Source organism: Salvia splendens, chromosome 1, assembly GCF_004379255.2.
Source record: "Salvia splendens isolate huo1 chromosome 1, SspV2, whole genome shotgun sequence".
Lineage (NCBI taxonomy): Eukaryota > Viridiplantae > Streptophyta > Magnoliopsida > Lamiales > Lamiaceae > Salvia > Salvia splendens.
This window is the reverse complement of record NC_056032.1, coordinates 33168182-33240270: the sequence shown is the minus strand read 5'-3', so window position 1 is coordinate 33240270 and position 72089 is coordinate 33168182. Positions and strand designations below refer to the sequence as shown.

The 72089-nt window shown below is 38.5% G+C and overlaps 4 protein-coding genes and 1 pseudogene across 4 annotated transcripts; 3 read left to right on the top strand and 2 right to left on the bottom strand.

The window, feature by feature from the left end:
- Positions 1-3004: 3004 nt before the first annotated feature.
- Positions 3005-4530, bottom strand: LOC121774985 (annotated as a pseudogene).
- Positions 4531-8316: 3786 nt separating this feature from the next.
- On the bottom strand, positions 8317-10414 carry LOC121798613 (IAA-amino acid hydrolase ILR1-like 3). Its single transcript, XM_042197693.1, has 5 exons — positions 9951-10414; positions 9559-9684; positions 9166-9480; positions 8952-9080; positions 8317-8864 (listed from the first exon to the last, which is right to left on the bottom strand). The coding sequence occupies exons 1-5, from the start codon at positions 10323-10325 to the stop codon at positions 8490-8492; spliced, it is 1320 nt and encodes a 439-aa protein (XP_042053627.1). The 5' UTR covers positions 10326-10414; the 3' UTR covers positions 8317-8489.
- Positions 10415-23786: 13372 nt separating this feature from the next.
- On the top strand, positions 23787-24916 carry LOC121798602 (secoisolariciresinol dehydrogenase-like). The gene is made up of 2 exons (XM_042197682.1): positions 23787-23900; positions 24045-24916. Exons 1-2 carry the CDS (start codon positions 23863-23865, stop codon positions 24832-24834), a joined length of 828 nt encoding a protein of 275 aa, XP_042053616.1. The 5' UTR covers positions 23787-23862; the 3' UTR covers positions 24835-24916.
- Positions 24917-43583: 18667 nt separating this feature from the next.
- Positions 43584-44737, top strand: LOC121798592 (secoisolariciresinol dehydrogenase-like). Its single transcript, XM_042197671.1, has 2 exons — positions 43584-43735; positions 43824-44737. The coding sequence occupies exons 1-2, from the start codon at positions 43680-43682 to the stop codon at positions 44635-44637; spliced, it is 870 nt and encodes a 289-aa protein (XP_042053605.1). The 5' UTR covers positions 43584-43679; the 3' UTR covers positions 44638-44737.
- A 5426-nt stretch (positions 44738-50163) lies between these two features.
- LOC121774837 lies at positions 50164-57008 on the top strand. Its single transcript, XM_042171738.1, has 2 exons — positions 50164-50632; positions 56845-57008. Exons 1-2 carry the CDS (start codon positions 50164-50166, stop codon positions 57006-57008), a joined length of 633 nt encoding a protein of 210 aa, XP_042027672.1.
- Positions 57009-72089: the final 15081 nt, after the last annotated feature.

Below are 72089 nucleotides of genomic sequence, written 5' to 3'. Positions count from 1 at the left end.
AAATCAAAGACAAAAACTCAGCGTCCACAGCAGCGAGAGATAGGGAAACCTACCCCAGAAGCGAGCAGGAAACGTGGACACGGAGAATCGCGAATGAAATCGGGAAGATGATGTGTGATTCAAGCAAAATTAAACCCGAACTAATGGAGAAAGAATTCAGCAGAATCTGCAGAAAATATTTTGAGAAACTGCACAAATCCTCCACGGCTGAAATCATGGAGCATTCCATAACTAACTCCAATTTTTAATCTCTATTATGCCCTTTACACGTTAAAAATTAAGAAAATTAAATAATTTCAGCCAAAGATTTAAACCATCAGATCACTATAAATCCACGGATGTGATTAAGAAGGAGATTGGATTAATAAGGAGAAAAGGATTTGAATACAATCCTATATATATATATATATATATATATATATATATATATATATATATATATATATATATATATATATATATATATATATATATAAGGGAGCTTAGGTTTGAAAGGGAGCAGAAAAATACGAAAGAAAAAAAATAGAATTGAAGGTCGTAGTTCAGGAGACGGAATCGGTGTTCAACTAGTTTATCTACCTATTTTGAGGTGTGTATAAATCACACTTTTAGTTTTACATGTGTGATTTGGTTGATTTTTATATGTTGAATTGGAGTGAATTATTGGATTATATATTGTGAAATTGATATGATTATGAATTATTTGATATAAATGGTGGAATATGATATGGATATGTGATTGGTGCAATGGATATGATGCTGTAAATGAATTATATGATAAAAAAATATGTAATTGATGCTTTACATATGGTATTGAAAGTACATGAATCATGTGATTAAAGAGGATCTGTGACAACCTTGTACTGGATCTGAAATTTTAGAGTGACCTACAAGTCCAATAACAGAGAGGCCTTCGGGTCAAATACAGAGGACCTATGAGTCCAATTACAGAGGGACCTTTGGTTCAAATACAAAGGGACCTATGAGTTCAATTACAGAGAGACCTTCGCGTCATAAAGGAATCTCGGGCAGATACCGGGCTTGACTGTTACAGAATAAAAAATTAATAGAGTGGCATATGCATATGAATATGAAATGGTTTGTTTTTAAATTATGTTATATATTGTTTCTGATTATATGTATTGATAAAAAAATATGCTTGATGTTTGTATCATGTGAGATTAAAGGTGGAAATTTATATATACTGAGTTGTGGCTCATATAAACCACTAAATTTTTCAGGAATAAGATAGCAGTAAAGTTTTGACTGACGTGGGTCATAGGAACTCCACGTGTTATCAGGTTCGGCCGCTGACGCATATTGGTAACCTTCTCCTCCTCATCATTTTGCATGTAGATAAATGTATAGTATATAGAGTGGTGAGAGGGTTCCACTACTTTACAGGATATTTTGAAATATATATCGGATAAGTGTTTGCTTGAACTTATATAATATGAGTGTTCTATGAATTAGACACGTGTATTGATTGCTTTTATGTTAATGGATTTATTTATTAAAAGAGTATACGTCAGAGGGGTTGAGGTGCCACATCTCTGAATCTTGATTACTGAAGCATAGAGATAGTATAAGCTTCCTCTGCTCTCAGCTGTCATAATCACATCATTCCCTTTCTAGACTTGCATCTTTCCTTCCCTGGACAAGAATGAGTAGCCCTTTTGATCCAATGATCCCAAAGATAGCAGGTTCCTTTTGACCTCTGGTATGAACCTAACATCACTGAGAATCTTGATTGACTGATCCTGCATCTTGAGTCTTATTGACCCTATGTCCTTCACACTACACACTTGATTGTTACCAAGGGTGACAGTGCCAGTTGAAATCCAGTAGGCTTTCGAACCAATCATGGTTGGGGCAGATATGGAAGCTGCAACCACTGTCCATTATCCAAGAAGCACCATCAATTGTCTCCATTACATTCAAGACCTCCACTGCATCATTTGACTCAACACAGTCAGAGGTGCTTGCACCTTGATTGCCTTGTGTAGCTTGTTTTTCTTCCAGCCAAAACAATCTTTCTTGAGGTGGCCAGGCTTATTACACCAATAACACACCCTACTCTATTTCTTATCATTCCAAGACTGCTTGGCTGGTTCAAACTTCTTCTTGAACAGTTTCTTGCCCTTTGATCCTCTGATATTTAGGTTCTCAAATGCAGAATCCACATGCTTCACTCAAGAGGATTGCAACTCTTTAGCTCTCAAAGCAGATTGAACTTCCAAGAGTATGATTGACCCCTCCCTTCCATACATGATGGCATCTCTTAGTTGATCATAGTATTTAGGGAGAGCGTTGAGTAGAAGTATTACCTTATCTTCATCGCCAATTGTTACATCGATGTTTTCAAGATCATCAATCGCTTTATTGAAGCCGTCAAGCTGCTCCATTACTGCCTTCTCTTCCAAGAACTTATAAGAATAGAGTCTCTTCTTCATATACAATCGATTGGCTAGGGACTTTGTAAGATATAAGTTCTCCAGTTTCTTGAGAATTCCGGCCGCCGTCTTCTCCTTCGCGACCTCTCTGAGCACTTTATCGCTCAAGCACAGAACCACCACGCTGTGAGCTCTGGCCAGAATATCAGCTCGCTTGATAACCGCCTTCTCATCAAGATCGGTCTCAGCTTCCTCTTTCTCTTCATCAAGCGCGGCCGATATAGCTCTTGTTGAATGAGTATCGCGCGCATCTTCATCCGCCATAGACCGAAGTCGTTTTTGCCGGTGAACTTCTCCGCTTCCAACCTCGCCGCAATCTTTACCGCGGATTCGATTCCAAAGATCAAGCCGCAATTCGATCCGATTGCTTGTGCTTCCCACAGACGACGCCAATTGTTAACTCTTTGGAATCTCAATTCTCTCTCAATATTCCAAATTTAGATTCCAAGGAGTTAACAAAATGAAATAAAATTCACATTCATATTAGACTTGTGATATCTTTTGCAGACTTATAACATAAATGTAGCAAATCATTCAACATGGAAAAGTTTTCTATTTCTAAATCACCAGTTCCCCATTCATTGATTCTCTTGATAATAGATGCACTATTCATATGTTAAGATGTTTTTACTAATTAGTAGCAGCAAAAGAAAGAATCAAACTGAATACGTAATAACTTCTGCAAGCTATATACAGCTTACTTCATCTGGCCGTAATCAGGCAGGGTTTTGGTGCATTTGAATCTCTTGGAGCAGAAGCAATCGGGCCCGATTGATAGCAGCAAAACACAAGAACAAATGCTCCTCCAGATCCACAAGCTGTTGGACAAAATTAGGGCGGTTTCTTTGGAGCTGCTTTAGTATCTCTTGAAGGCTATACTTGTCTTTTCGTCTCTCTAGCCCAAGATGAATAAGAAGTTTGTCGTTTTCAACTGCTGCACACAGACGGGGGCTACCAGGCGATCAATGGTGTCTAGATCGTTGCGAAGGACATAAGCACCCTTGGCAGCAACATCAAGCTGAGCTAGATGGATATTTTCTTTCTTAGTCATATTTGAAAGGAGAATGGCATGACATATGGGGCATGCGACAAGGGCAACGAGAGCATGAGTAGCTATAGCCACCGCTGACATAACCACACCCACAATGGCAGCTATCAAGCAAATCGCAGACCCTCTTGAGCAGCGACGTATTAGGTGAAGTCTCGATTGTGACTTTTTGAGATGATGATCGAGCTCTTCTCTGAGCTGGGTCAAGCGCTGACGCGTATTAGTGAAGCTTTGTGAGTCGGGGGGATATGAAGGGATTCTCAGCTCAGTCAAATTGGAGAAACACGTTAAATGCTAAATCACATTGGGAAGGAGAGAGCGAATAGTAGTCAGAGTGGATCTCTACTGGAAGTTCATCGAGAAGGTTATGCATAGGGGTGTAGAGGAGTCGAGTATTACGGATCCTCTGATAGAGAAGAAGGTATAGACTGGAACTGTGCTCACTATGCTCAAAGTAGGTTGCAGCAAGATGAGTAAGAGAGTTAGGCTTAATAAGTGAGAGTGCCTCCTGAAGACACTCACGGCTTGGTCGAAGAATATGTTCCAACAGCTGAGGCTCCTCAAAGACATCCACACGTCCTACACTTTGGTCGAGAGGACCACTGTAGAATTTTCTTCAGATCTCACTATAAGAACTGGTTTGAACCGCAAGGTAGTATTCTCGAGAAAGGTTAACAGTAGGAGAGAGGTGGACACTTGATGTCGGCGTATTATCTGCAGAATACACTGCATTAGTTTACATAATCCTGGGCTGAAATAACAGTTCTCGATCTTCAGAAGCTTACCTTGTGAAGCAGGGGCTGATATACATCTGTTTGTTGATAAAGGAGAGGGAGGCTTCGGATAGGATATTGATGTTTCTTCACCTGTCATGTGGGATAACCAGCAAGGACCAAAACCATATCTACATAAACACAGACGTTTCGTAGTCCACAGGGGCACATGTGACCTGCAAATTCTTGCTATGTCATAAAAACAATTGAGACGAGAGAGTAACAGAACCCGATAAAGAGCATTTTCAACCCAGAGTAGTCGAGATCACTGCTTTGAAATACCTTACATTACAGCAAGTTATCTCCAGAAAGCAATTAAAAAACCATTCTCCTCAATTTCAACAGCAAGCATTCCTTTGTTGAAGCAACAAACATAAGCATAACTAGGAAAATGCATAGCGAAACTACATCTTCATTACTAATCAATTCAAAACATAATCACAAGAAAACATAATACACTCCAATAACAAAACCTACCAATAACGAACCAAATAACAAGCATACCATGTTTATCGAAGAGGAAAGATACAGACAAGATTCTATGGCCTTTGAGGCACTAAAGAGAATGAACAATCTTGGGCAATCAAAATTACTAATATGTCATGAAAAGTGCTGCCAACTAAAGACGGAATCTTTTACCGGTGAGGAAAATATCCAAATCCAGATAATTAATTGTATCAGAACTGAAGAACAAAATAAAGTTGAACAAAAATGCAAGCAACATAACAATTCTAGTAAGTAATAGTAACACATTACAGAGCCGTACACGGACACTCTTTGTTAAAATTGCAAAATGTTATCAAGACCCAAATCCTGATCCTTTTCAGGATTATAACAAATTTCTACACACATAACTATAAATTTCAAGAAAAATTAAATCTTTAGAACTACCCTAAAGTGTGATTACATAAAGGAAAAGCCATCAAATGGAACAATCAGCTAAATTGCTGCTAAAACCACAATATATAACAATCTCATTACCAAGCAAAAAACGCTAATACCAAAAAAAAAGTTCATGCAAAACCCAAATATACAAGAAAAAATCGGACTTCACCGTTTACAATCATATGAAAAAAAAAACTAAATTACGCACCTTTGGGCAAAATTGAAGCATTCAAGGTTGTGCGGTGACTGAACATTAAGGAAATTGAATTCCTAAGAGCATCCACAATGGGGGCGAGCGGACCGGCAAGCCGATCCCCGGCGCTAGCCGGTCCGCTCGCCGAACTATTGTAACCGGCTAGCCGAATTTCGGCGAAAAAATCAGCGAGCGCTGGCCGATGCGCTCGCCGATGCGCTGGCCGCCATTGCAGGCTTCGGATCGGCGATCGATCGGCGAGCGGATTTTTTTTATTTAATTTTCGAAACACTATATATACGCGATTTGCGCGTCATTTTCATTTGCACCGCTTGTTAAAACGAGTATTCTCTCTATCTTAATTTTTGTACAAGAGCAACAACGCGAAATGATCCTCAAGGCCATAACTGATTATCGGCTGTGGATTTGGCATGCATATTTTGGTGTAGCCGGGTCGAACTACGACCTCAACGTCCTCAACTCGTCGCCCCTTTTCAACGAGCAATGCCAGGGCGTCGGTCCGGCCATCAGTTTTGTCGCCAACGGCAAACGGCATGATATGGGCTACTACTTGGCGGATGGATATACCTTAGGTGGCTCGTCTTTGTCAAGACGATCAGATGCGCATCCGATAAGAGGAAGGCCTACTTTGCGGAACGGCAGGAGTCGGCGCGTAAGGACGTGGAGCGCGCATTTGGTGTGCTCCAGTCTCGATGGGCGGCAATTAGGGGTCCAACGCGTTTGTGGCATGTCGACTGCATTGCCGATATAATGTACACATGTATTATCATGCACAACATGATTGTCGAAGATGAAGGTGTACAACTGACTAGTTGGGCGAACGACGATAATGAAGCAGGTCCAAGCCACGGCGTGGCCGCCCCCAATGTACGAAGCGGGGTACCTCACGATGAAGCCGGCCGCCTCCAAGCACATGCCGACATGTGCCAAGTGAATGCTCATATTCGACTACAAAAGGATTTAATTGAAGAGTTGTGGGCGCGGAGGACTGCACGGCGTTAGTTTTTTTTAATTATGTAATTTTTTTTAATGTACCTTCTTTATTTTGTAATTTTTTTAATGTACCTTTTTTTTAAAATTAATGTAATTTTTTTTAATTAATGTACTTTTTTAATTTTAATAATATAATTGAATTTTCTCGTATCTGTGTCGTAAATTTAATTCCGTATTTTGTGTGATTGTTAATTATTTGTTTTATATAATTTTGAGTGATGTGGCTAGGCTATTGCTGGGCTATTGCTGGGCTATTTGCTTGTTTTGATGATGTGGCAGGAGGATTTTTAGTGCTGATGATGTGGCAGGAGAAGTTTGTGGCTAGGCTATGGCTGGGCTATGCTAAGCTATTCTTATTGTGGATGCTCTAAACTCCTGAAGCTTGGAGTGACGAGTTGTGTATACGTGTAAAATTAGTCTTGGCTTTTAGAGCATCTCCAATAGAAATAGTTCAGGCATAGCCCAGCAATAGCCTAGCGACAAACTCCTCCTGTCACATCAGCAGGACTAAAAACTCCTTCTGCCACATCATCAGGACAAGCAACTGGACAAGCAACTGGACAAGCAATAGCCTAGCCATAGCCTAGCCGATCGCTCGCCGATCGGGAGCCTGCAATGGTGGCCAGCCGATCGGCGAGCGCATCGGCCAGCGCCCGAAAATCAGCTTGCACTCACCGATTTGCCGCTCGCCGCCTGCAATGGTTCGGCCAGCGGACCGGTCAGCGCCGGGAATCGGCTAGCCGGTCTGCTAGCCGCCATTGTGGATGCTCTTAGGGAGAGATTTGGAAGATGGGCTTCGCCTAATTTTTTTTCATTGGCCACCAATCGGGCTCTCAGAGGCCCTATTAAGGATACATGAGCTCAATAACTAATTTCCATATATGTCCATCAGTCCATGTATAGACAGACCAGATTCATGCATAAATCACATGATGGGGTATATGTATCAAACTATCAATAATCAAACTATTTACCTTGTGTAGGTCAAGCTGCCAGAAAATTAGCCAGGATGGATTATGAAGATTAACGAATCCATTCATTATTGAATGTTAGCAGATTCTAAATTCGAATGATCAAGGCAACTATTTTGTGTGTGTGTGTTTTTTAGTTAAATTTAGGGCAAATGTATTCAGATTATACTAGGGATGTATTCAAGAAATAACTAGGTCCCAAATAATAACTAAAAATAATTTTTAAGATTCGGAAATCTAGTGTTAAAATAATAACAAGTGTATTAAGAGTATATTTTAAATTTTAAAATTCTTAAATCAATTAAAAAGGGTAACAATGTTATTATTATAGTATAGTAGATGGTAGTTTAAAATTAACTAAAACTCCACCTAACATTAAATTCAGATAACATTCTCGATTTAAATTATTTTTCCACTAAACTATATCTAATTAAAAATAATTTATATGAATTTAAATAAAATTCTAATTGCATCTATTCGGATGATGATCGGAGAATGAAATTGGATAACTTTTATCTGAGTTTTAGTAGTATATTTTAATAAGGACTTTAATATCAATATATCAACTATAATATGACAATGTTGATTTTTTAATATATTATGTTGACATCACGACATCTACAAAAATTTCTATATTTAAATAGATTGATGATTCTACTTCTATCCCTTTGTTGATATTTTGTGTGCTATATACATTAATATCCAATAGCTTAAATCTTGTCCATTTATTTTAAAATCTAATGGTAACTAATTAGGTGCTATTTACACTTTAACACTACCCAAGACCTGAATGTAATATTCTCATATTCTACTTTTTGTTTTAATCAACCCCTACCTATATAAAGGTGAAAAAATTCATTTATAAAGGTGAGGTTACTGTAAAAACTCATTTTTCAGTTACCTATTTTCCACCTTCTGTTGGCACATTTCATCAAATTTCATTTCAATAGTCTATTCACATTACACAGAACAGGAACTGTTTATAAGTAACACGTAACTACATATGTTTGAATCATATATGTTAAAACGCAAATCCAACGTCCTTAAATTGCAAAAACGTATAAATCACACACTTGAACATTTACCCCAAACACTTAAACAACTAGTGTTATTCAGTCCTGACTATTCCTTCAGCTGAAAACGACTGCACACCTAACGAGTCCGAGCATGGTCATCCAAGTATGCCATAGCAACTGCAGCATGAAGAGACGCACCCAGAGAGAGAGCACCCTCGTCTAATATGAAGTGGGGCGAGTGCAAGCCTTTGATTGACTGCATGCTTTCGTTTCTCACTCCAATCATGAAGAATGCTGCAGGTATCTTCTCTGCGTAGAAGCTGAAGTCCTCGGCTCCCATTATCATCGGTTTGAGCTGCACACCGTGCTCCCCGAGCAAGCTCTCTCCCACCCTTTTAGCATGCTCGTACATAACAGGATCATTGATGGTTGCAGGGTACGGTATCAGCTTCTCCTCCATGAAATCAACCACAGCACTACATTGATGGACTGCTGCTTGAGCTTCTATCACCTGTTAGTCACAAGAACCGGGTACACCATTATAAGCCCGAATCTACCAAAATCTCTCTTGCTCACTTTATATCTCAAGAGAAAATACCTCTTTAATCCTTTGCTTAAGGTACGAATGGCTTTTAGGATCTAAGAACCGGAAAGTTCCACCAAACTCAATGGTCTCGGGTATAACATTAATTGCTGAGCCGCCTCGTACATATCCAATCGAGACTACCTAAATCACAGTTACAGCACTGCATTACAGATTTCACACAGCAAGTATGCTTCAAAATGCTTAGCAAAGGCCAAAGAGGCATTACTCTTGGCTCAAGAGGATCAGTCTCCCGCGAAACAATATGTTGGAGTGCAAGAACCACCATAGAAAGAGCAAGAATCGGATCTCTAGCGTTATGGGGACTTGCTGCATGCCCACCTTTCCCACGAATGACAACAGAAAACCGGCCTGAGCCAGCAAGCATCGGACCAGGTTTGGAGCTGACAGCACCAGTTGGCAAACTAGGATCAACGTGTAAGCCAAAAATGGCTTCGACTCCGTCTAAAGCTCCTTGCTCTATCATATGGTAGGCACCAGCATGACCTTCTTCCCCAGGTTGAAAAACAAGTTTAATGGTGCCCTTTCCCACATACAAATTTTCCCAAATTAAAACCAACCTGAAACAAAAAACACAACAATGCCAATAACATTAATTTACCTTCAATTTACGGTGGTTTATCTGCAACAATTTAGCTGCTCCGAGCAACATTGTGACATGAGCATCGTGACCACAGGCGTGCATTTTGCCATCAATTTTGCTCTTGTGCTCCCATTCCACTAATTCCTATTCGTAGAGATTGTGAATCAATATCATACGCCTAAATTTGCAAGGGTTGCACATTTCACAGCTATTGGAAGCATGAAACCAATTTATTTCCGATTAGGTTTCCAATTCAACAAGTTAACGGAGTTTCCAACACTCTGCTCACTGCTTAGTTTAAATTTTGATGTTGAGAACGAGCAATGACCAAATGATCAAAAACAAATCAATCAACGAATTCTTTGAATTTATCAATACAAGTTTCGCCAAATGTCTAATTAGAAAGAGACCTGAATAGGAAGGGCGTCCATGTCAGCTCTAAGAGCGAAGCAGGGGCTAGCACCGGAGCCAATAGTGGCGACGACGCCGGTTTCAGCGAAAGGCCACTCATAGCGAATACCTAGCGAGTCGAGCTCAGTTCGAATGAGTTGACTCGTTCGGTTCTCTTGAAATGCGAGTTCCGGATACTCGTGGAGTCTCCGCCTAACCGATTTCAACCACGCGAAGAACTCCGCATCCCTCGCCGATTCCAATAGCTCCCGAGTGAGCGACTCAGTTCCCACAGCCCAAACTCCATCACAGCAGATCGAGACAAGGCCTAAGAGAGCGAAGGAAATCAACCACCTCATTTCCGAATAAAACAGCTTATATCTCAAAATCCCCATGCTTTGTGGGAGTATTGTTTTAGTTTGAGTGAACTTTAGGTCCCTAAATTAGAATTTAATTGGATAATGATAAGATGATTATTTTGTCTATTAAACTATAAAAGTGTATGAGCATATTTTATTTTTTGTTACTAATTGGTTGGTTTGTTCGCTTTGAATATTGTTGTTTTTTGGATATTAATTGTTGGTTTGTATTTTTTTGTGTTTAGGTACTGAATTGTTGATTTTTTTAGGTTTTGAATTTCTTTAGATATTGAATTTTTTAAATTGTAAGGTATTGGAGTATTCAACTTTTAGGTTTTGAATAATGAATAAAGTAAATATTGTTGTGTCTTAATTTCAATTTTTAGGTATTAAATTGTAATAATTTTACGTGTTGAATTATTAATTTTTTCAAGTATTGAACTGTTTAAATTTTTATTTGAATCAATATGAATTAATTTTGGATTTGGAATTTCAATGAATTCATTTAATATCATCTTAAATATTAAAAGAGAAATCACATTTTTAAGTTAAAGCATAATTAAATTTAAGAGTGAACTAGGGGTGGCACGGTACGGTATTCGCACCAAGAATGTCATACCTATACCTTACCGAATTTTTCGCTATACCGCATTGCGGTACACCAAAAATTCGGTATGATTATTTCCGATACCGTTATCATACTGTCTATGATGTATATGTTATACCGAAATAAGGTATGGCATAGCGAGTACGGTATACCAAAATAAGGTATGACATACCATAATACTTGTGTTTCATACCAAAAAAATTCTATTATAGCCAAATATTTAAAATAAAATTTCACCTATTTAAATAATGTCCAAAAGATTAAAACTACACCACAATCAAATCTATACAGTGGACTTGATTTTCATCTCTGAGTGTGTGTGTTTGGGGTTGCAGCGGTTGAACTAAAATATGAAAGTAGGGTTAGGGATTTTAACATATCAACTATTTTTTATATAAATTTTAAATACGACATATATATCGAATTTTTAGCAAATATCGTAAATGCGGTATATTGCGGTATACCGCGGTATAGGAAAATCTATACCTTTACCGTACCGAAATCTATCGGTACAGTATCATACCGTACCGCAACTTACGGTCTACCGCAAATTCGGTATTTTTTAGTACAATAAGTGCGGTATTTCGGTATATTTAGTTAGCCCTAGAGTGAACTACGAAAATGATCTCTAAACTTTGTTGTTTGCACATTTGATGTCCTTAGACATTTAAATATCTTCGTGGATCCCTGGACTTTAATGTAATTACATTTTTGTTATTGTTCAATTTTTAAAAATATTTTTTGACCTAAATGCCCTCTAATCCATGAAGGACATTTGTATTCTTTTTTAAGGGCATTCGTAATAGCGCCGAAATAGTTGCCCTAAGCGATCGGCGGGTTTATCAGCGCTATTGCCGAGAGTTGGATGATAAAACCACTGAGGTGCCCGCCCTTGGGATAGGGCGTGACGATCGGCTAGGACGTGCCGATTGGCACTTCATTGCATGACATTCTGCCAACGGAATCCGTCCTTGAATATTTTTTAAAAAATTTATTCCTATTTTTTGCACTATAAATACCCCACTTCTCGTCTCATTTCATTCACCCATTCACTCCAACCACATATCTCTTCCTGGTTTATTTCTCGTTGTACTTTTTTTGGCATTTAAATATCACTAAGATTTTAATATTGTGTTCTTAAATCCATGTTATTTTGCTATTTTACTTTATTTGATAACAAAAAAAAAAGTAAAAATGGTGATGAAATAAGTTAGGGCTGATATTTGTAGCGCTATTTCAGGTAGATTTTGAAGATAAAAATGTTGACTTGACAAGTAAAAATGGTGATGAGCAAAATTATAGGGGGTTTTTATGCCACTAGTGTTAAGACCATCCACTACGCGTCCCGCGCCGGGCTCGCATTTCGTCCCGGAGGGACTGGTCCTCCGCGGGACCCGTTGCAACGATCATCCCGTCCCGAGCCCGCGCCCGTCTCATCCCGTAGCCCGTAGACGCGAGACACGGGACGCGCCGTCCCGCCACGCGCCCGGGAGACGTGTCGCGCGCCCGATGCTCTCGTGACGCCCACTCGCTGGCCCTCGAGTGGGCGTCGTCACGGATGACGCAATCATTCGTTTTTTTTTTTAAAAAAAATTGAATTTTAATAAAAAAGATTTAATTTTCAAACGGTATACTCATTTCAAACACAAACACACATCTATTCCTCTCAAATCCTCTCTATCACTCCAATTTCCATCTTAAATCAACTCAAACAAATGGATCCTTTTGAGAAAATGCGTCAATTAATGGAACAATCACTTGAAGAAGATCGACGACGAGAGGCGGAGGAATCCGCGCCACCCCCACGACGCTCCCGGAAGGACATCAATCGGAACCGGGAGGAAGCCGCCGCACGGTTAGTACGCGACTACTTCTGCGATAACCCGATTTGGGGAGATACCTACTTCCGTCGCCGTTTCCGCATGAGTAAACTGCTATTTCTCCACATAGCGAATACTTTGGCAGCCCGGGAAGAGTTCTTCCGAGAAGGGTTCGACGCAGTCGGCCGTCCCAGCCACACGACGCTGCAGAAATGTACTGCAGCCATCCGTCAGCTTGCGACTGGACAAACGGCCGACATATTCGACGAATACCTCCACATCGGAGACACCACTAGGCGCATGTGCTTGCTCAACTTCTGTAGAGGCGTCCGGGCAGCCTTCAGTGACGAATTTCTCTGGAGGCCAAGCACGGACGATTGTCAGTTCCTCCTCAACCTGCACGAACAAGTGCACGGATTCCCCGAGATGCTTGGCAGTGTCGATTGCATGCACTGGCAATGGAAGAATCGCCCGGTGGCTTGGAGGGGGTCCTACACGAGCGGCCACAAAGGCACCCACCCAACCGTTGTACTCGAGGCCGTTGCCGACTACCGGCTTTGGATCTGGCAAGCGTACTTCGGGGTCCCTGGCTCGAACAACGACGTAAACGTGCTCCACCGGTCCGACCTCTTTACCGAAGTTTTGGATGGTAAAGCGCCGGCCATCAACTTCGTCGCCAACAACCGGCTGTATAAAATGGGGTACTATCTCACCGACGGCATCTACCCGAAGTGGCCGACCTTCGTGAAGACGTGCAGCAGGCGTGCGAACCCAAAGCAGGCTCTTTTTGCGCAGAAGCAGGAAGTTGCGCGCAAGGATGTGGAGAGGGCGTTCGGGGTTCTCCAAGCGCGCTTCAACATCATCAAAGCCCCGGCTCGTTCCTGGTTCATGGAGAGCATGGTCGACATCATGTATACGTGCATAATCTTGCACAACATGATTGTCCGAGACGAAGGACCCGATGCGGGATATTGGTTCGACCCTGAATCCCCCGGAAGCTCAACCGCAAGTAGTCCGCCGCAAAGTGGAGCGCATCCGTCTATACAAGAACGGTTGGCTATTCGGGCAAGGACACGCGACTCTGGCGCCCACACCCAACTCCAAGATGATCTAATTGAGCACATTTGGGAAAACTTTGTCGGAGAAGATTAAATTATGTCATTTTATTTTTTTAGAATTTTAATTATGTCTTTTTTTCTTTTTTTTTTAAGTTTAAGTTGTAATGTTGTTTTAATTTTAATGAATTGTGTTTGTTTAAATTAAATTGGGTTGGAAAAAAAAATAAAAAATGAAATTGAATGAATAGTAATTAAGGGACGGAATAAGGGATGGTTAAGGGACGGAGCGTTGCAGGTTCCGTCCCTTAGTTAAGGGATGGAGGAAAAAATGACAGTTGAGCTCTCAAATAGTGGTCAAATAGTAGTTAAGGGACGGTATAGAGACAGCGTAGTGGATGGCCTAATGGCCTAAACCCCATAAATTTGTCTCTCCCACTTTACTATTATCTTTCCAAAATGAGTCCAGAAAATGAAACAACTTAACTATCACGGAATGAGAGTATTTACTAACCAATTTTGTTACTATTAAAAATAATAAAATATAGAAAAATCGATGTGAATGTTTTTATTTAAATTCATTAAATAATAAAGTAGCCGGTTAAAAAAAAGTTATATATATTTTAATAAACATCTTAAGACTAACTAATGACAAATATGATGTCATGAGACAAATAAATATATTAATATGCATAATATATTTCGAAGAATAAGTTTAGAATTAATTCAAGATTTATACTTATCAACCAATTTACTATTTAAAATAATTAAGCCAAATTATATTTTCCTGGCCCTAAAGCTAATTTATGATAAATTCAAATTTGAGATTTTTTACTTCAGATATTACTGTCATTAGGATAACTACACACCTTGGAAGCACTCGTAAATTGACCTGAAATCACTTAAAAACTGTGACAGCTTTTTTATTTATCTTGAGACCGACGCCCACCCATAATAATTGGGCTTCATATTTTGATATGTTAACTGACGAAATAGTAGTGTAATACTTTATGAATTGCGAGACCGGTAGGTTGGGGTAATAAAACAAAACTGAGTGGTAGGTTAAAAAGTCCCAATCTTATAGTAGTACACTACTCCCTCCGTCCCAAGGAAGATGACTCTTTCCTTGGGCGGCACGAGAATTTATACAACTTTATTTTATGTGTAGAGTGGAGAGAATAAAATAAGAGAGAGAATAAAATAGAGAAAGAAGTGCTTCCATTTTTAGTAATAAGTCATCTTGGTTGGGACAAATCAAAAAGGAAAGTGAATCATCTTCAATGGGACAGAGATAGTATATTATTATAAACGTTGTACTGATCATTCATGTATTACGTACTGTTGGAATCGTGCTTGGTCAAACGACTTTGACTAATAATAAATGTTACAAGACATTTAATTTTGTGAAATTAAATGCAATTGCTTCGATCTACGTTCCGAGTAGATGACCGTATCATATTCATTTTCTCAAATCCGATTCCCGGTGAGTGAGAAATAATATATTAAAGTTAGTCACAATAAAGCTAGAAATGGCCTATGAGAAAAACTAAGGGATTAATTAACTAAGTGTTAATTATCCCACATCGGGGATGATAAACTTCTTTGATGAAGTATTTAATAAGATGAATTATTATCTGTGATAATTATCGTGGAATAAGATGGGCGAAAGAGCCCACACGCGCGCGCCGCCGCCCGGACGCTGGCGCCTTGTGCCTTGTGCCTTGGCAATTGGGTGGTCTTTGGACTGTTCTTTGGAGCTGGTCGTTGAGCGTGGTTCAAGCCCCGCTTGTTCTTTTTAGACAAAAGGTCCCCGTTGAACCCCGACGCATAACGGGAGACAAAAGGTCCCCGATGGACCCCGACGGTCCATGGCGTATCCCGTCGTGTAGTGTGTCCAGATGCATTGTGTCTCTTCAACTCCCGACGACTAGTGCACCAGTCAGTAACCCCCGGCGGTTACGGTCAATAGCCTTGATGACGGACATTACGTCTGTTGACTCCAGCAACCCCTGCGGGTGGACTTGGCCTATAAATAGGCATGCATCCATTGCATTCTATATATAACAAACTCAAGCATTCTTGCATACACGCTCTCTCTCTCTACATAATCTTCCCGTCGAAGCTCTGCCCCCGCCTTACTCCCGTTCGCCGGAGCTCTGCTGCTAGCGGTGCTGCTACTTTAGACGAAGCCGTTTTATCTTTGGGGACGACACGCCAAACCGAGAGCACTACCGGGGCGTATCTCGTCTTGCGGAAAGAGGACTCCTCGACTCGCCTACCTCTTTCCACAAGTTTTTCCGTGTAATTTCTTTTCAGTTGTTTCCTTGTAATTCTCTTTGTTTTTACTATGTAATTTTTGCCCGACAAGTTTGTATCTCAAAATATTTTCAACATTCGCAAGACGAGATATTCTTGCTACTAAAGGAGTTTACACACACCAACTGAACCTAATCAACACATTTGCTTGGAGATGTCGACTGGCCCGCCAACAGCCGCTGCCACCGTTCCATCCACTGTGTCCCCCGTTGCACCCGTCAGATGATTTCGACTCCTGGATTTTCAACTTCTTCCTCAGAAACCCCTTGGGTGTTTGACAACCCCTTTGGGACGGTTTCCGGATTCACCTCGAGTGGATCGGTCGGTTCCACTTTCAGTGGTTCCATTGGATCATTCATTGGGTCGAGTGTTAGATCCTTCGGGGTCAACATGAGTGCTAGCTCCTCCGGGGGCAACACGGGTGCTGGATCCTTCGGGGTCGGCACGGGTATTGGATCCTTCAGGGTCGGCACGGGTGCTGGATCCTTCGGGGTCGGCACGGGTACTGGATCCATCGGGGTCGGCACGAATGCAGGGGCCTCCATGCTCCACGCAACTATGGGGGATACTGTGCCCCAACCAATTGTTACCTCCTACGGGGGCAACGGACTTGGTCCTTTTCATGGGACAAACTCGGCACCAATGACACCAAGGATGATGCCACCCGCCGAGAAGCCATCGAAGTTCACGGAACGGATTTCAAGAGATAGGTACAGAAAATGTTGTTCTACCTAACAACGTTGGGCGTCGTGAACTTCCTCAAGGAGAACGAGCCAACCTCGCCAAGTGAGGACGAGGCACGTGTTGAGATGTACGTCGAGTATGATGCTTGGCGCAAAGGAGACTATCTTTGTAAAAACTTTATTTTAAGTGCATTAGATGATAGTCTCTACAACGTGTATTGTACTATTCCCACATCAAAACAAGTGTGGGAAATGCTAGATAAGAATTATCGTAGTGATGATGTGGGCACTAAGAAATTTGTAATAGCCAAGTACTTGGACTACAAAATGGTCGATTCCCGACCAATCATGGACCAAGTACAAAAGTTCCAGCTGATCATCCACGACCTCGCCGCCGAGGGAATGGCCCTGCTTGAAGCTTTCACGGCGGGCACGGTCATTGAAAAACTTCCGCCCGGCTGGAAGGACTTCAAGAGCTACCTTAAGCACAAGCGAAAGGAGATGAATCTTGAAGACTTGATCGTGAAACTGCGCATCGAGTCATACGTGCGCAAATGTGATGATTTGGCTAAGGGCCATGGCCCACCTGTTGCAAAGGCCAATCTATTGGAGCGGGGCGGTCCTTCCAGCAAACGCTCCCGTCCAACTGCAAAGGACAAGGGCAAGAGGAAGCAGCCTGCGAGGAAGGTTGAAGGTAACTGCTACAACTGTGGCAAACCTGGCCACTTTTCCAAAGACTGCCGCAAGCTGAAGAAGAAGCCGGCTGCCCACGTTGTTGAAAAAGAGTTCAAGGACTAGGATGAAAGTGACCTTGTTGCTGTGGTCACGGAAGAAGTCAACCTTGTTGATAACAAATGTGGCTGGTATATCGACACTGAGCTACTGCTCACGTCTGTGCCGATAAGTGCAAGTTCGCCTCCTACACCGCTGTTAAATGGAGAAAAATCAATATGGGGAATCAAGCCTCGTCTCAAGTCCTCGGCATTGGGGACGTGATTCTCATCATGACGTCCGGCGTCACCATCACTTTGAAGGATGTGTTGTACGTCCCGGACATCCACAAGAACCTAGTGTCGGGATCAATACTAGTGAATAAGAGGTTTAAACTTGTATTCGAATCGGATATGTTTTCTTTGTACAAGTTTGGAAAGTCACTCGGAAAAGGTTTTGTAACCAACGGACTTTTCAAGCTTAGTGTAGCTACACGCCATGTCCCTAAGCCATTGGCTAATAATAAGAATGCATCTACTTCTTCTTACTTGACTGAGTGTTCTAACTTGTGACACAATAGATTGGGACATGTAAATCCAAATGCCATTAAAAGATTAGCAAGTTTAAATTTACTAAAGGCAAATGAAGTAAAAACTCAAAACAAATGTGAAACTTGTCTTGAGGCAAAAATGACTAAGTTGCCGTTTCATTCGGTTGAACGGAACACAAAACCCCTTGAATTAATTCACGCGAACGTATGTGACTTAAAATTGGTGCAAACGAGAGGTGGTAAAAAATACTTTATCACATTCATAGATGATTGCACAAGATATTGTTATGTCTATCTTTTAAGAAGTAAAGACGAAGAAATAGAAGTGTTCAAAAATTATAAGAACGAAGTCGAGAATCAACTTGGATGTAAAATCAAAATGATTCGAAGTGATAGAGGAGGTGACTACATAGCCCCGTTTGAGGACTTATGCAACGTAAGTGGTATAATTCATCAAACGACTGCTCCATACTCACCACAATCTAATGGTGTTGCAGAACGCAAGAATCGAACTCTCAAAGAGATTATGAATGCGTTACTGATTAGTTCGGGGATGCCCCAGATCATGTGGGGGGAAGCTGTTTTGACAGCCAACTACATCCTAAACAAAATCTCACGCAAAGGTAAGGACGTTACTCCTTATGAGTTGTGGAAGGGAAAGAAGTCATCCTACAAATACCTCAAAGTGTGGGGGTGTGATGGTTCCTCCGCCCAAAGAAGTTACAATCGGTCTTAAAACAGTTGACTGCATCTTTATTGAGTATGCACTTAATAGTAGTGCATATCAATTTGTTGTCCACAAGTCTGAAATACTGACTGTGACCGTGGTAACAACAATCGAGTCAAGAAATGTTGTATTTCTTGAAAATATATTTCCTCGCAAAGACAAGGAATATATTGCACCCAATTCTGAGACGAGAATTGAGGATGAAAACACTAGTTCTAAATCAGTGGATGAAGAGCCTGAATCACGCAAGCGAACAAGGCCTGATCCAAACGATGTGGTACTAAGACGTGGTAGCAAGGTCAGAACACCAAAGACATTTGGTCCTGACTATATTGCATTTATGTTGGATGAAGAACCAACATCGATAAAAGTAGCCTTTGCTGGCCCAGACGTGTTGCATTGGAGAGAAGATGTTCAAAGCGAAATTGATTCAATTTTGCTAAACCACACTTGGATGTTGGTTGATCTACCTGAAGGGGATAAATCTTTCGGATGCAAATGGGTCCTTAAAAGAAAGTTTAAGGCCGATGGAACAGTCGACAAGTATACAGCTCGACTGGTAGTCAAAGGCTTTAAACAAAAGGAAGGGTACGATTTTTTCGATACCTACTCACTTGTAACGAGGATTATATCAATTCGAGTGCTTCTCGCGATTGCTGCTGTACACAATCTTGAGATTCATCAAATGGATGTTAAGACTGAGTTTCTAAATGGTGACCTTGAAGATGAAATCTATATAAAACAACCTGAAGGTTTTGTAGTACCTGGACAAGAAAAAAAGGTACGCAAACTGGTTAAATCCCTCTATGGATTGAAACAAGCGCCTTTGCAGTGGCACTTGAAATTTGATAACGTGATGTTATCAAATGGATTTAAAATCAACGAATGTGACAAATGTGTCTACATTAAGAACACTGATAATGGATACGTTATAGTGTGTCTCTATGTTGATGATATGTTAATCATGGGTAGTAACACCCAAGTGATTAACGACACGAAAGCCATATTAAAGAGAAACTTCGACATGAAGGATATGGGTCTAGCTGATGTAATTCTTGGAATGAAAATTCTAAGAACATCCGAAGGAATCACCTTAACACAATCTCATTATGTTGAGAAAGTATTAAAGAAGTTCAACGCCTATGATGGCATCTCGGCTAAAACACCTATAGAGCTCAATGTTCACTTGAGCAAGAACAGGGGTGAGCCCGTTGCACAAGAAGATTATGCACGGTTCATTGGATGCATTATGTATCTTACTAATTGCACTCGACCTGATATTGCTTGCGCCGTGAACAAGTTGAGCCTCCAAGCAAAGAGCATTGGAAAGCTCTTGTAAGAGTTTTGAGGTATCTCAAGTATACTCAAAATCATGGGCTACACTTTTCGAGATACCCCCGGTACTTGAAGGGTACTGCGATGCAAACTGGATATCCGATAACAAAGACTCACTTTCGAACAGTGGATATGTCTTTACCATTGGGGGTGGTGCTGTCTCATGGAAATCCATGAAACAGACATGTATAGCCCGATCCACCATGGAATCAGAATTCATAGCTTTAGATAAAGCTGCAGAAAAAGCCGAATGACTTAAAAACTTCCTTGAAGATATTCCAAGTTGATCAAAGCCCGTGCCTATAGTGTTAATTCACTGTGATAGCCAAGCCGCTATTGGGAGGGCAAACAGTGGCTTGTACAATGGTAAGTCTCGACACATTCGTCGACGACATAATACCGTGAAACATTTGATCACAACAGGGGTGATTACAATTGACTACGTGAAATCATTGGATAATCTAGCGGATCCGCTAACCAAAAGGTTAAATCGTGATCAAATGAATAAATTGCTAGAGGGAATGGGTTTGAAATCCACAAACTAAAGAATTGTCATAGTGGTAACCCAACCATGATGACTGGAGATCCCAAGAACTTGGTTCAATGGAAAAACTAAGCTGTGAGAATTTGTGTAAACACTCATCTACATCTATTCCCTAGAGAATAATAGAGTGTTGAAAAAAACTTGCCTAGTGCTGAGGTTAAGTCTATGAATTTTAATGATCCATAAAGGATCTCGTTGAGATGAACTTCTCAAGGAGACCGAGTATGGCAAGATACTTAACGAGAAATCACCTATATGAGTGTGAAGTGGGTCCGCTTCAAACAATACACTTATGAATCCAAAGTGGTGTCCAAGGCCTGAAATGGACACAAAACGTGAGAACGGATGAGGTTGAGGTGTTTAAGTGTTAACATCATTGTCTCGGTGCACGCCGTTGAGGAATAGTTCAAAGCATCGTGCTACTAGCCCGCCTATGTATCCGATGGTGTTGACTATTGATGGTTCAAAACCAAAACCTACCTATCCTTATTCTTACATACCTCTTAAGGGTTGAGCTTGTGTCTGCATACATATGCATTTGGCAATTTCCACTCATGTAGGGGATTATTGGAATCGTGCTTGGTCAAACGACTTTGACTAATAATAAATATTACAAGACATTTAATTTTGTGAAATTAAATGCAATAGCGTCGATCTACGTTCCGAGTAGACGACCGTAGCATATTCATTTTCTCAAATCCGATTCTCGGCGAGTGAGAAATAATATATTAAAGTTAGTCACATTAAAGCTAGAAATGAGCTATGAGAAAAACTAAGGGATTAATTAACTAAGTGTTAATTATCCCACATCGGGGATGATAAACTTCTTTGATGAAGTATTTAATAAGATGAATTATTATGTGTAATAATTATCGTGGAATAAGATGGGCGACAGAGCCCACAAGCGCGCGCCGCCGCCTGCCCGCGCACCGTGACCCGTGCACCGGGCACCGAGTGCCTTGTGCCTTGGATCTTGGCAATTGGTCTTTGGAGCTGGTCGTTGAGCGTGGTTCAAGTCCCGCTTGTTCTTTTTAGATCACCTCCAACTCCAAGCTACCCCCACTGGACCCCGACACATAACGGGAGACAAAAGGTCCCCGTTGAACCCCGACGCATAACGGGAGACAAAAGGTCCCCGATGGACCCCGACGGTCCATGGCGTATCCCGTCGTGTAGTGTGTCCAGATGCATCGTGTCTCTTCAGCTCCCGACGGCTAGTGCACCAGTAGTAACCCCCGGCGGTTACGGTCAATGGCCTTGATGACTGACATTATGTCTGTTGACTCCAGCAACCCATGTGGGTGGACTTGGTCTATAAATAGGCATGCGTCCATTGCATTCTATACATAACAAACTGAAGCATTCTTGCATACACGCTCTCTCCCTCCCTGCATAATCTTCCCGTCGAAGCTCTGCCCCCGCCTTACTCCCGTTCGCCGGAGCTCTGCTGCTAGCGGTGCTGCTACTTCAGAGACGAAGCCGTTTTATCTTTAGGGACGACACGCCAAACCGAGAGCACTACCGGGCGTATCTCGTCTTGCGGAAAGAGGACTCCTCGACTCGGCTACCGCTTTCCACAAGTTTTTCTGTGTAATTTCTTTTCAGTTGTTTCCGTGTAATTCTCTTTGTTTTTACTGTGTAATTTTCGCCCGGCAAGTTTGTATCTCAAAATATTTTCAACACGCACCAATTTCAAAATATATAGGAGTACATCTTATCACTATATATATAGTACTCCTTATTAAGTTAATCACAGTGGAAGAACTAGTTCTGTTTAGGATTAATACTTAATTATATGCTATTTACTATATTCATTAAGAGTTAAATATTGGCCGGCCTGCATCCATATAATATAAGTTAATTTCAGAGTAAAACGGGAAAGTCTGATTGTGAATTAAGTAGTTGTACGTACTCACTCTCTCTCTCAGTATAAGTGGCACTATTTCTTTTTTTTTCGCACGTATTTTATGAAAATAATAATAAATATTAAAAATGGAGTTTCATAATAAATATTAAAAATAGTGTGAAAGTAAAGTAATAGAGATAATAATATAGAAAATTCTCACTTTTAGTTTAAGTTCGCTTAACTTTTAATATTTATTATTATTTTCACAAAATATATGTAAAAAAAGAAATACTATGTCACTTAGGCTAGGACGGAGGGAGTAGTATTTGTTTTATTTTGTACAATACATCTATAATACTACCTCGCTCCTAAAAAATAGAAATAATTTTCATTTTGGGCTGTCCTTTAAAAATAAAAATTTTAAAAGTTTTTATTTAGGACGTGGACCTTACAATTTATTACACTACTGTTTTTTCTTTCTCCTTCTTATTTTATTTATTTATTTATTTTTATCTCTATTCTCTCTTATTTTATTAATTATATATTAAAAAATGTGATATTATAAAAAAATTATTTTCCAAAGAGGGAGGTAGTATGATTTTATAGTAACTTAGATTAAATGATACTAATAAACAAACACCCATTTCCATTCATATAAAATAAGAGAAATATTGTCCTTTATACTTTTCAGTACAACTAATTTCAAATTTTCAACACTACTATCTTTTGTATCATTATAATATTGAAAATGACGGCATCGTGCTCTACAACATAAGCTAAATGGATTGATAAACATCAACTAGCTAGGTCAACATGATATATTCGCCGTTTATAATAAATGAATAGCTAATGACGGATAGAATTGCTAATTACTATGTCACAAAATTAAACTGAGCCTAAATGTATATTGTATGTAAGCCTAGTTTTTGGTGGCTCCGCCACTGTCACCGACTGATTTTCTTCATAGCTTCATACTCCAATATATTATACGCTCGATGGTAAACAAATATGGCGTTTTTTATAATATGGATTAGTATAGTGCTCTATAAATGAAACTAGGAATAAACTTACTTCCCTCCATCCACAAAATAATGTTCACGTTTGTCAGTTTGTTTCGTTCATAAAATAATGTCCACATTTATTTTTTTCTTTTTGGTAAATGGACTTCACTTCTCATAACTGTTTACACTCACATTCTATTAAAAAAACCAATATATAAAGTGAAATACACATTCCATTGACTTTTTCAATCCACTTTCCTTCCGCACCGAGTCAAAAAAGACTTTAAATCGTGGACGGAGGGAATATTAAATTGATAGAAACAGCCTTTAAAAAGTTTCAAATTTCTCAAAGCACAGCACAGCACAGCACTCAGCATCATGGCAAGCTTCTCAACTATCTCTGCTCTCACTAGGAGGTAAATTTCCTTCTCATCCTTAGATTCCTTAATTAGCTCAATGTTTGATCCTCTCTATTTATAGAAAGATCTATGTTTGTGTGACAAAGATATACTTACTCCATTTATTCATTTCTCCAACCACTAACTTAAATTGAACTAAAGGCTAGAAGGAAAAGTAGCTCTGGTGACCGGAGGATCCACCGGAATCGGAGAATGCACGGCGAAATTCTTCTCCAACCACGGCGCCAAAGTGGCAATCGCGGACGTCCAAGACGAATTAGGCCAATCCGCCGTCAAACAAATCGGCGCCTCAAACTCAACCTACATCCACTGCGACGTAACCAACGAGGACCACATCCGTAACGCCGTTGACCAGACGGTCAAAGCCTACGGCAAGCTCGACATCATGGTGAACAACGCGGGCGTCGCGGACCCCCCGAAGGCGCGGATCGCGGACAACGAGAAGGCGGACTTCGAGCGCGTGCTGGCCGTGAACGTGACGGGCGTCTTCCTAGGCACGAAGCACGCCGCGAGAGTGATGATCCCCGCCCGCAGCGGCGCCATCATCTCGATGGCGAGCCTGTCGTCGGGGATCGGGGGCGCCGCAACGCACGCCTACACGGCGTCGAAGCATGCGGTGCTGGGGCTGACTAGGAATGCGGCGGTGGAGTTGGGGCAGTTTGGTATAAGGGTGAATTGCTTGTCGCCGTATGCGCTTGCGACGGATTTGTCGAGGAAGTATTTGGCGCTTGATGATGAGGCGCTTGAGGAAGCAATGCGTGCTATGGCCAATCTCAAATGTGCGACTCTTAAAGCGCCAGATGTTGCGAATGCGGCTGTTTTTCTTGCTAGTGATGAGGCTAAATATGTGAGCGGCCAAAATTTGTTCATAGATGGGGGATTTGGTATTGTTAATTCTGCTATGCGAATTTTCGAATATCCCCAATCTTAATTCTTTCTTCAACTTTTTGTAACTTTTACTTTTTTTCTTCATTAAACACTTGATTTCTTATTGCATCGATTTTTATGTTTAAGATGGTGCCTATATGCAGGGGCGGACGCAGAAAAAATTGACTGTAAGGACTGGACTTCACTATATATTTTTTCACGGTCAAACATAATATATATATATATATATATATAATTATACAATATAAAAACCGTAAAAACTATAAAATGCATATATATTTAATACGAAGTAGTCCAAAATATATCTAATAAAAATAACATGTCATAGTTGCGGTTTTACGTCTAAAGCGATGGCAACTGAATTCTACGCGTTCTCATCGATTGAAAACGTTGCAAGATTTTTTCATTATCAATCGTTGAAAACATGTCCTTCTCAATGTACACAATTAAACTATCATTCATCCACTCATCTCCCATCTGATTTCGCAAGTCGGTCTTGATAGTCTTCATTGCAGAAAATGCTCTCTCAACAGAAGCAGTAGCAACAGGTAAAACCAATGCCAACTCCATAATCCGATAAACCAACGGAAAAACCAATGCCAACTCCATAATCCGACAATCACAAATATTAGCTTGCAATTAACCATTGTTATAACTTTTTAGCTTGCAACTATTCTATCAAAATTTTACAAAAACAAGAAATAGAATATAATATTAACAACTTTAATAAACTCCTTACCTCTTTGTGAAGAATTTGAATATTAATTTCTCTAAAGTTTCAAAGACTCAAACTCCACTTTTATAAAATGATGTTGTTTCTGTTTCGGCGCCCTCTGTAAACTTCAAAATGAAACCCTCTGTTTCTCCTTTTTAATTTTTAAAATCTAAAAAACGTGTGGGATGTGGGCCAACTAAAATGTAATCTCCTTTACTAAAATTTAATACAAAAACGTGTTCAACTTTTAAAAGCAACCACACTTTTACAATACACTCTTTTTTACAAGTTACGAGCCTGTCAAACATTTAAAGTGGGGTCCATGTGATTATTGCTTTTATATTAATTTATATATGAAAATAGTCTTCTTCTTCCTTACTTCTCCAACACCATTGTTACGTTTCTTCTCTAGATTTTAACTTTTCCTTTCTTTAATTTTCAGCCCCGTACAGTTATGCATCCAAAATAATTTGTTCTTCGGTAGCATTATTTTGATAAGGGCTTAACATAATTTTTTAAAATTTTAAAAATTTTGAAAGTAGAAAATAAAAAAAAAATTGGGTAAGGGCTTCAGCCCTACCCTCTTTGTATGTGTGTCCGCCCCTGCCTATATGTAGCCTGACAATTGACATATGAGGCACAAACACTTCATAAGAAATTAGTGAATTTCATATTAATATAGTTACTCTATAAGAAAGCGCATAAATATAATTACGGACGCATGCAGCAAAGTCAATTCTACCGTAAAATAAAAATGATACTATATTTTTATGATATATATTCAAAATAACAATATGAAACTTTTAATTGTGGATAGAGGACTACTACGTTTATAAAATTGTATGAATTTTTCTAGCTTCCAAATTGACGTTATCAAGAACATACACTTAGATTTATTTGCCATTACTTAGTGAAAATCAAATTTCATAAATATAAATAATTAATACTAGTACATACGAAATATCAATGATTCTAATTAAGAAACAAATACAAAAATAACACTGCTACTACAGTTTAGTAAAGGTTCAAGTGTCATATAATATTTTAAAAGTTCATTTTGGTACGACATAAAATAAGATGCAATATAGATCAACGCAATTAAGTATCTTGATTAATAGAATCTCCAATCATTTACACAAAACTCACTTATTTATGATAAAAGAAGAAGTTATGGAAAAAATGAGATAAGATGTAATATGGATTAATAAGAGAAATATGATGAGAAAATTACTCCACTGGGCATAAGCTAAAATGTAATATGGCTTTATCAAATATTAACAAGTATTAATATCAAATATGTTTACCCATTATAATTTGAACCAAAGACCATTGTTTATTAAGTACTAGCAACTTTACAACTATGACTACCACGTGATACACTACATGATATTTGTATGTCGTGTAGTTGCTTACATCTCTCAGGCACAAGTGTGAGGCCTTAGGAGATAGGCTTCTGGCAGCCAATGGGTTAAGACCTCCCCCTTAACGTGCTACTGCGTACTCTGATTGAACCCCCTCACATGATGTCGGACCGGAATGTGGGGGCCGCCAAGGCGACGGAATCGCTTTTTTTGCTGCAATGATATTTGTCGCTTTTAGGATTAATATTGAAGTAGTTTATATTTAAACATTAGCCGGCCTGCATTAAAAATTATTTTCGAGCGTGAATGGGCGAGTTTGTTTTTTCCCTCGAAACATCTCGATTCTATTAATTGGAATTCTTATATAGGTATCTTGTCACATTATATCGAGATGACGATAATAGTAAAAAAATTCGATATATTACTAAATCTTCAATATGTGCCGGTATCCAATAATTGATACGAATGCACCATGATGACTAAACAATTAGCCGACTGCTAGGTACTAACATTTCGGGGCTGGTAAACGTGGCTGACTCCCATTGGTTGATCATCTTAATTTTCTCACCATCCATCTTGGGAATTTCCCTTCTCATCCTTTAATCTTTTATTTAGCTCAATGGATAATTAATGCTCTATTTTAGAAAGATATAAGCATGCTTTATTTACATATTCAATTTGAATTTGATCGTCTAGCTAAGTCATTTATTTCTTGCGTATTTTAACGTATAAAACAGTGTATAAATATCCACAAACAAGTGATAACTCACAATCAAATAATAAAACAAATATACATATACCGTTGCATATAGTTTTATACATAGTATTATTAATTATGGAGTATATAATAAAAGCGTCACAACTCACAATCAACTAGCTTTGTAAGTCTAATTAAATAATATTGGGTCTTAAGTCGTATTGTTGCTAATAAATGGCTAATATAATGTAGTCGGGGAGTACTATTTTAGTATAGTTATGAAATGCGACAGCTGTCATCGTCTGAACGGTTAATAATATCGCATTTAGTTTGGGCTCTGACCCATGTCACCCATCCAAATATAAAGTGCAAGTATTTCTATAATTAATTGTAAAAGATTATCAAATTATATTCATTTTGTAATTTCATTTTAACTTCTGGATTTTCAAACTAAATATCAATTCTTTTTATTATTTTTTTAATAGAGGTTTTCTCATTTATTTTTCGATAGTTAGAAAATGATATGATATAGATGTCAACATGGATATGAAACTGGATTTTAACCACGGTTTCGGTGTGCATAATCACATATGTATAAAAAATTAAAGGGATTAGATCATTAGTTGTAAACTTTTACAAGTAAAATCAATATAAATTCATGAGTTATTTTACAATCTTCACAAACGTGAAGATATTTGAAAGTTTGTGGGAAAAAATAGTGCATGAGGTTGATGCAATGGGACCAAACGCATGAAGCCACAACCGGCATTAATGATTCTGATAGAGAATTAGAAAAGGTATATATGAAAATAATCAATAAAATAAAATTAAATGGCAGGTGCAATGGAATTAATTGTTTGCAAATAGATGAAATGGAAATAATTAACCTTATCTAGGATTCCAGATTAGCTTTGTGGTCTTCTTATCAGATATTGATTTGATGGCAGAGGCGAATTGAAATCGACCCAAATTGCACATGGGCTACTTACTATACATTCTGGAATTTTATCATTAATTTGACCCACATTTTGGTAGTTGGAACAGTCTGATTAATGGCTTTTTCATTATTTTTCAATTACATTTTCTTCAACTTAAGCCTAAATTGCTAATTTTGGGTATGATCTGCCTAATTAAGATCACATTGGTGTAACTTTCAACTCTATTGATGTGTGATAATGCGCCATTATTATTATTATTATTATTATCTACAATTATGTTGCGTTGCGGCCAATTTTTTCTTATTTTAAAAGGGTAAATTTTGCCATAATTATAAAGTAACGTTTTTTTTAATTTAAAATTGAAATTAAAAGAATGTCTTAAAAGAATGTTTTATTACTTTATTGTAACACTTTTTAGAATTTTACTGAATTGACATGTCGTAATTTAGATTTTACTGAAGCTTTTTTTTATCCCAAACACACATGATTAGGAAACTTACGATCAACAAAGCCTTCAAGCAGTTTCATATAAATTGGTTTATCCAAATCACCATACAAGAAAGAAGTTTTGACATCCATTTGTTTCAATTCCCAATTAAAATGAGCACACAATGTAAGCATTAATCTCACAGTAGTAAATTTAACAACGTGAGCAAATATTTCAGTGTAATCTACCCCTCTTGTTGAGTAAAACCCTTGGTCACTAATCTGGCCTTGTATCTCAGACCCTCCACCTCAAATTTTAGCTTATAAAGTCATCTGCAATCTACCACGGAAGCACCAAGAGGCAGGGGTACAAGTATCCAAGTAAGATTGATTTTTAGTGAATTCATTTCCTCCAACATGGCTTTATGCCATTCATTCCTGAACTTATATTTAGTGGCCTGCTTATAAGATTGAGGTTCATTCACATCAGATTCATGCACATTAAAAGCCAAATTGATCAATGCAACCAACCCTACATAGCCATCATATCTAGCAGGTTTTTGAATATTCTTCCTTCTAGTCCTATCTCTAGATAACACATAATCATTCAAGTTGGGAGCATCAATAGCATTTTGAACCCCCGAGGGACTATTTAACACATTCTGGGGAGGCAAGGGAGCATTCACTCTAACAGGACTAGCATGCATTTCATCAGCATTATCCACATTGTCAGGCAAGGGCACATTAATAACAACATTATCTTGCAGATTTCCCTCGTTAGGTGTTTCACTAGGTGCATAGATTGGTGTAGAGTTCCAAAATGGTTGCTCCATCTCACTTGGAACATCTTGTGGATGCTTCACATCAGTGGGCTTGTCTGTGGGCTCCACCTCAGTGAGAGGGTCATTGTCCACACTCTGTGGAGCAAGGTTTTCAGTCAATTTCAAGCAGGGGAACTAAGTTTCATTAAACACAACATCCCTGCTAATGATGACTCTAAACCCAGGCTCATCTTTCAGCCATACTCTATACCGTTTCACACCTTCAGGATAACCCAAAAACACACCTTTTCTAGATCTAGGTTCAAGTTTGTCAGTTTTAGTGTGCACAAAAGCAGAACAACCAAACACCCTCAGATGAGAAAGGTTAAGGGATTTTCCAGTAAACACATACTCAAGACACTATCCTAACAAATGCACAGAAGGAGATCTATTCACAAGATAAGTAGCAGTCGTCAAAGCTTCACCCCAAAACTTTTTGGACAAACCAGATTTAGCTAACATGCATCTCACTTTATATCAAGTAAAGCCCTATTCATTCTTTCAGCAACCCCATTTTGTTGTGGGGTATAAGGCACAGTTTTATGACTCTTAATACCAAAACCAACACATATACCATCCATTTGTTTATTACAAAACTTCAAACCATTATCAGTTCTAATAGCCTTGATCCTTTTCCTAGACTGAGTTTCAATAAAGTTTTTCCAAGTAACAAGGTTTCCAAAAACATCATACTTATGTTTCATAAGAAAACACAAGACTTTCCTTGAAAAATCATCAATTATAGACAGGAAATACACAGACCTAGAGTGGGAAGACATAGAGGCAGGGCCCCACACATCCATATGCAAGTATTCCAAAATATTTCTACTAATATTTGCAGGCACTTGAGTAGGAAAGATAACCCTATGTTGTTTACCTAGCACACATGTGTCACAGAAAGACAAATCACCATGAACATCAGATTCAGACAAGATAGCATGCCTTTTCAGAATATTCAGCCCCTTTTCACTCATGTGACCTAGTCTATTATGCCATAACATCAATTTATCAGATTTCACAACATTGGCAAATGCCTTTTCGCAAGTAAGAGTGATAAGGCTAATTTCATGCATAGGTCTAGGGGATAAATTCATGAAATTACGGGGTCTAACACACGTCTTAAGCCAGGTGTGTAGAAGAATTTTGCCAGGTCCAGGAAAGAGAGATGACAATCACATGGTCCGAGGAAACTGGCGAAAAAGTTAGCATTGTGGAGGAAATTGCAAGACGGAGGAAATCTCGGAGCTGAAGGGTAGAATGGAGATTTCTACGAAGGCTTCTAGAAGATTATGTTCGCGCCTATATAAGGAAGCATGCATTCTAGAGGGACCTTCTCGGTGGAGGCCTCGTTACGGATTGTAGCTAGGAGCTCACTTTTCTCTTACACACTTGGGTTCTTTTTGGGAAATTCGGGGGTTCACGTCTGGGTTCACTTCCTGTTTACAGTAGTTTCATTTGGGTGTAACACCGTCCTGTCGAGGACGAAGAAACAATTTCCAATTTATTTCTCGTTATTTTGTGGATTTCACCGAGCTTCGTTGTTCGAAGCTCGGCACTATGTTTACCCTTTATTCTGTGGGTTTATGCAAGTTATTTTCCATAATGTTGATGGTGTTTGTTTCTGCTTGAGTTACTGTGTTTTTTCTGGAGTTCGTGCTAGTACTTGTTTTGGATGCTTTTCGCATTTGCTCACTGAATCTGTGTAGAATTGTTTGAATTGGTTGTTGATCGGAGTAGATCTTTAGAATCAGAAGTTATGGGGATGATTCTGGTTGTTGTAGGACTCGGATCGCTTGGATCCGGAGTGGATGAAGCATCCGACGAGAGATCTGAACAGAGTTGGTTTAATTTGATGCCTAGCCTTCGTGTTTTTATTTCGCTCCGTCTAGTTTATGTAGATCCTTGTTATTTCCGGTTTGTTGCAAGTTTCTGACGACCAAACTTTTATACTCTGTTCGAATCAGGGTATGTGCTCTGTTTCCTTCATCTTCGTGTCTGATTCAGCTAGAGAAATGTATGTCGTTGTTAGTTAAATTCCCAGTTCGTTATTTGCAGCTTTTCTGCCGTACCTGCTATTTTTGGAATGATGGTCCCCACTATTATTCATTTTCTGTCTAGCTAAGTTAGGTAGTCGTTGTCGTTTACACGGTCTAGGAAGTGAATTTAATATCTAGCAGTCATGAGGACGTTTAATCTCAGCATGTTTACAGTATTCTAGGTCTAGTGTTACATTTTTTGCCTAGGTCTAGTTGTAGTTATACCTCAACCCAGTTTGCGTGGCAGCAGCCGCCTTTTGTCAAGAGTCTCTAAATACTTTCTTACGTGTCCGTCTTCGTGGGATCGACCCTTGCTTCTCTATACTAATCCATAGTATTCGGGTTGAGGGATCTTTGAAGGGGAGTTTTGTGTGTACAATGACAGAGTATTCCGTGTTTCATTGAGTTCCTAGACCAAGTGATCTAGTGGGTTCATAGGACTTGGTATCGCATTTTCACACACATCAACCTCTCTCCCTACAAAGAGGCACAGTAGTACAGACATACAACCCACATTTTCTTTTGGCCTTGAACAAACACATGGAACCTTTACAGATGTTCATGCACCTCCTTCCCCCCATTTTCCACCCATGCCAGAGTTTTCTAAAGCAGTGCATGACATCAAATTATAGCATAATTCTGGAACATATCTCACATCCTTCAAATTCAACACATAGTCATTCTCAAATTTCAAACAAACTGTGTCAATACCAAGAATTTCACACTTCTTGTCATCAGCCATTGACGCATAAGTATTGGTTACATGCTTTATCTCAGTGAACACTTCCTTGAAGGGACTAACATGATATGTACAGCCGGAATCACACAACCAATCATTTGATGTAAAAGGACACATAGGGGAAGCATTTATGTACACTATATCATGCAGCATAAACACAGATTCATTTTCAGCATCAAACTTTGCAATATTAGCAACATTTTCAATCTAAGGGTTTCCATTGTTATTAGGAGGCTTATTCTTTTTAGGCTTATTGCAATCTCTTTTAAAATGCTCAGCTTCTCCACAATTATAGCATTTCTTAACAAATCTGGGGTCTTTACTACTGGACCTAGATTTGAATTTCTTCTTGGAATTAAACCCACCATTTGATTCATTCACCCCTCTCGATTTAGATCTTCCTCTAACATTTAAAGCCCTATTTAAAGTATTTTTTTCAGAGGCTCTTTCCCTCAATTCCATTTCTTTAGATTTTAGGGAACTAATAATCAAATCCAGAGGAGCAGTGTCTCTACCATATTTAATAGCAACTTTCCTATCACTAGAGGTCCCCAAACCGAACCGAACCGGACGAACCGGACCGGAACCGGAGCCATCGGCGACGGTTCGAACCGTGACCGGAACCGCAGGTTCCACTGGGCCGGTTCAGGTTTCGATTTTGAAAGTACCGTAACCGGCGGTTCCGAACCGCCGGTTTCGCCGGAACCGCTGGTTCGGCGGTTCCCGACAAGTTTTCAGGCCAACTCCTAACCTTTTCAGAAGCCACTGCCGCGGACTCCGGTTTTTGTCAGAAACCGTTGACGAAACCGGCGGTTCCACCGGATTTTCAAATTTTCGAAATTTGAATTTTTTTTAAAATTTAATCACAATTTTCCCCTATAAATACCCCCTCCTCTTCATTTCTACTCACCCCATTCTTGTGTTAATAAGAATTTCTCTTCTCAATCTCAATTTCTCTATTCTCCATCCTCATTCTCTCAAGTTGTTTACGTTATTTGCGCTCATAATTTACTCACGTTGCTCACGTTATCATCTTCACACAATCACACTACTCTGTATTCTCCACTTTCAATTTCCATAAATATCATGTCTTCATCTCGTCGTGGTGGTGATCGGGGCAAGGGAATTGCCCAAGATCAAAGTGATACTCGTCGTCGACGTGCCCCTACTAGAGCACAAGTTGCGGAAGAGGTGGGAAGACGAGCCACTCTTCGAGCTCAAGTAAGTTCTAATATGTTTTAGTTTTTTGTTAATTCATTTTTATTAAATTCATAATTTCATTTTTCAACATCTATGTGTCTATGTGTTTTATTTTTGTGTTAGTATTTTTACTTAGTTGTATAATTTTCGTAGGAGGAAGAAGATCGAAATGCGGCCTTGTTACTTGTCCTCGCCGACGACAACCAACAAGGGGGCATTCACATTCGGCTATGTGAATCTATCGTCGGACGAAGGCGATGATGGATCGCATCAATTCCCCCCATCTAGCACCGGCCAAGTTGGCGAAAATGATGAGGAGGAGGCCGATGCTCCTCCTACCGCAGGACGACAAAAGAAGAAGATGCCTCCCAAGTTGAAATCCGATATTTTCACCAAACATTACAAGAAGGTCCCGGTGGTAATTTCAAATCCTAATGATCTGACCACTACCGTGGAGACAAGTGAGTTCAAAGCATACTGCAACTATTGCGATAAAGTCTATCCATTTGGAACCGTTGGGGGATATGGTACTCTCCATCGCCATTTGAAGACAAAACACCTCGTGGAATATGGGCATACTAAGTTCCAAAGCCAAATAAACTTCCCCGCCGGCTCATCGTCTCAAACAGGTACGCCTCTATTTAAATATGATCCCAAAAATATTACCGATGCTATGGTAAGATGGGCGGCAATGAAACATTTGCCGTTTAATTTTTTTAATGACAAAAAATATGAAGTTACTATGCAAACCGCTTTTAATGTTGCTACAAAAAGAATTCCACCCTCTACTGCTCAAAGATCTAACAACCGTCAGTTTTTTGACAAAAAAAAAGAAGTTGGAAAATTTCTATCCAACTTGGGGCACAAAGTTAATATTTGCTCCGATGTTGGACGGATTCTTTCCAACGAAATTCTTACATGGGAATTTCATGTCATTTTATAGACAATAGTTGGTCTTTAAGTAAACGTTTAATTAGTTTTAGACAATTTCCTTCCCCACACACCGCACAAGCAATTGCATCTTTAATTATTCAAGTTTTGAATGATTATGAGTTATGCAACAAGATATTTTCAGTTGGTTTTGATAACGCAACCGCTAACACCGCAAGTATATCCGATTTAATTGCGGCTTGCTCCCCGGTGGTAAGTGGTAAGTATTTTCACCAACGATGTATTTGTCATATTTTAAACGTATGTGTACAAGATACTTTGTCTTTATGGCAAAGACATATTCAACCTATTACTACAGCTGTATCCTTGATCCACTGGAAGCCTCAAATTGGCAAGGAGTGGAAGTAGTATTGCTACTCGAAGAAAATAAGGTACACAACTTTTACTTTAGACGTGTCTACTAGATGGAACTCTACATATGATATGTTGCATTCTACATTAGATCATATAGAATATTTGGTTGATTTTTATAGAACTTTCCATGTTGATGATTTATATCTAACCTCTTCTTGTTGGGATCAAAGCATGAGCTTATTTAAACTATTCAAAGGTTTTCGAAATGCCACAGTTGAGTTATCGGGTGTGTATTATTGCACATCCGTTCGTGTTTTAGAACATTGCATGTACATATCACTTGGTTTTAAAACTGCAATGAAAAATTCCACAAACAATCTTGAGTTAATGTGCGTTTTATATTACATGGTTGAAAAATGGCTCAAGTATTTCAATGAAATCCCAACGGTTTTTTTGCTTGCCAAAGTTTTGGATCCAAAGTGGAAACTAGTTGGTACTTTAAAAATTTTAGAATTTTATTACAACAATTTGGCTTCTATTGATCTTGAACCACTCCGAGCTTTGCAAAATGACGAGGACGATGACAACTACATAAACCTAGCCCAAACATTCTAAATAAACCTCCCCCACCTCCCAACCCTCCAAAGAAGTTTTGAGTTCGACTTGGGGCTCTCTTTCACGATTACGAAGCCAAGTACAACAGTACCCACCAAGTGAGACCTAGACCCCCCGTCAAACACATAACTTTGGCTTCTTCCAAGTTGATAACCCCGACGCCCAATCCCAATTGGCGGACCTATATGGCTTCAGCAGCGGAGGAAGGACGGAAAATTCGGCAAGTGAGTTAGATTTATATTTTGACTCACACTTTTCATTCAATGAGGAAGAAGGAGGTCCCGTTTCTTAACAAATCGATGTCCTAGATTGGTGGGGATCGCACGAGAAAGATTTTCCCATCCTTGGATCAATGGCCAAGGAGATCTTTTCGGTTCCGGCTTCCACTGTCGCCGTCGAGTCCGCCTTTAGTGTTGGAGGCAACGTCTTGGATGACAGAAGAAGTAGACTCACCGGGTAAAACATGGAAGCCACCATGTTACTTGATGATTGGTGCTCCGCCGAAATTAGAGACCAAGAACCGGATTGGGACAATCAAGTAGTACAACCCGACCAAGACTACTTCCCCGACGAAGAAGAGTAGGCGCCAATTCCTCCGATCAAGCCAAATAGGTAAGCAAGGTAAGAGAAATACGTGGACTTTGATTCCAAAATGCAATTGAGCATTGATGATACGTAGTCATCTCAACTTAAATTTTAAATTTAAGTTGAGCTCAAGTCCTTTTCCTTTATTTCTTTTTTCTCCCCTTTGTTTTGAATATGTAATTTGTAAATTGTAATCAAGACTTTAAGTCTTTTGTAATTTATAAATTTTAAGTTGTAATCTGTAAATTTTAAGTTGTAATTTGTAATTTTAAAGTTGTAATTTGCAATTTTAAAGTTGTAATTTGTAATTTTGAAGTTGTAATTTGTATCAATAAAATTGCATTTGTACATCGCTTTATTCTAATTTTATTTATGCAAATATATTTACATTTTTTACTTGAATTACAAATTTACAATGTAAAAAAAATTAAAATGAACCGCCGAACCGGCCCGGAACCGGATATGCACCTGCGGTTCACGGTTCAGGAACCGGAACCGCCGAACCTTGGCTGGGCCAGTTCAGGTTCAAGCCTTTCTTAAACCGGAACCGGCGGTTCCGAACCGTGAACCGCCGGTTCCCGAACCGTGGTGACGTCTACATATTACTATAAGAATCAGGTATGACATTCATCAAAGCAATACTTGTATATTCATCAATAGTTTTATCACCTAATCTCTCTATATCTTGAACAAGCTTTTGAAATCTATCCACATTGTCATCAATATCTTTTGACAAATTAAGCTTAAATTTGAAAAGTTTTTCAAGCAGATACATCCTTGAAGACATAGAAGTTTCAGTATACAAGGTATCAAGGTGTTTCCACATTTCAGAAGCAGATTCAATGTGATTAACCTTCCTAATCATAAAGTCAGACAAATTGAGAATAATAGTAGCTTTAGCCAACTCATTCATTTCATCCAGTTTATTTTGTGGAGTATCATCAGGCACAGAACCATCAACAGATTTGAAAACCTTTTATTGAATAAGAACACATTTCAGTTTCTGTTTCCAAATCACAAAATCATTTTTGCCATTAAAAGGAACCAGGCTAACAAGTTGGGCCATTTTTTTTAAAAAAATTCAAAAAACACAAAGAACAAGGGAAAAAACACACAATCTTGCAATCAGCCAACACAGAAACAAGCCCACACAGACAGCAAACAGGTTTTTCACAGATTTCACCCAAAAAAACACACAAAACACACAGGTTAGACCTCAAATCCCTGACTGTCACGAGCAACATTGGCTAAGGCTATCCCAGTTCGCAATCACTCACTTCTGGAGGGCGCAGGGGGTCACTTATGCAGTATAAGATGCTTGGTGGTCAGGTGAAAGGAGATAAGAGATCAGAGAGCACAAAGAAACCACGGAAGCAAGCAAGCAAATCTGTAATTCAAGTAAAAAATGTAAATATACTTGCATAAATAAAATTAGATTAATGCGATGTACAAATGCAATTTTATTGATACAAATTTCAACTATATTACAAATTACAACTTTAAAATTACAAATTACAACTTAAAATTTACAAATTACAACTTAAAAATTATAAATTACAAAAGACTTAAAGTCTTGATTACAATTTACAAATTGCATATTCGAAACAAATGGGAGAAAAAAGATATAAAGGAAAAAGACTTGAGCTCAACTTAAATTTAAAATTTAAGTTGAGATGCCTACGTATCCTCAATGCTCAATTGCATTTTGGAATCAAAGTCCACGTAATTCTCTTACCTTGCTTACCTATTTGGCTTGATCGGAGGAATTGGCCTACTCTTCGTCGGGGAAGTAGTCTTGGTCGAGTTGTACTACTTGATTGTCCCAATCCGGTTCTTGGTCTCTAATTTCAGCTGAGCACCAATCATCAAGAAACATGGTGGCTTCCATGTTTTGCTCGATGAATCTACTTCTTCTGCCGTCCAACACGTTGCCTCCAACACTAAAGGCGGACTCGACGGCGACAGTGGAAGCTGGAACCGAAAAGATCTCCTTGGCCATTGATGCAAGGATGGAAAAATCTTTCTCGTGTGATCCCCACCAATCTAGGACGTCGATTTATTGGAGAACGAGACCTCATTCTTGATCATTGAAAGAAAAGTGTGAGTCAAAATATAAATCTAGCTCACTTGCCGAATTTGTCGTCCTTCCTCCGCTGCTGTAGCCGTATAGGTCCGCCAATTGGGATTGGGCGTCGGGGTCATCAACTTGGAAGAAGCCAAAGTTATGTGTTTGACCGGGGGGGTGGTCTAGGTCTCACTTGGTGGGTATTGTTGTACTTGGCTTCGTAATCGTGAAAGAGAGCCCGTAAGTCGAACTCAAAACTTCTTTGCAGGGTTGAGAGGTGGGGGAGGTTTATTTGGAATGTTTGGGCTAGGTTTATGTTGTTGTCGTCGTCCTCGTCATTCGATTGCAAAGCTCAGAGTGGTTCAAGATCAATAGAAGCTAAATTGTTGTAATAAAATTCTAAATTTTTTAAAGTGCCAACTAGTCTCCATTTTGGATCCAAAACTTTTGCAAACAAAAAAACCGCTGGGATCTCATTGAAATACTTAATCCATTTTTCAATCATATAATATAAAACACACATTAATTCTGGATTATTTACAGAATTTTTCATTGCAGTTTTAAAACCAAGTGATATATACATGCAATGTTCTAAAACACGAACGGATGTGCAATAATACACACCCGATAACTCAACGGTGACATTTCTAAAACCTTTGAATAATTTAAATAAACTAATGCTTTGATCCCAACAAGAAGAGATTAGATATAAATCATCCACATGGAAAGTTCTATAAAAATCAACCAAATATTCTATATGATCTAATGTAGAATGCAACATATCATATGTAGAGTTCCATCTAGTAGACACATCTAAATTAAAAGTTGTGTACCTTATTTTCTTCGAATGGCAATACTTCTTCCACGCCTTGCCAATATGAGGCTTCCAGTGGATCAAGGATACAGCTGTTGTAATAGGTTGAATATGTCTTTGCCATAAAGACAAAGCATCTTGTACACATAAATTTAAAATATGACATATACATCTTTGGTGAAAATACTTACCACTTATCACCGGGGAGGAAACCGCAATTAATTCGGGTATAGTTGCAGTGTTAGCGGTTGCGTTATCAAAACCAACCGAAAATATTTTGTTGCATAAATCATAATCATTCAAAACTTGAATAATTAAAGATGCAATTGCTTGTGCGGTGTGTGGTGAAGGAAATTGTCTAAAACCAATTAAACGTTTATTTAAAGTCTAACTATTATCTATAAAATGACATAAAATTCCCATGTAGGAATTTCTATGGTAAGAATCCGTCCACGCATCAGAGCAAATATTAACTTTGTGTCCCAAGGTAGATAAAAATTTTCCTACTTCTCTTTTTTTATCAAAAAACTGCCGGTTGTTAGATCTTTGAGCAGTTGAGGGGGGAATTCTTTTTGTAGCAACATGGTTTGCATGGTAACTTCATATTTTTTATCATTAAAAAAATTAAACGGCAAATGCTTCATTGCCGCTCATCTTACCATAGCATCGGTAACATTTTTTGGATCATATTTAAATAGAGGCATACCTGTTAGAGACGATGAGCCGACAGGGAAGTTTATTTGGCTTTGGGACTTAGTATGCCCATATTCCACGGGATGTTTTACCTTCAAATGGCGATGGAGAGTACCATATCCCCCACCGGTTCCAAATGGATAGACTTTCTCGCAATAGTTGCAATATGCTTTGAACTCATTTGTCTCTATGGTAGTGGTCGGATCATTAGGATTTGAAATTACCACCGGGACCTTCTTGTAATGTTTGGTGAAAATATCGGATTTCAACTTTGGAGGCATCTTCTTCTTTTGTCGTCCTGAAGGAGGAGGAGCATCGGCCTCCTCATCATTTTCGCCAACTTGGCCGGCGCTAGAAGGGGGGAATTGATGCGATCCATCATCGCCTTCGTCCGATGATAGATTCACATCGTATTCGAAATGCGAAGCCGAATGTGAATGCCCCCCTTCTTGGTCGGCGAGGGCAAGTAACAAGGTTGCATTTCGATCTTCTTCCTCCTACGAAAATTATACAATTAAGTAAAAATACTAACAAAAATAAAACACATAGACACATAGATGTTAAAAAATGAAATTATGAATTTAATAAAATAAATACTTATGCTCGAAGAGCGGCTCGCCTTCCCACCTCCTCCGTAAATCGTGCTCTAGTAGGGGGCACGTCGACGACGAGTATCACTTTGATCTTAGGCAATCTCTTGCCCCGATCACCACCACGACGAGATGAAGACATGATATTTATGGAAACTGAAAGTGGAGAATAGAGAGTAGTGTGATTGTGTGAATATGATAACGTAAACAACGTGAATGAATTATGAGCGCAAATAACGTAAATAACTTGAGCAATTAGAGAGAATGAGGATAGAGAATAGAGAAATTGAGATTGAGAAGAGAAAGACTTGTTAACACAAGAATGGGGTGAGTACAAATGAAGAGGAAGGGGGTATTTATAGGGGAAAAATGTGATTAAATTAAATAAAAAAATTCAAAAATTCAAGTTTTCGAAAAACCGACGGAACCGGTGGTTTTTTGGACGGAACCGCCGGTTTCGTCAACGGTTTCTGACGAAAACCGGCGGTTCCGCTGACGGTTTTTGAAAAGCCTAGTGTGTAGGTCGGAAATAGGCCTGAAAAGCAGCGGAACCACCGAACCGGCGGTTCCGACGAAACCGGCGGTTCAAAACCGCCGATTACGGTTTGCGCACAATTGGAACCTGAACCGGCCCGGGGGAACCAGCAGTTCCGGGCACGGTTCGAACCGTCGCCGACGGTTCCGGTGTTCCGGTTCGGAACCGCCGGTGACGGTTCCGGGCCGGTTCGGTTCGGGGACGTCTAATAATAGAAAGTGAGTTGAAAAAGTTAGTGAAATGTGGATCATACATTTATATATAGTATATTAATTTTATAATAAAATGTGAGTGAAAATAAGTTAATTGAATATGGGGTCCACTACAAAAAATATTAAAAAATGAAATGTAACAAATTTTATGAGACGAATGCAAATAGAAAAATATAACAAACTTTCTTGGACGGAGTGATTAGTTCTCCCTCCGTGTGGGTGAGTCGTTTTTCCATATTGGTACGTTCCGCGATAGTTGAGTCATTTCCAAATAAGGGAAGAATTAGCTAATTTAATGGTGATTTACCCAAATTAATTAACATCCCTTATTACACTTAATTAAGCTGATTAAACAATTAATTAAAAAAAGACCCCAAACCTAATTTTACTCACTTCATTTACCGCATCCCCTTTCTCTCTCTAACTAATTTTGCTCTACCTTCTCTCTATCTTTTGTTCTCCGCCCAAATCCTAACCCGCCGCCTCTACCTGAATCACACAAATCGCCGTCTATTTTCTGTATGGCCGACGAAGGTGGATGGATTACTCCCCGTAGCCCCTTCTCAGGCGCTTAATCGCACCCGCCTATCGCCGATGAACTGTGTGTGCTGTTGACCCACCTCCACCACGATGATGTCCCGGAGCGGAGGGTCCGGCGGCGTTGCGCGGAAGGAGGAAAATTAAAAATCCCCAATTTTTCATTTTTTCTGTAAATTGATTTTATTTGGTTTTTCAAATTAAATCCCCTATTTTCTATTTTATGTAAATTTGATTTTATTTAGTTTTTTTCTGCATTAATCTGAATAAATAAAGTAAAAATTGAACTTGAATAATTTTTATGTTAATTTCATTTACTTTGTTTTTTTTTCTGCATTATTCAGTTTAAATAGAGTAATAATTGAACTTGAATCATTTTTATGTGAATTTTATTTCACTTCCTCTTTTTCTGCATTATTTAGATTAAATAGAGTAAAAATTCAACATTAATAATTTTCACGTGAATTTAATTCAATTTGGTTTTTTTGTGCATTATTCAAATTAAATAGAATAAAAATCAAACTTGAAAAATAAAATAAACATGACATTTAGATTAAATGATCGGTGATATTATTAAGTTACTGTAATCAAATAAAAGAAATTGAAAAACACAAACCTCCCATCACTATATCTACTTTATTATCAAATTCACTTAATACACTAAACATCATTTTCTTACTCTTCGTCTCTAAAAGAAACGTCTTCACTGCCGCGGAATGGAGAGAGTATATTTTTTCTCTAAATTTCTAGATCTGCGGGTGCATATGATGGTGATAATGAAGTAAGTCATCTCATAACAACGATTGCGAGTTGACCTTGAGTTTGTATCAGTAATTCTAATTTATTATTATTACTATATATACCAATGTTTTAAAAACCGGACTGGACCGGCCGGTTTGACCGGTCGGACCGCGAACAGGTAGGTAGTCCGGTCCGGTTCACCCCTTTAAACCACCACTGCATTGAACCACTGTGAACCAGTGGAACCAGCCGGTCGAACTGGTTGGACCGTGAACCGAAAACCGGTTTTCTATTTTTTTTTTTTCAAAATTTTTAAAATTTGTTATTGGTAGAGGTTGAACTCATGACCTATCTTCTAGTTAAGAAGACCTCTACCACTCCACCACATGAGCTCATTGAACAATTTGAACATTAAATAATTTTATACATTAACTATTAATTTTATCTAAAAAAACTAATAATTCATTTTAATTTTATTATTCTTTAATATAATTGTTAATTATAATATATATAATTATCATCCTTTATATTTTAATAATGCTCTACTTACCACCTATATTATTATTAGTACCATATAAGATTCATTATTTACTATAAATAAATTTTTTATATTACATACTTAATTTATATACCCTAGCTATTGACATTAATGAATAATCTTATCTAAACTAATTAATAAGTATTTAATTCATATTTAATTATATATTATTTTAAGAAATAATTTTTCTTAAATTAATATAAACATTATCTATTTTAATACATGAAATATTAAATTTTTTATCTAGACTAACTAATATTAAATATATATTTCTGAATATATTTACTAAATTTTAATATTATTTATATTTATACATCACTAATTATCTATAAGGTTTAATGTTTTGTGATATATTATTAATTGTAAATCATTTACTAAATTTAATATATTTTTATATATATTTGCAACAGTAAAACGGTTAGACCGGTGGTTCGACCGGTTGGACCGGTTGAACCGTGAACCAGTAACGTCGCCGGTTCGCTTGCCGGTCCGATTTTTAAAACATTGATATATACTATGAAGAACTCAACGGTATCTATAATTTGAGAGAGAATTTATATAATCAATTTTAAATTGAAGAAATAACAATAATAAATCCATGACATCTAACTCATGAGTTGTGGAGTAATAAATTGTAGGGCCCCATAATTATGAATCAGTTTCATTCTATTCTATAAATTCTCTTGCACTACTTGGGAAAATTATACTCAACCATTCTCAGTTCATCAACTCCCACAAAACTACCCCTCCAAAAAAAGAGACAAAATATATTTAAATAAAACAATATGCCCATCCCAATGAAAATGAAGGTTGAATCCAGTGGATTCCACACTTACAAAAGGTATGATTAAGGTTTCATAGTATTATTTTAAATTATATCATATGTTTCAAATAATAAACCACACGTGCTCCAAAATACACTCCCACAGGCTAGAAGGCAAAGTCGCCATAATCACAGGCGGCGCGAGCGGCTTCGGCGAGACAACCGCGGCGCTCTTCGCCCGCCACGGAGCGAAGGTGGTGATCGCGGACGTGCAGGACGACCGCGGCCACGCCCTCTGCGGCCGCATCGGGCTCCCCGAGAAAGTCACGTACGTGCACTGCGACGTGACTCGTGACGACGATGTCCGCAGCGCTGTGGACCTGGCCGTGTCCAAGTACGGCGGCCTCGACATAATGTTCAACAACGCCGGCATCCCGGGAAATCTCGACTTCGCCATCGCGGACGCCGACGGCGACAACTTCAAGCGCGTGTTCGACGTGAACGTCTACGGCGCGTTCCTGGGCGCGAAGCACGCGGCGCGGGCGATGATCCCGGCGCGGCGGGGCGGCGTGATCCTGTTCACAGCGAGCGTGGCGTCGGTGGTGGCGGGGGAGTCGCCGCACTCGTACGCGGCGTCGAAGCACGCGGTGGTGGGGCTGATGAAGAACCTGTGCGTGGAGCTGGGGAAGCACGGGATACGCGTGAACGCGATATCGCCGTGCGCGGTCGCCACGCCGCTGCTGACGGGGACGATGGGGGTGGGGAAGGAGGTGGTGGAGGATATCATTTGCGCGTCGGCGAATCTGAAGGGGGTGGTCCCCACGGCGGATGACGTGGCGGAGGCGGCCTTGTATTTGGGAAGCGATGAGTCTAAATTTGTGAGCGGACTCAATTTGGTGGTGGATGGTGGTTATAGCACCACCAACCAGAGTTATACTAGGGTTATTAACACTGTCTTTTCTCCTAAGTCTGTTCCCTAATAAACCCTTTTTATTTTCCATATTTACATATGTGTGTATTGTATGTTCATTTCTCAGAGAATTCCAGAGCTAAAATAATCGGTTTGGTTGTACGTCTATATATCTGATTTTGTTCTTCAACTGGTTATGGAAATAATTAATGGTTTTTTGTTGAGCAATTCCAGTTTATGGAAGTCTTGACATTTATTACTACCTTTCACCCTTTTTGGAGCACATTGCTGATGAGGGGGAGGGGACTGGGTCAACATGGGGACGGGTGTAGTGAGAATAATATTTCTATTTTTAGAAATGTGTTATTTATAGTTGGACATTCACTTAGTATGAGACGGAGAGAGTACCTAAAATTATTAGTTTTAGGAGAGGGTTGATTCAGGAATTTTAATCAAGTAGTGTTATTTTTATTGCAGTATTCTATTAAATCATATTGGTATTTTAATCTATGTTATTTCTAAATTGAAAACGAAAAGAAATAAATATGAAAAATGGTGAAATAAATTGTGATTGAGAATAGAGCTGCCGTATTGCAGGTGTTCTGGTTGAAATTAAAAATATTGGATATGTGACCGAGGAAAAATTGGATGTGGGGCCTATGGCTGAAAATAGGCTCCTAAATTTTGATATCCTTAGGGCATTCGCAGCGATGCGGATGTCCCGTCGGATATCCCCACGAACTTCCCAAAAACATCTTCTGCCACGTCATAAGAACTTCCCATTGCACTGCCACGTCATAAGGACATCCCACTGCACAGTGGCGGACATCCCCAAGGACATCCCGACGGACTTCCCCAATAATAAAAATTCACAAATTCACCAAATTAAATAATTTAAGGAATTAAAATTTCGACACAAATACGGAGAAATTGCCACCACTTTATTTAAAAAAAACATACATAGTACAAAAAAAACATACATAATTATTTAAAAAAATTACATAGTTAAAAAAAACCGTCGTCTCACTCCTCGGATTCCCCGCCGCCAGTACCCTCGTCGTCCCCTCCGGTAGTCCCCTCGTCGCCACTCTCCGCCATGTCTCCCAACCCCAAATCGCGCCGCATACTGTTGATGGTATCCTTCAGCGACGACCTGTAATGGCGATAGGTCGATGTCCGCCATTCAACCATTGCACGTAACAGGGTTTCATGTTGCGCGACGCGGGCAAGTGAGGGGATCTCGGGATCGTTTTGGGTAGGAGCTGCCGATTGGGCCTCGGCGGACCCGCTGGCGCTTCCATTCGCCATCTGCGCCGCGGACTTTTACCCCACCGGGAGACGACGGCAGGCCGACGATGAAGGTGTCGGGAACTCTGCCTCGGCGGGGGGGAGTTTATGGGAACCAACACTGCTACTGTACTCCCCGGAGGCGCTGATCTTCGTCCGCTTCGGTCATCCAGATTCAACACCCGCAGTAAACTTGGCTGAAGTCTGCACCACAAGATAAACGTCCCAATATTTGAATTCCCCGAAGCCCGCCTCAGTGTCTTTCAACTGATGGTGAGACAGAAGCTTCACATCCTCGGCAGACATGCCGTTGGTTGCCGAGTGGAGGTTGTTTGTGTAAATGCCGGCGAATCGGCTGAGCTGCCTCTTCAGCCGCTCCCACTGTTTCCGGCATTGCTCTCCGTTGTGAGGCTTTCCCCTGGCAGTTTGAATTGGAGGTAGCTTTGGCTAATGTGCCACCACATCCTGTCGATATTCTGGTTAGCCCCGATATATGGATCCTCCACTATACTGATCCACGCCTTCGCAAGCGCGATGCACTCCTCTGTGCTCCAGACGGTCCTCTTTTTCCCGCTGGATCCCTCCCCCCTCAGCGGCCCCCGCCTCACCATCGTACCCCGCCGCAGGCGAGGTAGTGCCCCGTCCCATGCCCCTCCCTCTCCCTGTCCTCCCCCTCCTCTCTGTCGCCGTTGGTGCGTCTGTGGGAGAATCCCGGATCGGAGATAGCCCCAACTCCTCCATCGAGAATGTCTCGATGACAGTGAACTAAGTCTCGAGAGGAGTACTCAGGGGGTTGTCCATCAACAATAAATCCATATAGGGGCGATAGACATTGTCCACCGGTGATTGGGGGACCCCCTGCATACTCCCCCCGCAGCGACAGACGAGCCCTGCATCATCCCCGGCATCTTCATCCCGGGCATCTGGGGCGGCATCATCCCCGGCATTCCGTGCATCATCCCCTGCATTGGGGTCATTCCGGCACTCACCCCGGGCATTTGGGGCATCATCCCATACGAAGGTGGGTAAATGTTGTAGTACCCCGGCATCATCCCCGCCGTCATTTGGGGTTGGGGCATCATCCCCGCCATTCCGGACATCATGGCGGACATTGGGGTACTTCTGCCAACGGGAAAGATCGGTCCCTGTGACTCGCTCATGGCGGGAGAATCTCTATCGTGGTGCTCCATTTATCTTCAAAAGAAAAGTATTTAGAGAGAGAGATACTCGTTAATACAAGTGGGGCGAATGAAATGAAATTCAACGAGCCGTATTTATAGAATTTTCAAAAAAATAAAAATAAAATAATCGTGACGTCCGCGCGGACGTCCGTGGGGTCAACGCAATGGCGGACGTCCCGGAAATGCCGCGGAACTGCGGTGTCCACAGCGGACGTCGGTATCTGCGTCACCTTTGCACAATGGCGGACGTCCCGCGCGGACGTTCGGCACGCCAGTCGGACGTCCGCTGGGACGGGCGCCATTGCAGATGCTCTTAGCATTGTGGACGTTGTGACTTGGTACAGAGAAAAAAAATTTGACTTGAAAGAGTGAATTGATAACTTGAAGAATGAGAGCATCCATTATGAATGTTTTTATGGACAACGTTTTAATGGACAAATCAAAAAATTAAAAAAAATCAATATGACAAAATTGAACATTTTATCAAATGTACCATAACATATACAGAGGTACAAAAGATATAAACGTCGACGACCAAAACACTGGTGTAATCCCAAACTGTAACTCTTTAATTACATCACATCGATTTTGATAGCATGTCACGAAAAATATCTTAAATGACAAAAGTAGATGCGCGAGATTGCTCACTAGCTAGAGTGTATGCACGTACACACAACATATATATCAGTGGAGTATTATTTTGGTAACACGTTCCTTTCTTATTAAATCTCTTGACGAGTAACCACATATGTGCCTCCCATCCCAAGCACTAATTTGGAAAAAATAAAATTTCCCCCATTAATTTTCATTCTGAATTTATCTAGCATTGTGATACGGGACCTCCATCGGCAAGGCTTAAAGAGCGAGAGTTGCTGCAAGACGACGAGCTCGATGCCGACACCAGAGCGCCAGCGACAGAGCTGCGCGCAGAGCCGGCTCGGCGCGACGAGAGTCAAGGCGGCCGGCACGATACGGAGATTTTGTCCCATGTTAAGTAGGAGTTATTATTTATTTAGAGTCATTTATTTATGGTAATTTACTTAGGAATTATTAGTTTTATTAGTTTATTCGTTGAGCGCTCGTTAAGTTCATTTTCGGGTTTTCTTTGTTAATTCTTTCCCGGATCGAAGTCGAATCAACACTAGGGTCCTTAGTTATAAATAGGGGTGTATTTTATCTTCACATTCAAGAAATAAAATAATTTCTCTCACTCATCTTCTTTTTCCAAACGTGCGCAACGCACAAACCCTAGAATTCGACGCCGGATTGATCGACAGGCAAAGCTCCTGCGACGTTCGACGTGAACTTCTACCGTTAAGGAACTTCGTCCTTAACACGTGGTGCTTTCATTCTTGTGAAGTTGTCTAAGTGCACATTCGCGTGCTCTAAAGTGGAATACATGGGCCACCTAATCTCGGATGGCCACCTAAAGGCAGATCCGGCTAAGATTGAAGCAATGGTGGTGTGGCCGGTTTCAACGACGGTGAAGCAGCTGCGTGGCTTTCTGGGTCTTACAGGGTACTACCATCGATTTATCGAGCACTACGCATCTATCGCCGGGCCATTGACGCAGTTATTATAGAAGGACTGTTTTGTGTGGTCTACAGCGGTGGAAGATAGCTTCTTGGCCTTAAAGCAGGCGATGTCGTCTGCCCCAGTCCTTCGCCTCCCGAATTTTGAGTGCACTTTTTATGTGGAGACAGACACGCAGATTTCGGAATCAGGGCAGTTTTGCTCCAAGACGGACACCCGTTGGCGTTCTTTAGTAAAAAGTTGGGGCCAAAACGAAAGGTCGCGTCAACGTACCATAAAGAGTTGTATGCCATTGTCGAGGCAGTCCAGAAATGGCGACAGTATTTACTAGGCAGGGAGTTCGTCATTCGCAGTGACCAGAAGAGCCTTAAGGAGCTGTTGCAGCAGATAATTCAAACTCCAGATCACCAATTTTATGCTCGTAAACTCATGGGTTACAAATTTCGAATTGAGTACAAGACCGGCGCTTCCAACAAGGTGGCGGATGCATTGTCGAGGTGCCAGCCGAGGAGTCCGCTTCCAGGACAGACAGCGGATCGGCGGCGGCGGCGGCGGCAGACGACCCAGCCGAACCGTCGATCCCGGCGGAGGAGGTAGGGCAGGCGTTGATGGCAGCCGCGCACCCAATTCCGGATGTTTGGGAGATTTTACGGCAGGAGGTGCAATCAACCCCCGATTTGATTGAATTACAGGCTGCCCTGCAGCACAGGAAGGCGGACTTGGCGGTGTCCTTAGTGGACGGGTTGCTATACTTTAACCGTCAGATTTATGTGAGCCGGGATTCCGAGGCTAAATCGGCGCTACTGCACGAGCATCATTCGTCGCCTTCAGCAGGTCACCCGGGGGTGGATAGAACGTTTAGGAGGCTGGCGGCCTCTTTTTATTGGAAAGGCATGCGTAAGGATGTTAGGAAATTTGTAGACTCCTGCTTTGAGTGCCAGACAACCAAGTATTCCACTCAGAAACCAGCGGACCTGTTACAGCCACTTCCTATTCCTTCGTGGGTATGGGAGGATGTATCAATGGACTTCATCACGGGTCGTCCACCGTCTCGGGGTTTCACAGGCGTCATGGTCGTGGTGGATCGGCTATCAAAGTATGCACACTTCGCCTTGTTGCTAATTCTCTACAACGCTTTGAAGATTGCGAACTTGTTCATTGAGACGGTGGTCAAACACTATGGATTTCCATAGACGTTGGTGTCGGACAGGTATCCGGTTTTCTTGAATGATACTTGGGAGGAGATGCTTCGTCTAAGCTGGACTAAACTCCATTTTTCAACAGCTTATCATCCTCAAACGGACGAACAAGCGGAGGTCAGGAATCGGGGCCTGGAGCAGTACCTACGGGCCTTAACTGCAGATAGGCCGACTAAATGGTCGAATTTTTTGCCTTGGGCGAAGCTAGCCTTAAACTGTTTTCATCATGAGGGATTAGGGACTTCGCCATTCGAGGCTTTGTACGGAAGGGAGCCCCCGCCCTTGATCGCGGCACCCCCTTCGACATCGACACCGCCAGATGTGGCTTTTTTGATACGTCAGCGAGGGGAAACGATTGTGTTGCTTCGCTAGAACTTGGAGAAAGTGCAACAGCGAATGCGAAAGTCGGCAAATAGACATCGTCGTGACGTGGAATTCAGTGTGGGTGATAAGGTGTTACTCAAACTTCAGCAATACAGACAACATTTGGTGGCGAAGCCTCTGTTTTCAAAATTATCGCGCTGCTTCTATGGCCCTTTCGAGGTGTTGGAAAGGATTGGTCAGGTTGCATATCGCTTACAGTTGCCAGAAGGAAGTCATGTCCATAATGTGTACCATGTAGGCCTATTGAAACCATTCGTGGAGAACGATACTTGGGTTAGGACGGAAGTCCCAGCACTGTTCGCGCGGGGGAAGCCGGTGGCGCGACCAGTCGAGGTTTTAGATCGGCGAACTGTTTGGCGAAAAGGAGCAGCTATAGAGGAAGTGCAGCTGAGTTGGTTGGACAATTCAGGGGAGAATCCGACGTGGGAACCGTTGGATGCAGTGCAAAAGAAATTTCCTGCTCTCCTTGAGGACAAGGAGTGTTCTAAGGGGGGGGAGTTGATACGGGACCTCCGTCGGCAAGGCTTAAAGAGCGAGAGTTGCTGCAAGACGACGAGCTCGACGCCGACACCAGGGCGCCGGCGACAGAGTAGCGCGCAGAGCCGGCTCGGTGCGACAGGTCGACGCGAAGAGAGTCAAGGCGGCCGGCACGATACGGAGATTTTGTCCCACGTTAAGTAGGAGTTATTATTTATTTAGAGTCATTTATTTATGGTAATTTACTTAGGAATTCTTTAGTTTTATTAGTTTATTCGTTGAGCGCTCGTTAAGTTCATTTTCGGGTTTTCTTTGTTGATTCTTTCCCGGATCGAAGTCGAATCAACCCTAGGGTCCTTAGTTATAAATAGAGGTGTATTTTATCTTCACATTCAAGAAATAAAATACTTTCTCTCACTCATCTTCTCTTTCCAAACGTGCGCAATGCACAAACCCTATAATTCGACGCCGGATTGATCGACGGGCAAAGCTCCCGCGACGTTCGATGCGAACTTCGACTGTTAAGGAACGTCGTCCTTAACACATTGTTTGTCCCAAAAGTATTTTTTTTCGCAAATAGAATACGAGGAGATGAAATTGAATGTGACGTAGAGATCTAAACGTAATACTATTGTATTTAAGGTAGGGAGGTTTATTGAATATCTAGATATTACACATATACTCCTACTTCCCTAAAAACAATAAAACTTAAATATATACCTTCAGAAAATAAATGTAATCCTTTGTTCATTATCTCAACATTAAATATGAATATGTGTACGACTCAAAACTTAAAAGACATTACTACGCTAGTCCACACACTCACACAGTCACACTATAATATTCAATTATAATTTCTATATGATTCATCTAGAATGTACTTGGACAGAGAATACAAATACAACCATAAATGATGCAGCTAACGTTTAAATTGAGTGAGACAACAACAGCTCGAAAATGGAGTGATATGGATTATTCATTTATTTCTTATTTGATTGAAGAAAAATTATTCTAAGCTTCCAACACCAAATATATCAACCTCAAACAACATATAAATCATCAAAAGCCCTGAATATTGAAACCTTAACACAAAGTATCGATGTCAAAAGTAATGAGACGTTGAAGTGTGATTGTTATCCAATCAACATAATAACAATACGACACAATGAAGTTACGTTTCCATGTTAAATAGAGTACTAATGCAAACTCTCACTTACTTCTCACGGCTAAAATATTATAGTACTCCTTCCGTTCAGTCGCAATTGATCAACTACTTTTTCGACATAAAATTTAAGAAAATGATATTTATTGAATTAAGTGAAGAGATTAGTATGATAAATAAAGAAAAATAAATTAAGATAAATGTATAGTAAGTGTCATTTTTATGTTAAAAAATCAATTATTCGAGTTGAGACAACTAAAATAAAAATATTGATTACTGCTAGAGTAGTATACACTAGGATTAACTAGTAGTAAAACAAGAACGGTAATATTTAATTAATTAAAAACTGATAAAAAAAAGGATATACGAGAGGTTGACAAAAATTTTAATACATTTTTATGATAAGGTGATATATACAATTATTTATCCATTAATATTTCCGTCCTTGAGATGAGGGCCCTATATAAATAAATGATAGCATGTTATACGAAACGCGGAATATGACTGGCTGACATTGGGCATTTATTATTCCACGTCAATTAAATACGGAGAGTAGCCAATCACATATTTTGGTCGCCATCTAAATCATTGTAAAAATGTAATGCTGTACACCCTCCCACCCTCCCTTCCTTATTAATTGAGAGATTTCTTTTCGTCACGAGCTTTAAGAATAGTGTATTAATAGAGAGAATACAGTAAGATAGATGAAGATAAAATAAAATAAAATAAAATAAAAGGAAAAATTACTTTTTGTCCTAAATAGAATTGGCTCACTTAATTTAGAACTTTCTAAAATAAAAAAAAATGACTATTAACGTCAAACGGAGGGAGTATTTCCTTTCAGCTAGCTTTATAGTAACAAGTTTGAAGTGTCATTTATAATTTATCTATTTGAGTCGGTGATTATCAATTGGTCTGATAAAATAGTCCATCCATACTTGCCATAAAATCACCAAATAGATTAATACAGTACTTGATAAATCACCAAATAGATTAATACAGTACTTGATAAAACAAAATTATGGAACAATTATAACGCACTAGAATGCTCAGTATGAGTTCGTTGTTCATTAATGATTGGTTGTCTTTGGAAACTAGCATTTTTGGTGTTAGATTACCGATAATGGTTGAGTGGTAATGTTTTTTGGGTTATTTTACTGTATCAGAGTCTCTTTTTTTTTGGCAAAAAAAATAACGCATCTCCTATATATTTCGTATTTTATTCATTCTCCATCTCTTAATTTCTTTGGTTGATTCAACTTTATAGATAATCTATACTCAATATGATATGAGTCTTCTATGAATAATAATAATTGTGAAATATAACTAGAATTTAGAAAGGAAATGAGAGAGAGCTATGTCAAAAATGAGGATGAAAAGTCCTCAAATTTTGAATAAAAGACTAACTTTTTATCACCAAAAATCACCTTCTTTTACAGGGAAAAATGAGCATTTTCAAATATGATTTTCAATTACCACAAAATTAATGTCAATTTATGTCAAAAGAAGTTCAAATTAATGGTTATGATGGTGGTAATTTGTAACGCCTAAACCGCCATGTTCGTGCCAACATTTTTTCGAGCATTATTTTCTTCTCTCTTTTGTATTATATTTTCACGAGACATTTTTCTCATAAAATATTTTTCTCTCTTTCCATTTAGCTATACAATAATTGGGTTAGGTTAGGAATGAATGAGGGCTTATCTGACGAGCTAAATACTGATTAAATAGAAGCTCAGTTTTTAATTTTAGCACATTCAAAGTTAATGTTAATCTGTTAACTCAATGCCAAATTATAAATGATGAAATGATCCAGACTATTTCTTTTGTTTTTAAGATATTCAATATTCATTAATTAATAAAACCTGCGGTGGATTCTGGAGATGAGAATGGTAGAGATTTTGCTTTAATTTTGTGAACTGTGTTGAGAGGATTTTATATTTTGAGATAAATTAGAAGATATCTAAAGTCTGAATGATCTAATTTCGAGAATGGGCCTTGAAATATTGATATTGGGTCGTTAGCTCGTTTTTATTTTGTTTTCTAGTAGTAATATTTTAAAGTGGCCCTTCTTTACGTAGATTGCAGTATTTGATTCAATTTGCATCAGCTCTACTAGGGAAAGCTAAATATATCTTCTATGAAATAATCTGCTTTATTTGGAATTGAATTAATTCTCCAATTTCTACACCATAAGAAAGTCACACGAACTCTTTTTATTGAAATGAAATGGAGAATTATATCCGATCCGCCGGTGATGATGGCTACCTTGCCTTCAAGCCTGCAAAAGTTTGCATCATATATATATATATACTACTATACTATATTTTCAACCTTTTTGCCATTGATGCAGCACGAGAAAAAGCTGCCTGAATTTGTGGTAGAAATCGATGGTTGGATAAAATGTTCAAATAGGCAGACAACAAGATCTTATCTCGTGTGCATATATAATATGAGATCCCTTCAGTTGTCATGTAGAAGTAGAACAATGTGCGATACATGACATGGGTCAGTTATTCAATAATAATTTCTCACTCATTATTTCAAAATATGCCTTTTGTCTGATACTTATATTGGAGTACATTATTTTCTGTACACTTTTCGTGTGGCCAACTTCTTTGGCTTTATATCTTCTTGAGTAATCTTAAATACTTTATGAATGTCTTTATTGCAAAAGCTTTTATTTGATTTCTTTGCTTATAAATTAGTGTGAAGTTCAGAGTAGAAGAACACACCATAATTCATAGTATTCAGAATAGCATTTTAAAAGTATTGCATCACTCAATTCTCATAACTCCCCTAGTAGATTTGAGGTGCTTCTACACACTAGAAGGAAGTCGTATTTAATATGGGGACAATACGTCCATTTGTGAGCACTAGCTGGGACGGAATTTATCTTGCGCAAATAAGGTTTTTCTCGATTCGACTTTTTGTTAGTTTGTTTTATTATTTTTCATTATGATTTTCATTTCGCTTAATGTTATTATTTTCCCTTTGATAGTTAGTTTTATTATTTCCGTTATGATTTTCATTTCACTTATTGTTGTTATTTTCCCTTTGATTGTAATAGTTGGAGAATTTTATCTAATTATTTCTCAACATTTTCTACACTAATTAGTTGATTCGACACCGTAGGTCTGAAAATTTAAAAATATGCCTCTTGTCTGCATACTTATTTTTAATAGCGGCTATTATAATGTAACCTTATTATATTACTATTTCTATCCCACGAGAGTATACACTTTTGGTTGAGTACGAATTTTAATTCATAATAGATAAACACTTATTGTTGTTATTTTCTATTTGATTGTAATAGTTGGAGAATTTTATCTAATTATTTCTCAACATTTTCTACACCTAATTAGTTGATTCGACACCGTAGGTCTGAAAAATTAAAAATATGCCTCTTGTCTGCATACTTATTTTTAATAGCGGCTATTATAATGTAACCTTATTATATTACTCTTTCTATCCCACGAGAATATACACTTTTGGTTGAGTACGAATTTTAATTCATAATAGGTAAACAATTATTGTTGTTATTTTCTCTTTGATTGTAATAGTTGGAGAATTTTATCTAATTATTTCTCAACATTTTCTACACCTAATTAGTTGATTCGACACCGTAGGTCTGAAAAATTAAAAATATGCCTCTTGTCTGCATACTTATTTTTAATAGCGGCTATTATAATATAACCTTATTATATTACTCTTTCTATCCCCCGAGAGTATACACTTTTGGTTGAATACGAATTTTAATTCATAATATACAAAGTAAGATAAAGATAGAAAAAAAATTAAATAAAATATTGTTAGTGAAGAATGAGTCTCACCTTATTAGAAATAAAAAGGTCTAAAAGTAGAAAGTGCACTCCTATAGAATTAACTATAAAGGAAAGAGTGTATACTCGTGTGTGACGGAAGGAACAATAGTTAATGCCGTCCTTTTCAAACAGAAATAAATGATTCCCTATATAAATAAATACCTTAATTGTTTATTTTTAAAAATGAAAACTAAATGACATTTTCTAAGATGTTAGGAAGGTTTTAGTTACAATAGAAAATTGCGGACGTCCCTATTTAAAGTGTCTAATAGGACATTTTATTATTAGCGATTGAGGAAGGGAAGAACACCAGTACAGGTAAGAGTAGGAGGATTGCGTTACAGCTAAACGAGGATAAAAGTAGGTTTTAATCAAATTCTTCACAATTAAATCAAAGAACAATGACAGTCTTGTACAGGCAACTGTTGGCATTATTGGCTGATCAAGGCATAAGCTACGGTAGAGCTGCAAGATCAAGGAGTAAGTAGAAGGCTTGATCAAGGAGAAAGGAAAGTAACCGTTATGGCAGTTATCAATTACGAGCTGATTCAACAGCAACTAGCCGTTTGATGTTAGTTCATAGCGGTTGTAACTGATCAAGAAGTAAAGCTCTTGTTCACTTGCTTAGTTTCTTGATGTGTATAAATAGTTTAGATAATTCGTTGTAGAGTGTGTGATTTTGTAGTTGCTTCTTGAGTTCAGTAAAAGATTCTCACACAATTCTCTCAAACCCTCTTCCATCTTCTTCCCTCAAAGATATCTCGTTCTTGTTCGATCATTTCAATTGTTTTTCAACAATTGGCGCCGTCTGTGGGAAGTTGAAATGATCGATCAAATGGTGCTGCAATAGCGGCTAGGCTAGAAGTTGAGAAGTTTTCTGGCAAGAATGATTACGGTTTATGGAAAATGAAGATGAAGGCGGTTCTGGTGCAGCAGGGTCTGGCCGCGGTCCTTGCACCGGCTGACTCTGATGAGAAGGGCAAGGCTCCTGCACCAGATGAGAAGACTCGAGCGAAGATGGAGGAGATGTAGCTATAGGCCCATAGCGCAGTGATATTATGCTTTGGAGATAAGGTTTTGCGCGAGGTTCAGGGAGAGACAACTGCATCTGGAATTCTGAAAAGACTGGACAATGTTTACATGGCTAAGTCACTAGCCAATCGCCTTTACATGAAGAGAAGGTTGTACTCATACAACTTCTCTGAAGATAAATCCATCATGGACTTGAAGATTTCTGCAAGTCAGTGGACGATCTTGAGGCTGGGGATGACAAGATCAGTGATGAGGATAAGGCTATCCTAGTGCTCAATGTCCTTCCTAATTCATATGACCAGCTGAGAGATGCAATTCTCTATGGGAGGGATAAAGCCATTACCTACAATGAAGTTCACTAGGCTCTTATGGCAAAGGAATTGCAGAAAGAAAATCATAAGGGCAATGACCACCAGCCAGAATCTCTCAACATCAAGAAGTGGAGCAAGAAAAAGTTCAAGAAAAAGGTTGATGAATTCAAGCCTGAAGTCTCTGGAGTGAAGGAGACTAGATCTTGCCATTGGTGCAAGAAACCAGGGCACTTGAAGAAGGATTGCTTTGGGTGGAAAAAGAAGCTAGCCTCTGAAAACAAGTCCCATTCAAACATGATCAGCAGTGATGGAGAAGAAGCTGCAGAGGTGATGAATGTAATGGATAAAATTGAGAAGGGGTCTTGGATTATGGACTCCCGATGCTCTTTTCATATATGCCTGCATCATGACTGGTTTCATGATCTTGTGCAATGTCATGGATCAGTTTTGCTTGGCAACAACAACTCCTGTAACATCAAAGGAATAGGCAGCATCAAACTGAGGCTGGCTGATGGAGCAACCAAGATTCTTTCTGAGGTGAGATATATACCAGAAGTAAAGAGAAATATTATATCCCTTGGCACTCTTGAAATAAATGGTTACTCCTTTATCTCTGAGAATTGATTAATGAAGATCTGTAAAGGACAGGATGTCAAGATGGTGGCTCAGAGAGGTGGAAGCTTGTATTACTTGCAGGCTACTGCAATTATTGGTGAAGCTAATGTCTCCACAAGATCTGATGTAAGGCAGTGGCATCTCAGGCTGGCACATCCAGCTGAAGGCACTCTGAAAGCCTTGATCCAGAAGAAGCTGATTGAAGTTGTTGATGTGGAAAAGATGAGCAGATGTGAAGATTGCTTGCTTGGAAAGGCAAAGAAACAATCATTTCCAGCAGGTATTCACACTTCAACTTCACCTCTAGACTACATTCATTCAGACCTATGGGGGCCATCTCAAGTCAGGAGCCTAGGTGGAGGAAAATACTATATGACTATAATAGATGATTTCTCAAGAAAAGTCTGGGTTTATATCTTGAAGGAGAAGTCTGAGGCTTTTCTGAGTTTCAAGAATTGATGTAATGAGATGGAGAATGAGAAGGGCAGGCCACCAAAGATACTAAGAACAGACAATGGCCTTGAATACCTATCTAATGAGTTTGATGATTTCTGCTAAAGCAAGGGTATAAAGAGGCACAGAACTGTTCCAGCAAACCCCCAACATAATGGAGTTGCAGAGAGAATGAACCGTACTTTGTTGGAGAGGGTGAGGTGTCTTTTATCATCTTCTGGTGCAGGGAAGGAATTCTGGGTAGAGGCAATAAGTACAGCAGCTTACTGCTTGAATAAGTGTCCTTCTTCAGCCATAAAGGGCTCAATACCGGATGAGAAGTGGTATGGCTCAACACCAGACTATTCAAAGCTCAAACCATTTGGTTGCAAGGCATTTGCCCACCTGAGACAAGGAAAATTACAAGCTAGAGCATTACAGTGTGTCATGTTTGAATATCAAAAGGGTGTAAAAGGTTACAGGTTATGGTGCATTGAACCTGGCAATAAAAAGGTGATAATTAGCGAGATGTTGTTTTTCTTGAAGACAACATGCCCTTTCTGACAGGCAAGGGTGATAACAGAAGTGTTGATGATAATGCTTCTCTGACAAATGATGAACCAAGCTCTTCATCTGGGAGGGTCAGTATTGAAGCAGACGAAGCAGGTGGAGCACAAGAAGGCCAGGAATCTAAGAAAAAGGATTTGATGGAACAGCAAGATAGCCCACAGCAACATCTGATAGCCAGAAATAGACCTAGAAGAGTCAATGTGGGGCCACCAGCAAGGTTTGATGATTATGAAATGCTCTATTATGCATTACACATTACTGAGCATATGGAGTCTTCTGAGCCTGCTACATACACTGAAGCTGTGAATGGTCCAGAAAGGAATCAGTGGATTCAAGCAATGAGAGAGGAGATTCAATCTCTCATAAGCAACAAGACATGGATCTTAGTTGAGAAGGCAGAATTCAGAAAGATCATTGGATGCAAATGGGTATTCAAGAAGAAAATAGAATCTGCAGATGCACAAAGGATAAGGTTTAAAGCAAGGCTAGTTGCAAAAGGCTTCAACCAGGAGGAAGGGATAGACTTCAATGAAGTATACTCCCCTGTTGTGAAGCATAATTCCATCCGAATCTTGTTAGTAGTGGCAGTTAAGAAAGGTTGGGAACTAGAGCAACTTGATGTCAAGACAACCTTTTTTAATGGAGATCTTGAGGAAACTACATATATGGCTCAACCACAAGGTTTTGAAGTTCCTGGTTCAGAAAATAAAGTGTGTATGCTCAAGAAAAGCATTTATGGTCTGAAACAGTCCAGCAGACAGTGGTATCTGAAGTTTGGAGAAAGTTTGGCAAATTTGGGCTTCACAAGATCACTTTATGATAGTTGTGTGTTTGTTAAGAAACAGAAGAACAAACCTATCTATCTCATGTTATATGTTGATGATATGCTCATCTCAGGACCTGACATGGAAGAGATAAGGAAGGTGAAACAGCAGCTCAAATCAGATTTTGAGATTAAGGATCTTGGAAGTGCAAGCAGGATTCTTGGTATGGATATAGTGAGAGATAGGAAAAAGAAGAAGCCGTGTCTATTCCAGTCTGATTACATCCATAAAACTCTAAAGAAGTTCAGGGTTGAGAATATGAGAAGCACATCAACACCCATGGCTATGCACTTCAAACTGTCAAAGAATCAGAGTGCTAATACAGATGAAGAGAATAGAGAGATGGAGTTGGTGCCTTACTCCAACGTTGTGGGCAGCTTGATGCACTTGATGATATGTACAAGGCCTGATATAGCTCATGCTATAAGCACAACAAGTCGATATATGGCTGATTTTGGCAGACAACATTGGAGTGCACTTAAATGGACACTCAGATATCTCATAGGGGCAGATAAGCTAGGCATATTGTTCACTGATGTAGGTGGAGCTGAGGAGGAGCCTCTAGTAGGCTATTGTGACTCAGATTATGCTGCTAGCATTGACACAAGAAGGACGCAAACTGGTTATATTTTCACCTTGTTTGGATCAACTATATGTTGGAAATCAAGCTGCAAAATATAATTTGACCTTCAATATTATCATTTAATTTTGTGACATGCAAGAAAAGATCTCTATTTAATTTTTTATTATTAAAGAAAGTTTTTTATTCAATTTTTAAAAAAAATTAATATAAAAAATTGAAGAAGCAATTTTACTTGCATGTCACAAAATTAAGTGATAATATTTAAGGTCAAATTATATTTAGAAAATTTGTCAAAAATATATTGTAAAGATATTTATATAAAAATATGAATATATGATAAATTTATTAAAAATATATACACTTTAAGGTATTGAGGGTATTTTCATCCAAAAAAACTTGGAAATAGTAAAAAGTACCTCAAATTATACTAACTCAAAGTTCACGGACCTAAAATGATATTTTCAAAGTTCACGGACCTACAATGATACTTTAGCAGAGTTCGTGGACCAAAAATGATGTTCCCTCTAAGCAGAATGACCAAAAACAATAAATGATTACAATCAATTATACTACATAACAATAGATATATAAGCAGAATGACCAAAAATGAGCCTAAGAGAAATCGAACCCAGGTCTAACGCTATATGAAAGGTGAACATATTACCACTAGGCTACCCTCAATTTTGGGGGTTCAATGTAGCCCTTTGTACTTTAACTGGATCCGCCACTGCCACTACATCCCTAACAATTGGAGTCGCATCTCTTTATTCGGTCTCTTAAGGTAGAGTTAGGCATGCAGAAATAACTGTCTTATTTTATGTAATTTTTATTTTATAGGATTTTGATTATGTCACTTTTAATTTTTAATTATGTACCATTTTTTAATTTTAAAATCTTTAGTTATGTAATTTTTTGTATTTTTAGTTATATATTTTAAATGAAATTTTCTCTAAACAATTGCTCTTTAAAATTTAATTAAAATAGCGTGATTAATGAATAGTTAAGGGTGGAGACTATGGATGGTGAGTGTTAAGTATTTCTTAAATAAGAGATAAGGTATAAACTAATAAATAGTGTGAGACACTGAATGATGTAGAAAATGAATGAATTTAAGACATGGGATGTAGATGACCTAGCTAATACTATCTCCAACCATGAAAAACATCTCTTTTAAAGGGAAACTAATAATTTGATATTAATTATCCCATATTAACAAACTTGCTTCAGAAGTGAAGCAAAGAATGAATTGGGGTATGCCTAAACATCCCGTTCATACCGGGTGTTTTTTATTTTTATTTTTCAAAAAAAAAACTAATCAGAATTTAGAACACACAAATCAGATGAATATGTTATCTAAGTATAGAGACACAATTTAGGATGCAAAAGATCGAGACACAATTACTTATGTTGGAAAATTTTAAAAAATAACAACAATTTAGGATGCAAAAGAAAGTATTCCTAAATTAAAGACATTAACTTAATCTTTTACTTTTTTAGGACGCTTCCATTTGCATCTTTTAATTTTAGTAGAGACACCAACAATAAGGACATTTTTTGAAGCATTAGTAGTATATATTTAGAAATACAAATTAGTGTCTATTTAATGAGTTTTTTTTGTTGTAGTGATACCTAGGGATGTCAATCGGGCCAACCCTATTCGGGTTGCGGGCTAATCGGATTGTGATTTTTCCGGGTTATGAAAGTTCAACCCTAACCCTAAAAGCTCGGGTTTCGGGCTAGCCCATCGGGTTAATCGGGTTGCTACCGATAAAATTAACATGCGATCAATCCAATAAATAATGGTGAAAATTAGTTATATTTATAAAATGTAAAATATTTAATTATGATAAATTTGAGATATATGCTTAAACTCAAACATAAATATGATCAAATACTAATATTTGAGATTTATGCAAAATAAAACATAAACTTCAAGAAATTTTAAAGTATGTTTAGAAATTTAAATATATTTTTTAGTGAATTTGAAGTTTCTAATTCATTTATCTATTATTATATTAATAAAAATTTAATATATAATTTATATATTTAATATATAAAATGGAAGGTTATTTTTTCTGTAATCTATATTATAAAATAATCAATGAAGTGTCGAATTAGAGTCAAACAAATAGAATAATAGAAATTTTATCGGGTTTTCGGGTCTGGCCCTAACGGGTTGCGGGTTAATCAGGTGCGGGCTAACCGGGCTGTAATTTTATCGGGCTGAAAATTTTCAGCCCTAACCCTATAAATTTGGTAGGATATTCGGGTCAGTCCACGGATTGCGGGTTAAATTGATATCCCTATTGATACCTACTCTAATATTTTGTGTATGGTCGTCAAATCTTGGTTGGTAACTTTTATAGCTTGCGTGATCTTAAGTTTATTGATAGTTGAAATATCGTAATCTAATATTCCTTTTTTAAAATTTACGAAACTGGCAAGAATTTAATCTTATGTTGTGTCATATTGTGTTTACATTTGAAATTGGGCCTTCTTTAGGGCTGATGAAGTCCAGCAAAAGCATCCGTTACGAGAATTCATTTACTTATATATATTTGGGCCGTGGTGAAGTGTGTTATTTTTCAGATACGGTTTTCTTTAAAATTTAATAATGTAGATCGAAAACCGTTAAAAGGATAGTTGACATAAAATATTATACACCAATAAATTACTTTTCTGCACTTGCTACGTACACATGGCTCGAGAGAAATTATTTCCATTAGATTTTCTAGTCACAGAATTGAGCCTTATCTGGAAAGTCAAAAGATTTATCTATCATATCATGTATCACAAAGATTTAATAAAATGTTATAGGAGTAATGTACAAGATTTAATAAATTTTATAGAAGTAATGTGGTGGCCGTGGCCGGTGGGGAATGAATTTTACCTTAGAGATTATATTCGTAATTATTAAAAAATATATTGTAAATGAAGAATGAATTTCACCCCATACCTGGTATGTAAATAGAAGTGAATATTTTATTTATTGACTAGAATAACGAAGAATGTCTATTTTATATGAGCGGATATAGTAATTTTTTATACTTGGGTTGTGTAGGATTTAGGCTTTCACTGTTTCTAATAAATTTACTAACAAAACAATTATGTCTACTTTAGCCAACGCATAAATGTTTAGAAATGTCAGCTACTAGGGATACTCAGTGGCGGGCGGACGGACGCAAAAATAATTTTTGGAGGGGTTTCAGTAAAAATTTTCATAGTTAATAAAATAGAGTAGTGATAAAATGCAAATTCATATACTGTACAAACTCCAAACATTTCAACACAATGTCAACACAGTGTAAAATTTCAAGATTTTGATGTCAACACAATATCAACACAATGTTAACACAGTGTCAACTGTTGACACTATGTTGATATTTTCTGTTGCTGTTATATTCTACTATGTTGATATCTTTTAACGGTCCAAACTATAGTTTGGAGTTTGTACAATATTTAGAGTTTGCATTTGATTACATTCCTAATAAAATATGTATATATCGTAAAAAAGCACAATAATGTTAACTTTTACAGTGTAAGCTTATTTTCTATCAAATATTAAAAAACATAATACTCCTACAGGAGAAATTTTCTACCGTTCAATAGATCATACTCCCTCCATCGCACAAGAATATGCACTCTTTCCTTTTTAGTCCGTCCCTTAAGAATATGCACTTTCTAATTTTGGTAATTATTTTCTCTTTAATGAGGTGTGACTCATTCTCCACTAACAATATTACTTTAATTACGTTTTCTCTCTACCTCTCTATTACTTTACCAATTTTATATTAAAACTTTTTTAGTTTTTGGACACGTTAATCTGCCAGTTGATTATATTCAATTATGGTAACTTGATTTATTCCATTTTATTTCTCATTTTCCCACAACCACAACTGTTAAATCATTAAAAAAGTGAAAAAAAAATTGAAGAATCTCGAAGATGTGTTGAACCACAATGCAAATTCTTGAATGTGTTGGTACATGAATGAGCACTATTGTTTACTGTTTTTCGTTGTATAATTATATTAGTACCTTTTTTTCTTTTCACCACAATTCTTGTACAATATTTCTGCTCATGCTTTCAATACAATTCCAAAATTGTGCTCAAAATGAGTTAATGACCAATAAATTCAATAAAGAAAACTGAGAAGGATACAGACAGTCCTATCAATTATGGTGGTCTGCATAATGCTCCCAAACCATCTTGGAAAATTAATTTTAGTTTTGAAAATCGTACAAGTCCTAAAATGCTACGAGTAATATTAATATATATGCCTCTTTAATTTTATGCATTTTTTAAATTAGAACAGAAAGCAGACTATCCTTTTTTTCTCAAATGCATGGTAAACTGAGAAATTCAACCTATGCATACGAAGAAGGAAAAGCTGTTGACATCCCTTGCTAATTAATTAACTAGCTAAGTATCCTATTCGAGCTGGTTTGGTGCATGGGAGTGAGACTATGTAAGTCAAACTAGAGATTGATAGTAATCAATTAGCAAGTCTGTGAGTATGAGTTGACCCAGTTTTAGAGTCGTTAATTCTTGAGAGCAAAGATCTCGGGTTTGAGTTTATCATAACTCGGCCTTTAAATTTCTATTCATTTGTCTATAAAAAAATTAGCTTAAAAGCAAGATTATTAATATACTCATGAGCTGGCTATTTGTATAGTAGAAATATATGAATTATCTCTCAGATATATTTGTATGGAGAAATGAAATTCTATATACCTTATGTGAGTATCTTATATTAACACCATCCTCGTTTGAGACACGTTTATCGTTTTATATATTTAGTTATTTATACTCCCTCCATCAATGGACGCGGATTTAATGCACAATTAATAAATTAAGAGAGGAAGATAGAAAGAAAAAGTATTAAAGTATTGTTAGCAAGTGGAGAATCAGTCTCACTTCCAGGGTCGAATGCAGAAAAATATTCTAATAAGGCTGACTAAATATGTCTTATAATTAAGTCTACGATGATACTTATTTAGTAAAGGCTACGTACGATTTTTCAAAATTTAAAAGAACTTAGAAGTAGAAAAAAATATAAAAAAATTACATTTTGGGTAAGGGCTTAAGCCCCACCCTTCTCCCAAGTGTGTATGCCCCTGCCCACTTCAATAGAGAGAAAAAAGTTTATAAAATTAGAAAGTGCATACTCTTACTTTTATGTGATGGACTAAAAATAAAGATTGCATATTCTTGTGGAATGGATGGAGTAATACATTAAAAATGTTATTGACATTTTTAATTTTACAACATTCATATAACACAAAGCTTGATTTGTTCGTTTGTTATTTTACAAAATAAACAATGCTAAATGTGCATAAAATGAGGACGGTGTTCATAAGATATGCAACATATCATTTCTATGTATGTTGTGTGTGTGTGTTTTATCTTTTACATGTATATCCCGATTCAGTGACTCCTAAGAGCATGAATAATGCGGAGGGCCGGGCCGCAAATCGCGAGTCCCGGCCCATCCCGCGCGTTGGAGGAGGAGGCGGCACGGCCTGGGCCGGTCCCCGTGCCGCGATCCCGGCCTGGTGCCCGTCCCGCGGCCCGGCCTGGGACGGCGTTATTCGGGGGACGGGCCGCATCCGCGAGTCCCGGCCCAGCGTTATACGCTCTCGGGCCGGGCCGCAAGTCCAATTTATTTATTTTTTGATTTTTTTTTATTTTGTGTCTATAAATACGAGCATTCCATTTGTGCATCAATCTTACGTGCATTCCATTTCAATCTATATTATACCCTATTATTTCGGCGTCAATGGATTGGTTCAACAGCGATGAACGTGAGATGGAGGAGTTCGTTAACTCGAACAATTGGTACATACCGGGGTCGCAACGATCGCAGCCATAGCCTAGTCCGGGAGTCGGTAGCAACGTTGATGTAACATCGCCGGTCAACACCGATGAATTCGAGATCAGCGAGATGGAGCCCGCTCAAGAGCGGGGCAAGGAGAAGGTCGGCGAGGAGGATGGGCCGAAGAAGCACGGTTCGCAAGAGACAATGTGGCTTGCGAGGAACTACATCGACGTCGTCGAGGATCCTATCATCGTCAACCAGCAGACCGGCAAGGCTTTCTGAGAGCGGATTGCTTAGAAGTATAACGCTGGCCGTCCTAAAGGGTCGATCGAGCGTAGCTACGTGAAGCTGCGCAAGCATTGGGGCCGGGTCCAGGCGAATATGAGCAAGTGGAACGGAAAGTGGGCCAACGTAGTCCGAATGTGGCCGAGCGGGCACAGCGAGGCGGACCTCGTCGAGAAGGCAAAGGAGGCGTTCTTCGCTGACGGGAAGAAGGCCTTCAAGTACTTCGATGTTTGGAAGCTCGTCGAGAAGAGCCCGAAGTACACCAGCGGTGCCGAGCCGACGGCAACTGGGGCGGCGAAGAGAACCAAAGTTTCCGCCTCCGGAAACTACTCTTCGAGCGAAGGAGGTCCGGCGATCGACCTCAACGTGACGGACGACGACGTCTTCGGCTCCTCTCCTAGCATTCAGAGCCGCCCGATGGGAACAAAGGCGGCGAAGAGGAAGGCAAAGGGGAAGGCAACTGCGAGCAACCACGCCATGGTGCCACCGCCGATCAATCTGTCTCTGGATAAGATGTCCGACACTTTGTCGGAGATGAATATTACATGGCGGATGAGCCAGCTGACGGAGTTGACAGCGAGGGATACAACGAAGATGTCGGACGATGAGCTCGAGTTGCACCGTGAGATGATCGCCTACCTTCGCGCCCAAATGAAGAAGTAGTAGTCGTGGCCCGGGTTTCTAGTATTTTAAATTTGCTTCGTCTAGTAATGTAATGTTAGTTTTCTAATGAACAATGCATTTTCCCGGTTTCAATTGTTCAACGAATTGCGTTTACGAGTTAAATATGTTGGAGTTGTGAATAGTGTCATTTATTAGTTGCGGCCTGCAGGGTTAGAGCAGTTGGGACCTGGGCCGCAACTGTAGAGTAATGATGACGTGGAGGGGACTTAGGGCAGGAAATGGGGACGGGGTTATTCATGCCCTAATGCATTCTGACAAGTATTTATTCTAAATCTTCTCACAAATATATTGACTCACTCAGTCATCTTAATATGTACATAACACAGTTATATTTATAACGAGGGGCCATTATGTTAGATTTTTATTGAATTGTCTGATTCTTTAGGGCCTACATTAAGAATAATACTACTACTAGTTAACAAAAATTACAGGGTTTTATTGAATTCGTATACGACAAAATTAGTAAATGAGGATGAACAAAAATATCGCGCTTCACTTCGCTACTAAGTGTATTGGCTCTAGAATAGGTTGAATCATTTGAATACGGCCCGATTTCTGCAGTTAAAATCAAACTCGTACATAATCAATATGCCTGAGTAAGCACATATTGAAAATAATTATTCTAAGTAAACTAATATACTTGCTATGTGTTTATGTAAATGCTTGTTACATTAGCTTAATTTGAATTTATAATTTTTTTAGGGATATGAATCCGTAGTAATTAGTTGCGCTTTGACACTGATATATCAATATCATATCATTGATGATCAGTATAATCTCATTTGAAAATAGAAGTTTCATCAAATCTGAAATGCCGTGCTGTTATTCGCACGTAAGATACAACGATTTTTCTTCTACCAAACTTTTCATTTTTAATGAAAAAACTAAGTGTGATGACTGAAAGCATTTGATTATTTCTCATCAATCACACTCAGAAATCCCATTATTTCGTATAAAAATAGCGACATCAGGTAAAATAATCCTAAATCGGGAGGAGAAAATGTAAGTAACATGTCCAATAAAATGGTGTATTTAGAGGATTACCGATTTCAATCTTAATCACACACCTTCCCAATATTTATATCTAGAATTTCAATTGTTAAATATTATTAATATATATTATCCATTTTCTTTACTTCTTTCTTTCTTTTTTGTGGAATTAAAATATGGTGGAAGGCTTAACTGCAATCTGGCCTGACTATTATGGCTGTTTCAGACAAACAATTTATTGGCCATAAACACGATGATTAATGGCACTGATAAGATTGAATGACAAAACACATTGAATTCACATGTAAATGGACAATGGTACTCCATTTCTCATCAATTGGGAAGACATGCAGTTGAAACTAACCAAAACAAGAAATATTGAAATTGAAAGACCTACGCCATTAATTCACAATCAATCTATACACTGTATATTATATTTCTGACATATTTAAAAATTTTACTTGGTTTATTCAGTGTTTAATCAATTCTCTTTCTCAGAGTTTAAATATATGTTGAATTTTAATGTCTCACTTTAATGTTGTCAGTCGATGAATTGCAATTTACAGTATGTGGAACTATTTTATTTTTAGATAGTAAAAGATTTTATTTTGTGATCTTATATTAAAAGTATTGACATACTTATGTATAAATAAATATTGATGTGTCTGAAATTCATTACTTTATAACTTTGGGATTTTAAAATTTTTACATGATTTATTAGTTGTGAAATAATAAGCAAAAAACATACGGAGTATATGAAATTAAGTACACTAAACAATTTTTTTTATTCTTAGATTGTAAAAGTCATCACTTAATGTATAAAATAAATATTAATCTATGTGAAATTTATTACTCCTTAATTGGAAACTTTGAGATTTAAAAATTAAAAGCAAGTAAGCAACTCCACATAAAAGGGAATCAAATTGTACTCCCTCCGTCACACATTAATTGTACACTAGTTACTCTCTTCGTTCATGAATAATATCTCTCTTTAACTTGTCACAATTTTAATGATTATAAGAAAAAATGGATGGAAAAAAGATAATGAAATATGTGTTTGATTTTAATATATATTAATTTTATAATAAAATATTATTAAATGAGTTAGTGGTATATAAGACTTATTTATCAGAAACAATAAAAGTTAACTGAGATATTTACCGGTTGTTATTTAAAAATGATAATGTGATACGTTTAACAGTGTGAATAATTTTTGTTATAATTATTTCTGTTTTTATGGTTGGTTTGTGTTCGTGTTGATGTTTATATGTTATGCTTCTGATCCGTACCAGAAACATTGGAAAATTCCTTGCAAATTTTTTAAAAGATTTACATGTATATCAGCACGAGTGTGAAAGTACTGTATATTTGCCTAACACAAAGGGCAGCCATTAGACAGACTGAATTTTATTTTAATATTTGTATATATATGCATTTTGGTTTTTTAGGGTACGAAATAATATAAAAAAGCCAATCATCTGATTTAACTAAAGTATGAATGTCTCTTTCTCAAGCCCTGTATATATTAACTAGCTGGGGACATGAAATGAAAGAATTCTGATTACTAAGTCGAGACATCTCATTATGAGCAGGCAAACCTTAATTTTACAAACTTATTTTAGTGTTTGTAACAAGTTTTTTAATTCAATGAAGTGGTTGATTGGAAAACTTAACATCTTGAGATGTTAACATGACTTGCTTAAGAGAAAATAAGGTAGTTGCTAGCATTTGGCAGAGAAATTCATTTAGTTGATCTCCTTAATTCAAATTTAATGAATGACACTACTATGAATAATGGAAAAATTAGGAAGAGCTACTCTGATATTTTATGGAAAGATTAAAAAATTAGGCGGCCCAGGTAAGTTATTTGAGGATTATAGAGAGCTAATTAATTGTATAGGTGCGACCTACTCCATCCATCCCATAATAGATGACACACTTAAATAATGTCACAGGATTTTAAGAAATGTTGTTTTGTGTATTAAGTGGAGAGAGAAAATATTATATTTATATTAATATGAGATAGAACTTTTTTTTAAAAAATGTGACATCTTTTATAGAACAAACTAAAATTGAAAGTGTTACATCTATTATGGTTAAGAGGGAGTATATAATTACGTAGCTTCCTTAGTCCCACTGAAGATGACTCATTTTCTTTGTCCAAATCAAGATGACTCATTACTAAAATTAGAAACATCTTTATCTCTATTTTATTTCATCTGTTATTTTACTCTCTCCATTTAACACGCAACATAAGGTTGCATCAAATCTCATGCTCTCCAAACAAGGGGTCGTCTTCCTTGAGACTGACGGAGTAGAAAATTTGTATTTAATACTTTCATTGATAGTTTGGGAAAGTTATAAACTTTCGTTCAATTTTACATAAATACGTATATTTTCTAAGAAAAAAAGAGGAAAATGTGCATGAAGGATTCGAATCAAATGGTGTAACACTTAACAAATGAAAAATATTAAAATATTACTTTTGTGCAGCCCAGTGGAGCAATCTGCCAGCTCGACGAGCTGACATGCTTAGTCCATTAGGTTATGACGGACGACGAATCCCCTTCAGCATGCGGCCGAAGATATACTAAGTGAAATCCGGACTAAAGAGCGAGCTATGAAAGTGGATGGAGCTAGCCTCCAAGTGTCCAAAACATTGGCGTATCAGTGTAGAACAAGGGGGTACAACTGTACCCCCAAAAATGTGGTTTTGTATAATATATTGTAACAACTGTTATAAAATCTGTAGTGGTGCAGCGGTAGAATACGGCGCTCGCCTTCCAACAGACGCGAGTTCGATCCAAGCGGTCTCATTTTATAATTCTTCTATTATTAGATTCTCCTTTATATTTTGGAGTTATATTGTACTCCTACATGAAACTTGAGAGATTTATAATTCTTCTATTATTAGATTCTCCTTTATATTTTGGAATTATATTGTACTCCTACATGAAACTTGAGAGTATTTTTGCTGCAATTTATTATTTTCTTCTTCCATTTTATAGTGATTACGAGTATAATTTTATCTATAGATTACTATGTTTATGCATTATTTCAATACTATATCAATAGTTTACTTTCAAGTGTTTTTATCTACAAATTACTATGTATATGTATTATTTTCAATACAATATCAAAAGTTTACTTACTATATTTTTTATTCTCAAAAAATTTACTTTGAACGTATTTTATTTATTATATAATTATTATATTTATATTTTTATATTCACAACTAACAAAATGAAAGAAAAATGAGCGAATAATTTTCTCTATATCAAAGTAAATATCGCACCCCCGAATAAAAAATCCTACATACGCCACTGGTCCAAACCCCATTTCTTCTTCATTTGATCTTCAATTTATAGGGTGGCTTGCTTAGGGTTTCTCTTCTTCTGAAATAACAGTTCTGCCCTTCCCAATAGTTGATTGTTTCCTAGCAAATTCCTTTCCCTCTCCAGCTCAAGCTCTGTGTCGTGCATCTTGGTCAATATTACACCCTTCTGACATCTTTTTCACTTGAACCTTCTTCGACTCCCTACTGACTGACTCGAACCCTAACATGCACACTTCAGCAACTTTCTTGCACATAATATTCGCTAAAACTCGTCATCCTAACCAGTAACCAAGGCTTAAAACACGACTTATCAATACACATGCTAATTTTTCATTATTAGATTACCATTCGAATTAGGCGTGGATAGAGTTGAAGATGATCGATGTGTTTTATGTAAAGAGGACCTAGAGACTACTGAACATCTCTTCTTCGTTTTTAAGATTTCAAGCAGCTTATGGTACCATTGTTGTGATCGATGGAATATCTCCCTCTCTCTTCCCAATCAACCAAGAGCTTGCCTCCTATCCTGGTTAGGTACTCCTTTCAACAAGATTGAGAAGCAATTGTGGATTTCTCTATTCTTTGTCATTTCCTGGTCAATTTGGGATATTCGCAATAAGATCGTTGATGAATCCGCGAATTTCTGATGGTGATGAATGCAGGAAGATGCAGATCACGACACAGAGATTTTACGTGGTTCGATTTACTGAGGTAAATCTACGTCCACGGGAAGAAATGAGGGCAGAGTTGTATTGCTTGATCTGTTTTCTTACAGCTTACAATACAGACTTGCTATTTTGTATTTTATCTCTAGAAAGCGAGAGAGTCTATAGAAGCTAACCTTATCTATCTGATCTAGGTTCTATTTATACATTGAACCAAGATCGTGGCATGCAGCCATTTACTAGGTAGTGGATGTCGTGGAGATCGTGGCGATCTTGCATGGGTCCACTATCCTGCATGAGTTAATGACTGCTTGACACCACTAAGTAGATC

What these genes read in the sequence shown, in the direction of transcription:
- LOC121798613 (XM_042197693.1), bottom strand. Translation starts at nt 10,325, where the DNA reads ATGGGGATTTTGAGATATAAGCTGTTTTATTCGGAAATGAGGTGGTTG. An exon ending in TGGACGCCCTTCCTATTCAG is followed by an intron (nt 9,685 to 9,950) that starts GTCTCTTTCTAA and finishes CTCTACGAATAG; the next exon opens with GAATTAGTGGAATGGGAGCA. An exon ending in CTGATCCTCTTGAGCCAAGA is followed by an intron (nt 9,081 to 9,165) that starts GTAATGCCTCTT and finishes ACTGTGATTTAG; the next exon opens with GTAGTCTCGATTGGATATGT.
- LOC121798602 (XM_042197682.1), top strand. Translation starts at nt 23,863, where the DNA reads ATGGCAAGCTTCTCAACTATCTCTGCTCTCACTAGGAG. An exon ending in ATCTCTGCTCTCACTAGGAG is followed by an intron (nt 23,901 to 24,044) that starts GTAAATTTCCTT and finishes ATTGAACTAAAG; the next exon opens with GCTAGAAGGAAAAGTAGCTC.
- LOC121798592 (XM_042197671.1), top strand. Translation starts at nt 43,680, where the DNA reads ATGCCCATCCCAATGAAAATGAAGGTTGAATCCAGTGGATTCCACACT. An exon ending in GGATTCCACACTTACAAAAG is followed by an intron (nt 43,736 to 43,823) that starts GTATGATTAAGG and finishes ACACTCCCACAG; the next exon opens with GCTAGAAGGCAAAGTCGCCA.
- LOC121774837 (XM_042171738.1), top strand. Translation starts at nt 50,164, where the DNA reads ATGCGAAAGTCGGCAAATAGACATCGTCGTGACGTGGAATTCAGTGTG. An exon ending in TCTCCTTGAGGACAAGGAGT is followed by an intron (nt 50,633 to 56,844) that starts GTTCTAAGGGGG and finishes ATGGACTTGAAG; the next exon opens with ATTTCTGCAAGTCAGTGGAC.